Source organism: Carettochelys insculpta, chromosome 17 (genome assembly GCF_033958435.1).
Source record: "Carettochelys insculpta isolate YL-2023 chromosome 17, ASM3395843v1, whole genome shotgun sequence".
Taxonomy (NCBI): domain Eukaryota; kingdom Metazoa; phylum Chordata; order Testudines; family Carettochelyidae; genus Carettochelys; species Carettochelys insculpta.
The window spans coordinates 6,752,281-6,812,453 of NC_134153.1; the positions used below are offsets into that span (position 1 = coordinate 6,752,281).

General features: G+C 47.9%; 3 protein-coding genes across 3 annotated transcripts in view; 2 read left to right on the top strand and 1 right to left on the bottom strand.

Moving 5' to 3' along the window:
- Window positions 1-1,558: 1,558 nt before the first annotated feature.
- SRMS (src-related kinase lacking C-terminal regulatory tyrosine and N-terminal myristylation sites) lies at window positions 1,559-20,421 on the top strand. Its single transcript, XM_075011340.1, has 8 exons — window positions 1,559-2,040; window positions 9,611-9,732; window positions 11,171-11,337; window positions 12,897-13,038; window positions 14,015-14,173; window positions 17,053-17,234; window positions 17,841-17,997; window positions 19,107-20,421. Exons 1-8 carry the CDS (start codon window positions 1,685-1,687, stop codon window positions 19,328-19,330), a joined length of 1,509 nt encoding a protein of 502 aa, XP_074867441.1. The 5' UTR covers window positions 1,559-1,684; the 3' UTR covers window positions 19,331-20,421.
- Window positions 20,422-22,805: 2,384 nt separating this feature from the next.
- Window positions 22,806-40,694, top strand: PTK6 (protein tyrosine kinase 6). The gene is made up of 8 exons (XM_075011341.1): window positions 22,806-23,068; window positions 24,278-24,399; window positions 26,209-26,372; window positions 33,236-33,389; window positions 35,866-36,027; window positions 38,199-38,380; window positions 39,473-39,626; window positions 40,398-40,694. Exons 1-8 carry the CDS (start codon window positions 22,845-22,847, stop codon window positions 40,583-40,585), a joined length of 1,350 nt encoding a protein of 449 aa, XP_074867442.1. The 5' UTR covers window positions 22,806-22,844; the 3' UTR covers window positions 40,586-40,694.
- A 16,081-nt stretch (window positions 40,695-56,775) lies between these two features.
- Window positions 56,776-60,173, bottom strand: part of PPDPF (pancreatic progenitor cell differentiation and proliferation factor) — a 13,631-nt gene continuing 10,233 nt past the window's right edge. The window contains exons 3-5 of the mRNA XM_075012050.1: window positions 59,635-59,712; window positions 59,251-59,347; window positions 56,776-57,163 (exon numbers count right to left, since the gene is read on the bottom strand). Of these exons, the coding sequence (XP_074868151.1) occupies window positions 57,049-57,163; window positions 59,251-59,347; window positions 59,635-59,712 (290 nt within the window). The 3' untranslated portion in view covers window positions 56,776-57,048. The remainder of the gene's footprint in view (window positions 57,164-59,250; window positions 59,348-59,634; window positions 59,713-60,173) is intronic.

The window sequence follows — 60,173 nt, forward strand, 5'->3', positions numbered from 1 at the left end:
TTTCTGATTGTTATTCATTTAAATTGTCACAGCTGTGGGAAATTATGCTGGAAAACAATTATTATTTAATGGCAGAAGATGCTGAGATTCAACATAGTAAAGCTTTCTACCTGTTAAAACTAAGGCTGTCAAGTGATTTAAAAAAATTAATCACAGTTAATCGCGTGATTAACACAGTTAATCGTGACGTTAAACAATAATAAGAATATGTTTGCCCCCTCTTTCCTAATACAAGTTGAAACTCTCTCATCTGTCAGCGTCCCTCCTCCAGCAGGACAATGGATGTTTTTGGATCAGAAAGCAGCTGAACTAGACAGCTCAAGCTGTGCCTGGCACAACGGAACCCTGTTTGTGTCAGAGAGCCCCAGTGGCAACCTGATCTCGAGCTCCCAGGGCAGGAAGGCTGGTTGGGGAACCCTCCATCAGTCAGAGCCCTGCCAGCAGCCCCATTAGCTGGGTAGGGGGCGTGGAAGCTGTGCTCGGGCACCCAGCCCAGCCAGCAGCTGCGAGGACCCCAGCTGAGTTGGGAGAGCCCTGCAGCCCTGCTGTGGAGAACCCCCACAGCTGGGATCTGGCTGGAGGAAACCCCAGCAGCCCTTCAGCTGCAAGCAGCTAGGGCGCAGCGCCCCATCAGCAGCCCCAGCTGTCTATTAATGTGGTTAACATCAGCAATTAATGCATTAATTTTTAATATGTTCATTCTCCCTATGTTAATCGCAGACATTAACACACATTAATTGACAGCCCTACTTAAAACACAAGCGTGTGTGTGTGTGTGTGTGTGTGTGTGTACGTCTCATTTACATGGAAACTCCATGCAAACTTCAGACCTTTCCAGCTGTGACTTTTCACATGACAGAGCAAATCTGAGGCTTCATAAATGATAAACTCCACCCAAGAAATGCAATAAATCTCTCCCTTTTATTCTGCACTCTCTTTTACATAGGCTGCATTCACAAAAGAGCTCTGTTTTTTTAAAAGGGAGGCACTTGTAATGGCAGGGGATTTAGAGGGATCCAGACAGGCAGAGCTGGAGGTCAGATCCCACACAAGTGGAGTAAAAACAAGAACATGTCAGACAAAAATCCAGAGATCAGCTGAAAAACCTTCCCACCACCCCGCCTGCATTCTCTTACTTGTTATTTCTGGAACTATTTTTTTTTTTTAACTCTAGCACCTTTGGGGAGATTATTTATATGAAAGCTCCCGCACAAAACAGCGATTATAATTTAACTGAGACTTGCCACTTGCGTGTACAAATCCTTCCTACCTCCCAGCGCTTTCTCCTTGCTAGTGACTGGTAACTACCAGAGCAGATTTGTTAATTTCTAATGCAAAAGCACCTCCTCTCTTCTTAAAATGTAAACAAAGTTGACTAATGAAGCTGTGTTTGTCAGGCTGGATGGGTGTGTAAGTCTGAGGCTCCTGCTCTCTCCAGGCAGCAGCCAGTTTCACTGGATAATCTAGTTTCACTTTGAGCACTAGGAAGCTCTGGGTGGAAGGCAGTACAGATGCTGAGTCCAGCCCTGAGCTCACATCGCATGCCCCTGGAGCTTTGAGTCCAGCAGATGACGGAGAGGGCCCCGGACTAGAGCCATGGGACTGCAAGTCCCTGCTGCGGTGTGGAGGAATTCTGTGGTGTAGCAGCCCCCCCACTGTGGACGCAGCTTCGTTTGGGACAGGGATGGAACAGATTGTCAGGAAGCGCTTAACTTTCCTGACCACCTTCTGGAACAAACTCTGGCCAAACCCAGGCTCTGCTGACAGGCCCTCACCTGGGTGTTTTGACCCTGAGCCTGTCCCCCTGCAGCCAGACCTAGAGCCAGTTCCTGTCCCTCCCAGCGCCTCCCTCTTCAGTGTGCTGTATGATTTCCAAGCCAGGAGTGCAGAAGAGCTGAGCGTCAGCCGAGGAGACAAGCTCTGCATCCTCAAAGAAGAGGGGGAATACGTCTTAGCCAGACGGCTCTCGGGGGAAAAAGCCCTGGGCTACATCCCAGCTAATTACGTGGCAAGGATCAGCAAGGAAAGCCCTCACCGGCCGTAAGTATCCAACTCCCAGTAGCTTGGCTGGGGATGGTCTTTTGTAAGTGAAGCACAAAGGGGGAAAAACAGCTCGATCTCCTGGCAGCGGGGCTGTAGATTGACCTAAGGTGGGCTAGAACCTGAGACCGCTGGAGCTTAGTGCAGGCCCCTCGACAGTTTGAGCTAAAAGCCAGCTGCTGCTCAGCTAAGGCTGTAGAGGAGATTCATTCTTTCTCTGGGTTAGTGGTCTAGGTGCCACTACATGGGACAGTGAACCACACGTGTGTGTGGGTCACACTAACACCCTCTGCAGCCAAGGTCCTGAGAGATTGCCCCACAGCTGGACCCAGAGAACAAAGGCTGGGCCTGCTGCCCCTGTGTTCTGGCTGCCCTGGTCACCTGGAATTGTTGCATTGTCTTGTGCCTCTTCCATTTGTCATTTGCATTTGGTATTGTCAGCAGTTAGGACCTGAGAGACCGATCCGGGCCAGGGCAGAGAGAGAGCCGGGCTGGTTACGCAGCACCTGGCGGAATGGGCTGCTACTCCCGGCCAGGGGCTGTTGGGTGTGCCGGTAATACAGATGATAATTATCCCTGGCAGGTGGCTGCCAGAGGCCTGCAGCACACAGGGTCTGCCCTGGCATTGCTGTGGTGAGGTAGCAGTGATTTGTCTTTAATGGAACTAGTTATGCTGGTGTAACCCCAAGTGCAGACGCACTGAGCGTAGACTGACGGGGCCTTGTCTGAAATATACCGGCGCCACTTCCTGGGTGAGAGCCCCCTGCTTCAGCGTTCGTCGCCTTGCTAGTGGCACAGCTGCCGTTTCTACCAGGGTGGTTATAATGGTTTGATTAAAGCAATCCCATGTGTGCAGACGTGGCTTTGTGCTGCATCAGCCCCCCCAAACGACTGCTCTGCGTCTTCTCCCAGATGGGGGTGTGGGAGGAGCCCTGAGGCTGAGCAGACAGCTGGGGCCAGCTGTGTAGACGGAGGCAGCTGCCACGGTGACCCCGCCAGACCAAACCCCCGATTCAGAACAGCCCTGGGCCAGTGGAGTTCTGCTCCTGCACTAGCACAGGGGGCCCTGCAAGGGCCCTGAGCAAGGCTGACGTGTAGGACTCCAACCCCTCCCCATCAGCAGCAATCGACTCCTGCCAACGTCCCCCTTTGCCCTGGCACCCACTCCCCAGCAACGCCCTGGTGGCAGCTGCCGCTGATTTCTGGCCTAGAACATTAAGCCCCATCCTGCCCAGCGGGCGCTGGAGTTTGCTGCACTGTCAGGCGATGCTTCTTCCCCACCCCCCGGCTCAGAACAATTCAGTTGCAACAAGCTGCGTGAAGCACACGGGAGCCACTTCCGTGGCAGACTGGTGAGTCAGTCGGCGTCATTAGCATATGACGCACCTGCTGGCAGCAGGCGTTGTGAACACACCTGCAGTTAAAGCTCCTCCCCTGGTCGTTTTAGTCTCTTCAGCTCGCCTCTGAGCGACACCCACCCACCCACCCCCTCGCCTCCAGCTGGGCCAGCACTAAGGGAAATCGCTTGGCATTTTTGACGTGCATCGTCTTGTTCCGTTTCCCCCTGTACCTGGGAGGCGACAGGCAGAACACTGCCCATAACAGCAGTTGTGGGCGGCAGCCAGATTATACATTTTGCAGCACTGATAAAATAGCATGACTTGAGCATGCGGCAGGTAGGGCTGAGCAAGCCCTGGCAGGGGGCGGCGAACAGAAAAATGCAAGAAAAGATGGATTTTCGGGGGGGGGAAGTCATAAAAATGGGGAAAAAAGTGTCCAAGGGATCGATAATTTTGAAGCAAAGCGGTTTGCCATTTTTGAAAAATTTCCCCTTTTTTTTAATTTGGCCCAAACAGTTGGCCAGATTCAATCAGAAAGAGCTGATCAGCCCAAAACTGCATTGGGCTGCGTGTTTAGGATTTACCACAAGATTAAAAAGTTCCCCCAAATTTACAAAGTCCCCCATCCAAACCCTAGGGGCAGTGGCGGGGGGTGGGGAGGGGGTTGTACTAATAGCCACCCATGCACATCATCATGCTAGGGGCTGACGCTTGTGCAGTCGTGATCATCGTCCACCGATGAGGGCTAGGTGGGTTCTGAGCAGCATTCCTGTGCTTCACACCATATTACAGGTGGCCTGAGGGGGAGGGGAGCCCCTCTTTTCTTGCTGCTGGCATCAAACCACAGTGGAGCCCAGGAGTGATGTGGTTTGGGGGCAGAGCTTATGTGGAGCACAAACCCACAGGGCAGTTGAGCTCTTACGACTGGCAACGCTCCCGGACAGCAGAAGGCAGGCCCAGGCAAACCTTCCTTGACAACCTAATTATGGCCCCCGTGCAGAAAGCAGCTGATTTAGAATTGTCCCCAGAGAGGCGTGAAAGTCACTAAAATTCCCAGGGGGAGGAATTCTGTGCAGCCTGCCTGACTCTGCTGATGCAATTACATTCCTCACTTTCACATCTCAGCAGTTCCTCCCTTTAATCGTCGGTAGCAGTGGGAGCAAACCACGCCAGCAGTTAATCTGTGGGGCTGGCAGACATGAGGGCAGACATGTCGGAAAAGCAGTTGCTGATGGGCTCACTGCAGAGTAACATGAGCACAGTTGAGCAGGAGCAAAGAATCTCATCTCCCTGGGTCGTCCCAGTGGCTGCACACACACAGCAGGGGGTGGAGAGGAAACGGTAGAAGCCATAACCGAGCTTGTTGAAATCCAAGGGCAAAAGGCACTGGCACTTCCGTGGCAGAAGCCTGCAGACACTGCCCTCCCACCAAGTGTTCACAAATACTCCTGCAACTGTTTGCACTCACCACCCACCCTCTAGTTACCCAGGGACGCAAGACTGCTGGCTGAGTGGAGGCCGACATACCAGTCCAAGCCAGCGCTTCTTTTCCGATACCATCATTTTCTTTCTGGAAACTGCCGCAAGGACCTGCTTCGTTACTAGCCCAATACTGTCACTTCTTGCTGCCCAGGTGATCGGGTCCTTCTTGCGCGAGGGGATGCAGCTGCGCCTGGGCCTGATGCAGTCCCTCTCCGGAGCATGAGTGTGAAAGAAATGCAAAAGATACATTGTGGGAGAGAGAACTGGAGGAATGGGACTAGCCCAAGTTTGTAGCTTCAGGAACCAGGCCCAGCTGGCACTGTAGCTATTAGCCCACACTGCCTGCTCTCTAGAAAGTAAAAGTTAGAGGCTTAGCCAGAGGACTGTGCCTTTGGAATGGGTGGGTGGGAATATTGTCCCTACACCCTGTTTTTCTGGGTTCAAAATGAGCAACAGGGAGGGATCACTTGATGAGTCCCTGGTCTGTTCACACTTTCTGGAGCACCTGGCATTGGCCGCTATTGGAGGACCGTGTACAGGGCTAGAAGGGTCTTCGGTCTGACCCAGTGTGGCTGTTCTTATGACATACAACCTGGTTGTGAGGGCAGCAGTGGATATGGGGGTCTTCCCCAGCCAGTAGGGAGCCAGGATTCGCCCTGCTGGCTGGAATGTTGACAAGACTGTGGGCTGAGAGGGGGCAGTGGAAGGCTTTCCCCCAGGTGTAACCGCCGCACCGCAGCTGGAGGAGCAGGGCTGCAGAACCCTGTTCACATGCATTGTGCACCTTCCTAGGCAGTGGGGTGCTGTGATTCTGCTCCCAGTGCAGGCTGGGGTCCTGCACATGACTAGTGACCTAGATTTCATGGTCATGTACATGGGTGAATGTGAGCTTGCAGCTGGCCCAGATACTGGCAGCAAAGGCAGTGGCAGGGCCCCTGGAACTTTCACACCTGGTGAAGAGATGGGCGGGGGGACATGCTGGGAGGAAGCAGGAGGCCTCACCTAGCAGGGGCTTATTGCAAGTGAGTCTGTTGCAGGACAGCGAGATGAAGAGCCCATCGGATACATGCCCTATGAGTACCTGTGGCTGAAGCAAATATGCCTGTTCCCTCTATGTGGCTCTGCCAGCCCTGGCCCCAAGGACAGGTACAACCTGTCTTCCCATTGGCCCCTCCCAACAAGTACAAACGTGATACAAACAAGAACAGGACCTACCATCTGTGGCCTGTGTTAAGTGTAAGAAGCCGCTGAGTGGCTGGAGTCATTGGTAAATGCTGGCTCAGGGGCACCAGTCAGCCATCCCCCTTGAGAGAGGACGGTGTGGGAATGTGCCTGGCTCCTTTCAGGGCCAAGCTGTTCTGCACTTTGGCACCCTTACTGGCACAGCTTTCTGCAGCAATGGACTTGAGGACCCTTAGATCTGCCTGGCCTCAGGGCTTGACTGGAAAGTGATGATCTCTGACCCTTCCCAGATGAACTGGACAATGGATATGCACATATCGCAGGATTAAGGGGATGGTAGGGGGAGGATGGAGCTGGGAATCCTCTGGGCTGCATCAGAATTGCTGATGGGCAGGTTTTTAGGAGCAGTGCAGTTTAGCTTGGTACTGTGGCAGACCACAGACTGCATGCTTCAAGAGCCTGGTGGAAGTGAAATATACTGGGAGCTTGGTCAGTGCCTTTTTGTTCCCCACCAAGGCTCAGAGAGCGCAGCCCAGCAGTCAGGGCAGACAGCTGGGGCTCTTTAAGAATCAGTCTGCAGAAAAAACGCTAATCAGACACCTGCTGCCAGTTAAAGCCTCCTGGCCCTGCTATGAAAGGTTCCCCTCCAGGCAGAAGTGGGGAAGGAGATGAGAAGTGGACCAGGAAGAGAGGCAGGAAGACTGAGGCTGTGGAAGAGAGATGTGGCTAAGACTAGCGCAGGAGGAAGATGCTGGAGGGAAGCAGTGGGAGAAATGGCCCAGGGAAAAGCTGCTGTGATTGGGGCAGGGGCAAAACCCCATCAGCTGCTTCCCATCTAGGGTTTCTAGGCCAGAGCCCAGAGTGGGTGGGCCTGGGTTCTCCCAACCCTTCCCCTGGAGAGCCACCCTAGAAGGAGGACAGGGGTGTTGGAACCCTCTGAAGGGGGCTTGCTCCCACTTTCCTGACTTGCCAGTGATGAGAATGGCTTGGTAAATGGAGACACTGGCCTCTGGAAAGACCCAACGCAGCAGAAGGGCCATGGTGAGTTTCTGAGGCACACGATAAAAATCTGCCAAGAAGCACAGAACCCCGACGGGGCTGCCAATGGACTTGTCACAGCCCTTATATTGTCAGCTTCTTGGTACAAATTCCTCTCTTCCCAGGGTTTTACAGCTGCTAGCAGACTAGAAAGCTGCTTCATGACTAGACTTGCTAAACACTGCGATAATAACAACTAAGTTATAGAATAATTAGAAGGGTGGTGAGAAGAGACATATACTAGTTCTCCTGATCCGCTGCATCCTCGCGCACACTGCATAAGTATTTGTGCATACAGATTTTAGTACCCAGGAGAGCTAAGGTGGAAGAGACCTGATTGGAGACAACGCTGGCCCAGGGCTGGGAGCGTTCAGTGAATCCTCAGTGCTTAAGGAGCTTGGCTTCCCTCCAGGGCCAGTTGTGACAGGCTGTGCCTCTAATGAAAAGCTTCCCAGGGCCCTGCCTGCACTGCATCCGGGAAGTTCAACCCCTAAGAGGCCTTGCCTTCAATTGCATGTTTGCATTGCTCTTCCCAAAGCTCTTCACGCACAACCTGCAGTCCTGCCTCGCTGGGACGAGGTGCGCAGGGATATTGAACTAGCATGCCCGTTATTTTGAAAAATATTTTGCAATCACGGGCACGTTGCACAGACGCAGGGCAGCTCTTTTGGGATACTGCAGTAACCCGAAATAGCTCCTGTCATGGTGACATAGCTGCATAGTGCTCACTTAGCACAGCTTTGTTGATAAATAAATAAAGAGGCAGAGCTTTGCTGTTTAGGTGGTGGTTGATAGCATAGCTGGTCTTTTGTTACTCCACCGGCGGCCTGGCAGGGTGAGGCTGAGCTGCTGCCTTGTGTGCTGATGAAAATTTCATAGGCCACTCTCGGCACCTGTGCAAGATGTTGCTGACCTGTTCCCCAAAGTGTAACCTCTGCATAGTGGCTGGAAGCCCAGGGCTGCAGGGGCTTGTTCACAGCCATGTATGTGCCATGTCCCTTCCTATGCAGTGGACCAGTGGGTTGCTTTCCCCAAGCTCAAAGCTTTGCAGCATTATAAACTAAGGAACAGAAAGCTACGTCAAAGGGAAATTCTGTCAGTCGAGGGGGTTCATGGCTCTGCCGGGGATGGGGTGCAGCTAGCACACCCCGCTGTTGTTTTTTCACGTGTGCCGCAGTTTTATGCCTTACTGAGCTGAGATCTACTCAAACGCTGGGGCGCAGAAGCACTGTAAGACAGCCAGCCTTTTCCCTGCATGAGCAACCAGTGCACGGGCTGTCCAGTGTGCTCACAAGGGCTGGGTTACATCTGGAAAGTGCTTTTCATAACAAAGAAAAGGGTAGGCTGGGCTCAGCACCTCGCCCATGGCCAAGCTCCCGTGAGCAAACACAGTTGTGCACAAATACGACCTGCTCAGCACCATTCCTAAGAAATGCCAGGTCATGCAACATCCAAGCAAGTGACAATGTGCAAATGAAACCTGCCAGCAGGTGGATAGCCACTGTCCCCACTTCAAGCACAGGAGGAGCTGGATACCATCCACTCCCCACAGTTCTCCTGGTATCTGGGCTGATGCTTGCAAACACAGGTCTCAGCCTGCCTATTAAACTAGCCCCCTTGTTCCTGCTGCGGCGTATAGCTCAGTGTTGAAGGAACAGCCACATTTGTCTTCTGTGCACACGGGTTGCCCCATTTTTAGCTGCTAGTTAGTGGGGAGGTAGAGTTTCTTCAGCAGCTCTTTTATTATCTAGCTGAGGAGATCTTCCTGGTGCCCATCATTACTGTATCCCACCACATTAGTCATAGAACAGAGCCGCACCCGGGCACCTCTCTGTGGTGGGTCTGGAGCACAAGACCTATGAGGAGAGGCTGAGGGATTTAGGGTTATTTAGTTTGCAGAAGAGAAGGCTGAGGGGTGATTTGACAGCAGCCTGCAAGTTCCTGAAAGTGGGTTCTCAGTGGTAACAGATGGCAGAACAAGGAGCAATGGTCTCAAGTTACAGAGGGGGAGATGTAGGTTGGATATTAGGAAAAACTCCTTCACCAGGAGGATGGTGAAGCACTGGAATGCGTTACCTAGAGAGGTGGTGGCATCCCCATCCCTAGAGGTATAAGTCCTGTCTTGACAAATCCCTGGCTGGGATGATCCTGGGGTTGGGGTTGATCCTGCTTTGAGCAGAGGGTTGGAGTCAATGACCTCCTGAAGTCTCTTCCAACCCAATGATTCTATGACCACCTTGGAGGCCCTGGGTCAGATCCTTAGCTGGCCTCAATCAGCATAACTCTGTAGAAGTCAGCGCGGTGCTGCCAATTGACCCCAGAGGAGGACTTGACCCTCTCTCTCTCTCGTCCAGGAGTGCAAGCAATGGCTAGACTTCTCCAGCTGCACCCAGCATAGCCCACACTGCCCAGTTAGGTGCATTATTGGGCTTTACGCTGTCTTGTCTCAAAGCCTATCAGGGCCAAGGTGCTGGGAGGGTCTCTCCTGGGGCACTGCCACTCTGATCGGCCATTGGTCTCTCTTGCAGCTGGTACTTCTGCAGAGTCAGTCGAAATGAAGCCCAGCAGTTGCTCCTCTCAAGCCCCAATCAACATGGCTCCTTCCTCATCCGGGACAGCGAGAGTAACCCGGGGGAGTATTCCCTGTCAGGTAACCCTGAGCTCTTTGCAGCGTCTGGACATGCTGCTGTGCAGCTGCCTTTGGCCCATTTCTACCCTCCTGCCACAAATGGGGCTCGGCACTGCTCAGGCTCTGAGGGTGGCACAGCTTGTGGGGGAAGAGAAGTCAAGCTGGTGGCAAACCACCTAGTCTTCTGCCTCCATCTTGGGGTCAGCCAGGGGCCAAAGCAACCCCAGCACAATTTAGAGCAGCCTCAAGGCACTTCTTGTCAGGGTCAGTTTTATGTTCCCTTTTCTGTCGCCCTTTCCCTGGGCTGTGCCATGCTCAGCTGCAGATGAGGGGAGGGAAAGCAATCCTTATGTAGCTACCTGGGTGGAGGGGGGGGTCACTGGTTTGCAGCCCAGAGTAAGGATGTGTTTAAAGCATTTTACAGTGTCCTGCCCAGAAAGACAGCAAGCCAACCCCGTGGCCACTGAATGCCCTGTTTCTATGCAAATATTGATCACTGAATCATCATGGGAAAGGAAAATGCGTTGCTCTCAGTCAGAGATATGAAAGCCATAAACAATTTACAGCCCTTTAAAGACAGCTTCATAGCCCTGAGCTGCGAGCTTTATTTCCCATGGACTGTTCTATTTTCCCATGGATTATTTAAAAAAAAAGAAAAAGAAGAAATTCCCATTTCAGATAGCAGGGCCTGATTTCGATTTCATGAACAGTGATGCAAATTCATAGATTTTTAAGGCCAGGAGAGGCCATTTTAATTACTCGGTCTGACTTTTGCAATGACACAAGATGAAGAACCTTGCCCAGCAATTCCTGTATCACGCCCACAAGTTCTGTTTGCACACCAGCATATCTTTTATGGTAACAGTCTTGATTTAAAGACTTCAAGTGATTGGTGAACACACCATGTCCCTGGGTAAATTGTGCCAATGATTTATCACCCTCACTGTTAAAAATTCACCTTTCTGGTCTGAATTTGTCTAGCTTTAGCTTTCAGGCATTGGATCTCGTTGGGCCGTCGCCTGATGGATAAAGAGTTGTCCGCTATCAAATCCCTGCCATATAGTAGTATTTATAGCCCACTTAAAGATCAAGGCACCCGCTTGGGTGCTTGCAAGCCACCTCTTGGATGCCATAACTAGATTGTGCTTCTTTAGTGCAGAAGTCTGTGTTGTTACATGGCTGTGAGGGTGTAACCACCAACAGGTGGCTCCAACCTGGGACCCCTGTGCAGGAGCCTGTACAGTTTGAGCTAAAAGCCAGCAGGCTCTCAAGCTAAGGCTGCAGAGCAGACTCATTCTTTAAGTGGTCTAAGTGCCACTACATGGGACCGTAAGCCACACCCTGGAGGTGTGTGGGTTACAAGAGCAGATCTCAGCCCCTGAGACCAAGGGAGGGGACTAGGGCCAGTCAGCTGGATGACTGAATTGTTTCAATTTCTACTTTGTCTTTTCCCCTGCAGTGCGTAATCATGCTAAAGTCAGCCATTTCCGGATCTGCAAGGAGCCCAATGGCGGGTTGTACATACAAAAAGGACAAACTTTCCCCAGCATGGAGGAGCTGATCACCTTTTACACAATAAACTGGAAAGTTGTTCAGAGCCCCTTGTTGCAACCCTGCATTCCTAAGGTCTGTGTATGCAACATTCCTGTTAGCTAGTTTCTTTCATTCTTGGCCTCTCTTAAATCTGATGTTCACCCATTGGGTTGCTGGCCTTGGCTGTTTGCTTTCTTCTTCCTCTCAGGACGGAATCTGTTATTTCATTGTAGCATCGGAACTTGTTCATAGTTGTGATGAGGGGAAGATAAGTGATTTGCTAGAACAGGGGCATTCAGAAGGACAACACAGGCTGTGCCATATAGAACTGGTTCAGGGGGAGGTTTTTTTCCCCCCTAAAACCAAAATGAAGCAGAAAACTAAAAATTCTCCAATGGGAAAAATGGGGCCAGAATGGGGAAAACCCCGGTATTCGTTCTGTCAAAAACAAAGAAAAATTTTCAGTGGAAAAAAAAGTTGAACAAACAGAAAATGGAAAAAAAAAAAGTTTTGTTCCATTTTGTTTTCACAGAAATGTGTCAGTACTAATATTAGAGGGGTAGCCGTGTTAGTCTGGATCTGTAGAGCAACGAAGGGTCCTGTGGCACCTTATAGACTAACAGAAAAGTTTAGAGCATGAGCTTTCGTGAGTTAACTCACTTCTTCAGATGCTGGTCCTGGAAATTTCCAGGACCAGCATCTGAAGAAGTGAGTTAACTCACGAAAGCTCATGCTCTAAACTTTTCTGTTAGTCTATAAGGTGCCACAGGACCCTTCGTTGCAGTACTAATATTGTGAGCAGCTCAGTTTTCACACTCTATGAAATGAAAAGTTTGTGTCCTTTTAAAAAAGCTGCCCACTTGTCTGTCCATCAACTTCTTTGCTTATAGGCTCTGCTGTGTTAATTATAAGGTTGAGTCCCTCTTGTTCTGGGGCTTTTATCTGGTTTTGCTTTCTTCAATCTGAATTGCACAGTGCTTTCAGCAATGTGCACGCCATGTTCGAGGCCAGCTTTAAGGTCATTAACTCCAATTTAGAGGGAAAAATAATTTGAAATGTAGGACTTTCCCATGGAACAGCAACTATAAGTTTCAATTAACTCTACTGAGAAGTTTAATTTGCAGGGGACAGAGACCAGTTTCCTATGCCTTCATTAAGAACCCTCTTACGTACAGGTCAATTTTAATGGTGAGGGTGGAATGATCTCTCCCAGTGATATGAGAAGTTGCTTCCCATTGTATACTCCTTCCAGCCTCTTCCCTGCCTTCACACTTCTGGTGAGACCCAAATTCTTCCTGAGAGGGACTGGCGCCCTCAATATCCCTTGAGGTTTTGTACTCCCTGGCCTTAAAGTAATAGCAAGCTCCTGCGGCCTCAAAGTTCTGTGCCCAGTGTTCCACAGGCAGCAGCCACTGCCAAGGATTCTGGGATACATCTAAGGAGAACCAAGATAAAGAGGTGCTGGCACCAGGATGCTGATTTCAGGAGACTCCAGGCCAATATCGGAGGGCTGGAGAGTGACCACACTGACTTCAGTTGCCTTCTCAGCCTATGGCCAAATCTGCCATGGTTCATAAAGCTGCCTCTTCTTGACTAGCTGGCTGACACAGGCCTGAAATAAAATGTTCTATGTGTCTGCATATTTAATACAGCCACCTCCAGTGAGAGATGCATGGGAACGTCCCCGGTCAGAATTCACTCTAGGGAAGAAGCTGGGGGAAGGATACTTCGGAGAGGTGTGGGAAGGCCTGTGGAAGAACATGATACCAGTTGCCATCAAAATCATAAAACAAGGTGGGTGGACATGAAAGGAACGTTCACCATGCCCCACCTTGTCTCCTCCATTCACTCTCAGGGGAAATCTCTCCAGACTGGTTTGTTTCCCTGTTGATCATCCAACCTCTCCTGTAAACAATCAGATTGAATACATTAACTGCAGCTAGAACTTCCTGCCTGGATTAGACAGTTGAGTAAGCTACTTGCCTGTAAGTGAGGTGTGTGCAAAAGCATTCACACATCGATACATGCCTATTTGAAATGCAGGCCTGGGTAAGATGAGGAGTTAACAAAATGGCTTCCACATCTACCCACCCACTGCCATCAGCCTGGAGGCCTCCTGGTAAGACAGTGTTCCGTTGTATGGAACAGGAGCTCTCCACACTCCCAGACCCTTTCCAGAGTCTGATTCGTCTCACGTATCCCCAAGTTTCACGTCACCGAGAAAGAACTTGCTTACCAAAATCAGACATAAAACCACAAATCCTCACCACACACTGTCAGGGAAAAATTGCAGGCTTTCTCATTTTACCACAAAATTATCAAATCAACCAACTGCAATATAAATATTGTACTTTCATATCAGCATGTAGTAAGTAGAGCAGTATAAACAAGCCATTGTACGAAACTGGTTTTTTATGTTGCTTGTTGTAAAACTAGGCAAATATCTTCTTGAGGTGATGTACCCCCATGGTGTACTTCCAGGTTTAGGGTTCCCCTGGTCAACAATCACTAGTGTAGAAGATCCTGCTCCACTCAGCAGCTACTTGAAAATGGCCTCTCAGTTTTAACAAGGACAACAGCAATAAATGCTATTGTTAATCAGTTGTGAGGGATTGGGGTGCATGCACATGAGCTGTGATAGCCAAGGGGGAGGGTGGAGAGCCCAGAAGGTGAGCCCCAGTAGCCTTGTGGAGAAGCCAAGGTACGAATGGTGGGGTTGAAATTAGCAAGAATGTTACTCACCCTAGAAATGTCTCCATTTCATCGGCAGCGGACATGAAGGCAGAAGACTTTGCCAAAGAGATTCAGAATCTGAAGCACCTGAAGCACGAGAGGCTGATCCAACTCCATGCCGTCTGCTCTGTGGGCGAGCCCCTGTACATCGTCACCGAGCTCATGAGGAAAGGCAACCTGCAGACCTACCTCAGCGGTCAGTACCACTCTTCCCTGGTTGCTTAAGGCTATGTGGGAAGTTGCCCAGGCCTAGCACTGCATTCATGTGGCACTGCCACTTCAGGTACTTGAGTCTCAGGGCACTGCAGGTCCATGGCAAGGTCCAGCAGGGTGCCTCTACTCTACCCAAATTAAAATAACAACAACACGAATGTCAAAAGAGGCAGCCTACTGAGCTCCGCTCTCATTTACACTGGGACAAGGCCAGACAGCTCCTCCTCAATCAACAGAGCAAGTCCCTTCTTACCCCAGAGTAAGTGAACGCAAAATTTGGCCCTGTGTCCTGCAGTGCATTCCAATTCACCGTGAATCAGCCAGGGACAATTTGCCACTTTTAATTTTGAGTAGTCCACTTAGAAAGGAATGATCAGTGACACACACATAACACTGGCTGTCTAGGAAGGAGTACTGCAGAATGGGATTTTAGGGCTCATAGTGGAGCACAAGCTAAATATGAGTCAGCAATGTGACACTGTTGCCAAAAGAAAGAAAGAAAAGCAGGCATTATTCTGGGATGTATTAACAGGATTGTCGTAAACGAGACATGAGAAGTAATTCTGAGTAGGCCTCAAGTGGAGGAATGTGTCCGGTTCTGGGCACCACACTTCAAGAAAGACGTGGAGAAATTGGAGAGGGTCCAGAGAAGAATAATAAAATGATTAAAGATCTAGAAAAAATGATGTGTGAGCGAAGACTGAAAGAAGTGGGTTTGTTTAGTTTGGGAAAGAGAAGACTGAGAAGGGGCGTGATAACAGCTTTCAAGTACCTAAAAGGTTGTTACAAGGAAGAGGGAGAAAAATTGTTCTCCTTCACCTCTGATAATAGGACAGGGAGCAATGGGCTTAAATTGCAGTATGGGAGGTTATGTTGGATGTTAGGAAAAACTTCCTAACTATCAGAGTGGTTAAACTCTGGAATAAATTGCCTAGGGAGGTTGTGGAATCTCCATCACTGGAGATATTTAAGAGCAGGTTAAACAAACATCTGTCAGGGATGGTCTAGATGGTGCTTAGTCCTTCTGTGAGGGCAGGGGACTGGACTCAATGCCCTCTTGAGGTCCTTTCCAGTTCTAGTGTTCTGTGATTCTTTTATAGAAGTGGGTAGTAGTGCAACTAGCGTCTTTGCAGAAAACCATCAGGAGTCCTTAGCACCCAGTTCTGAATGTAAAGCCTAATTATGCACAGTTTATGGTACAGGTAAAACAAACTTGATCGGGGGTGATTGATTTACTGAGGCCATGTCTACATTACCTGGAAGATCAACCCTCTTCAAGGTTCAGTTTTGTGCACCTGGTAGGGATGCACAAAATTTACCTATCAGGGTCAGCACTCAACCCGTGTCCTCACGTATTGTGAGAAGTAAGGGAAATCAACATGAAAAACTCTCCCGTTGATCTTCCTCAGTGAAGGTGGCCAGGTAAGCTGATTGCAGATAAGTCAATTCTAGCTATGCATTCTCCATAGCGAGAATCGCATATCTGCAATTGACTTACCCGGCTAGTGTAGACCAAGCTTAAGATATTTATACCAGAACAGTACTTTTGTGGTTTATTTCAGTATAATTCTGCCTTATTCCAGAAGAGCTTCTTCCACTTCCTTTATGGAGGTGGTACTTCTCAAACGATTATCGGTGTGGTGACAGTGGAGCAACTTGTGTGTGTCGACAAGATTCCCTCAAAGGTTGAACTCCTGGTGTTGCATGACACCTGTCTCTAAGAAGCGTTGCCATGGCACCTTGAGACATTCACACAGGCTGAACGGCTGAACAGTTGGTGCTGCTTCATTGTTCAGAGAGTCCAAAGTGGGTTGTGTCACTGCAGGACTGGGAGAGTGAGTTTTAAGTTCTCCAGCCTGCTCAGCCAAAGCCTTGGCGGGAAGTGAAATGCCAAAACTTGTCCCGGGGGCATTGGCATGTGACACTGTGAAAAGGGCAAGTCTCCTGCTGCCATTTTTATGACTCCGCCCTGAAACATCACAAAGAACATACCTGTGGAATTTCTTTCCCTCGTTCTTATCTTTCAGTTTCCTTGAACCAGGAAATAGTTTCAAAGGGGGTAGCCGTGTTGGTCTGTAGCTTCACAAATTGCAAGCCTGTCACACCTGAGAGATTAACAAATGTGTTAGGTCATGGGCTTTTGTGGGTCAGACCCACTTCTTCAGATGAAAATGGAGTAGAAAAATAGAATCTAAGGTTTATATAGCAAGGAGGGGGAGGGGAAATAGGGTTACCTGTTGCTGGTAGATCCAGTTCATAAAGCAAATTAGTTAGGCTGTGTCCCATTCCTGTGAATATCAAAGGTGAGGAAATTGCCCTTGTCATGGAAACAGGTCACACAGCTCCCCAAGCTAGGCTAGGCAGCACCCTTCATTGACTAACATGATCTCCTGTTGGGTTATCGATCCAGTAGAGCTCATTATCCAAGGAGCAGCAGCTCCCAAGTAGGATGGGTTCGGAAACACAATTCCCAACCAAGTGTTAGACTTCATGGCTCATGCTCCGAACTGGAAACTACTTCTCTAGACCAACATCTGCCCTGCAACATGTAGTTTGTTCGGAGCTCAGAGGGGCCCAGAGTCTGCCAACGCTGAAACACGCTCTCAACTTTACAGGTGTGGAAGAGACAAGGAGAACCTGCATGTGCTCAAAGTTAAGCATGAGTGTAAGTGCATGGCAGAGCTGAGACCAAGTGATAAAGGCTACACACAGTCATAACGGGAGTGTTCACTTTGTCAGTTCTTCGCAGCATGTGTCTTTTTCGACAAGGACATATTGATTCCATAACAGGCTCGGTGAGGGTTTTAATGGATCCGCCTACAACAGAAACTGATTTTGGTCCCTGGCTTGCTGGGTTAACAGGTCTGGAAGGAAGGGCTCTGAGCACGCTCCACCTGATCAGCATTGCTTGCCAGGTGGCCGATGGGATGACGTACCTCGAAGAACAGCACGTCGTTCATAGGGACTTGGCAGCACGGAACATACTTGTAGGAGACAACCTGATTTGCAAAATTGCTGATTTTGGACTTGCCAGGCTCCTCAAGGTTGGTCTGCTGGAAGCTATTGGTCCCTTTGTCTTGCTTGTGTCCAAGTTCCCTGCCCTGTTCCCAAGGGACTCCCACTTCCAAAGCCCCAATCATGCTGCAACTTCCAACCCCTCTACTGAGGCTTTTATAAGGTGGCACCATCCTGCCAGCTGCTTAGACCTAGATACAGCTGAGTCATTGGCAGTGGGACCTTGGCGTTGGGTGCCGCAGAGCAGTCAACTCCACCTCTCCCCCAACACCAACTCTCCTATCTCCATTCTCAGTCCAGACCTGGCTAGTGGATGAGAAACTACTACCAGGGACCCAAACTTGACTCTCCCAGGTTGACAGTGCCCAGAGCTCCAACTAGACTGACGTACTAAAACATGGTCTCCAGCTCCATCGCATGTGTCAGGAGACAACTTTTGTTATGCCCTCTGCCCAGCTATTCTAGGTCTCTGCCCAATCAGTGTTAGAATTTAAACAAGCAGATTGCTGAGGAGAAAGAGTGACGGGGTTATGTGAAAGAGCTGTCCAGGCTTCGGGCCCCCAGGCCTCTGACAGAGGGGTTATTGGGTTTGATGTTTCCTTTTTGCTCATGGGGTATTTACTGTTGCTTTTTAGGATGATGTTTATTCCACCAGCAGCAGCACCAAAATCCCAGTGAAGTGGACAGCCCCAGAAGTAGCAAACTACCACACCTACTCGCTGAAGTCCGATGTTTGGTCCTATGGGATCCTGCTCTTTGAAGTCTTCACCTATGGACAGACTCCATATGAAGGTATGGTGCCCTTCCACCCCCTCCTCTTTGTAGGACCGTGCTGTCTTTCAAGGGAGACAGTGCCATGCTTTTCCAAGAGAACATCCTCCAGGGTACATCTACACATGAAGAGCACCTGTGGCCATGATGCTTGGAGCCCTGGTCAACTGACAGGGTCGTCGTCGATCTTCTGGGGTTCAATTTCACATGCCTAGCAGGGACACATGAAATTGAACTGTCGGGGTCGACAGTCAACCCCCTGTACTCTTCGTTCTTGTGAGGAGTAAGGAAGTCTATGGGAGAGTTTCTCCTGTCGACCTCCCTCGGTGAGGACGGCCAGGTAAGTCAGTTGTAGGTATGTCGATTCCAGCTACGTAACTGCCATAGCTGGAACTCCATGTCTATGATTGACTTTAAAGTGTAGCGTAGACCTGTCCTCAGGCTCACATTGCGGGTCTAAGTGTAGGCATTCGGGCTGGTGCCTAGACTCTGAAACGTGGCGAGGCGGAGAATCTCAGAGCACCGACCTAATATTTACCCAGCTATTTTGGGCCCCGTGTGCCAGCCCAAGTCAACTGATCCCAACTGAGACTCGGTTCTGTGAGTGAGTTTGATTTATTTTTTTTGCAGTGACCCCTTTTCACAAGATGGCTGTCCTCTGGCTCCCCAGCTCACTGACATTGAGAGGACATGCCTGATGAAACATGTGCCCCTCCACCATCCAGCCCTGCTGCCAGGAAAGGGGGCTTTTGTAACCCACAGTCTGCCATGGAGTGGCACCTAGAGCACTTACACAGAGCAAGAATGAGTCTCCTCCACAGCTTTAGCATGAAGCTCCAGAGGGTCCACGTTCAAGTCCTATGTGGACAGTTACACTTTCAGCATATTACCTGCAGCAGCTACCGCACAGCCTGCAGGCAGACTTGATAGTTGCTTGACACAAGTTTCACTACCCATGGGAGATGCACTTGGTGAGGGATTGAAGGGTGATGGAGGAGTCATTTCATACTAGCAGTAGCTTGGGCTGGCCAGACTCTCCACAGCTGACGGGCTAAGTTCTACCACATGATCGTCAATAGGGATTCCAAAATCCCTAACGAGGGTCACTGGAGTCTCTTGTTTCCTTGCAGGAATGACCAACCAAGAAACCATCCAGCAAATCAGCATGGGTTACCGTCTCCCTCGGCCAAGTGCTTGCCCTCCTGAGGTCTATTTCGTCATGCTGGAGTGTTGGAAAGCTAACGCTGAGGAACGACCCACCTTTCTCGTTCTGAGAGAGAAACTCTGCTCAATTTACAGACGGGTGCACAATTCCCTCTCCTGCTCAAAGCGGCCTGACAGCCCACCCCGCTGATTACCTTGGGGTTCTGGTCACATACCTGCCAAGTGGAGAAGCACTGCTGGAGGCCTCCGACTCATTGGCCAACATCTATGGGGCCTGAGGTTGTAGGGCATTCTTGCGTGGCATGTGTCAGATGAAAATACACAAGCCCTTCCCCATGGGAGGCAGGGGAAACCATGCTCTATTTTGGAGAAGTTTAGCCTCCTGGCTCTGGTCTTCCCCAGGACTAGCCCTTGTGCATGTGATACAGCAAAGACGACATCCTGGGTATAAGACAAGCTTAATTTAAACAGCATAGCAGGATTTCACAAACTACCCGCTGCACTGAAAGTGAAGTTTCCCATTTATTTTGTCTGTGTGGAGTAGTCATTAAGATGGACTTATTCGTGGTGTGTGTCTGATTTATTTATCAATCATGTAAACCCACCCAGATTTTGCACTGCCTGTGGACAAGGTAACAGAATCCTATCTGACACTGCTTTATCTTGCTGTGAATCCCTACTTCCTCAGTGGGCTTTGGAGACAGCCACGCATCCCATGTTTGGGTCTCAGATCTGCCGGGACTTCTCTCTTTATGCCTGAAACTGCCAATCACCAAGCCCTTTTTTCTGAATGACAAAGGTATAACTGTGTTCCTGTAACCATCATCCTTCCTGCACCCACCTGGTATGTATGATTTAGGCCTCCTTTGCCTGTCATGTTCCTCATTTAGACTCTGTAGCAAAGGGACTTGGCTTCTTCGTGTCCTCCAACTGTGAAATGACAAATCACCATCATCATCTCTAATTGGTACTCCAGGGAGAGCTGAGCTGCTTGGCCTGTCTTTTAGTGCCACTTAGTGGCCACCAGAAGTATGGCATTGTTTTTTATTTGTTAATTGCAAACCTGGATGTCCTGCTATCCATTTTCCGTCTATTTAAATACAAGTATTTGAAAGCAACTTTTTGGTTTTCTCATCAAAGTATTGGAGGAGGATCAGGGAAGCTTTGGGAGGATTCCCGAGATAATCTAGGGAAGAGTCCTCTTAAAAAATAAAAACCCAACAGCAATGTATATAGCCATCTCTTATCAAACTTCCTACCTTTCTTATGCATTGGGACAGTTTGTGCTTGTGTCCTTAAGAGTGATTTTATTAAAAAAAAACCTGCCAAGTGTCCTGAACTCTTTTTTCCCTTTCACTTGCTTCCATAGGCTTGTACCTACAAGTTTGCTAAACTCTGCCTTCTTGAAGCCTATTATTCTTCTGTTTTCCATCCTGCCATTCCTTAAAATAAAAAATGCTCTCAACTTCCCGATCACTTTAGTCTCAGCCTCAAAGTCTCAACCAGTCCCTTTCCATTTGTCAGAATCAATAACCAAGAGCATCTCTGTTGGCCGCTTCCTCCACCTTTTGTAATAACAAGTTGTCTCCAATGCATTCCAATAATTTGTTGGCTAATTGGTGGTCCCTGCTATACTATTTTCCCACCTGATATCTCCATAGCTGAAGTCTCCCATTACCACCCCACCATGTTGTGCTTGGAGTGACTATGTTAGTTGTTCATCTCTTCCTCCAGGTTAGATGGTCCACAGTAGACACTTATCATGACACCATACTTGTTTTAAACCCATTTACCCAGAGACTTTCACCAGGGCTGCCTCCCACTTTTATCTTGATCTCTGTAGGAAAGACAGGAAGTATGGTAAGAACCCCCTGTGGCTACCCTAGAAGATTGTCAACAACCTGAAACTCAAAACACTGTTATACAAGTGAAAATCCGGTTAAAGTACACCAGATGAATTAAAAAGAAAAAAAACAGCATGTACAAACAAAATTTAAAGACCAAGGCATAAAATCAGCTAGGGCTATAAAGGGTAGCAAGAAAATATTTTACAAATACTATAAAGCAGGAGGAGGACTAAAAACAGACTAGGGCCATTACTCAATGAAGAGGCAAAGTCAATGACGGAAAAAGCAACAATGACTGCAGAAGTAAATGCCTTTTTTGCTTCAAAGTTTTCACCAAAAAAAAAAATTGCAGTGATCTGATGACTAGCAGTGAATAGCAGTGTGAAAGGGGCAGGATCCAAGGCTCAGGGTCGATCATCCAGGGTTCGATTTTGCACATCTAGTAGAGATGTGTGAAATTGACCTCTCAGGGGTCAGTCAACCCCTGTACTCGGTGCAAGATGCAAGGAGTAAGGACGGTCAATAGGAGAAACTCTGCATTGTATAGACAGATAAGTTAGTCGAACACAGATGTATCAATTTTAGCTATGCAATTGGCATAGCTAGAACTGAATATCTGTGGTCAGCTTTCTTATTCTATGGTAGACATAGCCTAACAAAATACATCCCAGAAAACGTAGTGAAAAAAATTGCTGAGCCGTTAATAATGATCTCTGAGAATCATGGAGGACGGAGAACTGATAAAGGGCAAACAGAATTCCCAGCTATTAAAAGGGCAACAAGAACAACCGAGGGAATTATATACCAGTCAGTTTAACTCAGTATATAGAAAGATAATGGGAGTAAATCATCAGTCCATCCATTGGCAAACACCTAGAAGATAAGACGGTGAAAGAAGCAGTCACCATGGCTTTGTCAAGAACAAATCACGTGAAACCAAGCTAATACTCTTCTTTGTCAAGGTAACCAACCTTACGAATAGGGGAAGTAGTAGATGTAGTCTTTGGATTAGGGATATAAAAACATAAAACCAGTAACCATGTACCCAATCAAAAGTCTGTCAGTCACATGGTTAACCATTGACTTGGGGCGGTAGGCATTCAGAAGAGTGCTGGAGGAATCTAGAGGTCTGGCTGCCAGTCCTGCACTGAGACTTTCCTAATGGGAGGCATCCAGGCACATGTGCATGGCATCCCAGCTGCTGGCCCTACTCCCAGCCCTGATTGCAATCTCGTTAGCTCAGGGACTGATAGCAACAAAGCCCCAAGAGCATGGCCAGCCACCCAATGAGAGCCAGGGTCCCAGCTGGGCTCGTATAGGCTGGGATGAGGTATGTCTGGCTGAAGTTCTAGTGCTGCTAGGATGTGAGTGGGTTAAAGCTGAGGCCTGTATGTCTGTATATGTGGCAGTCACGCCTCCGGAATGCAGCACAGACGTGTCCTCCTAGTGTCACGCCTGGTTCCTCCACCTTTGGCCCATGCTAGAGGCAGCCCTGCTTGCTCAACCAGGTTGGTGCTTTGGGCCCACCTGTGACCTGGGAGTAATACATTTGGCTTCCTTCTGTGCTGCTGTGCCAATAGAGGAGTGGCTGATGGGCAGGGCTGCAGTTTAGCTATAAATTTCAGAGGACGTTATTGCAAAGTCTGCTCCCGACAGGTACCATCTGCCCTGCCTCCAGTGAGCTGCGCTGGCAGCATTACACACCACTTGGGAAGGGAAGAGGAGACAAGCTTCCCAGGGTGGCTGGGCACAGCTGTTTAACAGCTCATGGCTGGAAAAAATTAGACCCTCATTTACACTGGCTCTGCTGCCGGGAGACCTAACTCCTGCCACCACCCAGCTCCTCCCTGCAGCAGCATGAATTCCCGGCTAGGCGCCAGGCCTCTGTACACCAGCCTCTGGGACTTTGATGCCAGGACACAGACAGAAGTCAGCTTCCAGGCAGGAGACCTCTTCCAGGTCATCAGGCAAGAAGGAGAATGGTGGTGGGCCAAGAAAGTGGATGGCTCTAACAAGGTCCTCGCAGAAGGCTATGTGCCTTACAATTACTTAGCGGAGCAGGCGACAATGGAGGCAGAACCGTAAGTAAAACCTGGCTGGGGTGAGGAGTCTCAGCCACTGTTTAATGCTGGAAGATAAGAGGGTTTTGCATTCGTTCACCAGATGGCAGTTTAGCTAAGCCAATCAGGTTGGTGTCCACCTCATAGCCTGAGTCATATAAAGTGACCCATTCCTGCATAGGAATCTACAGCCCTTGTATGGAGGTTTAGGCTGCTACGAAACACCTGCTCATCCAGGGCAGCTGGGCACCAGCCCTCAGGGCAAGGCCCAAGAGAGCCTTGGCCTGACACCCATAGGCAGTGTTCCCTGTGAGCTGAGCATTTGGGCGGCTGCCCAGGAGAGATGCAGGTGCTGCCCAGCTGATTAGCAGAGCGCCCACAGTGGGCAGCGTGCATTTCTAGTGGCGGTGCACCGCCGCACGTGCCTTGGTGCGCAGAAAAAAATTATTCAGTCCACAGATGGACGAAAACCAGAGGGAGCCCTGCCCAGATGCCCCTCAGTGGATGGCAAAGATGGCCCCTGGAAGGCGAAGTTGGGAGGGCCTGGGTCACCAGCATGCGCTGGCTGCCTTTGAGCCATGCCAGTGGCACAGAGCAGGCATAACTTCAGGCCAAGCCGTTTCATTACGGCCGTTTTGCCTCACTCCTATGGTACCAAGCAGGCCCAGGGGCCTGGGGATCTTGCCCCCTCACTCTGGCCGTGAGTCCCAGAGAGACAGTAAAGGTGTTATGAAAAGGGGGAGGGGACATCAAGCCCCCGACCCCACAACTGGCTGATGCTGTGTGTTAATCAGCTTCTGTATCTGAACTGACTTGTAAAGCAAACCCACCCCATAGGGTCAATGGGGCCAGTGGGGCTCTGTGACTAGTAGAGCCCAAACCCCAGTGGTGAGCGAGTGGAGCTGTGCTGAAAATGACTGGCCAATAGATAAGTCAGCATGGGGAGACACTCCACTGGCAGCCTCCCGGCTGCGAAGCCTCGTGCATCAATTTACATCCAGGGAGCTGCGACCTCAAAAGAAATCATAGATCCCAAATGAGATTGAACCTTCCTTAGCTCGAGGGTGTATTGATGGAGCACAGGCAAGACTTGTCCACCGAACCAGTGTCTTGAGATCTGGGGTGTTAAAGTAGAACTTGGTAGGCTGATGCCAAGATTCCTCCCCCCCGGCAGGAGTACTGATGTGGAAACACCATCTCAAGGCAAGTTTGTTTGCTCTCTTCCTCCAGCTGGTTTTTTGGGCCAATGTCCCGGTCCGAGAGCTTACACAGGCTGCTGTCAGGAAAGAACAAGAGAGGGGCCTTTCTAATCCGCATCAGTGAGAAAAACGAAGCTGAATATGTGCTTTCAGGTCAGTCTATTCTCTCCCTCCTTCTGACCCTCTGTAACAAAACACAGGCCTTTCTGCTTGGTCATCCGAATATGGAATTACAGTTTCTGGACCATTTAGTAACTTCACAGGAGCCAGCCATGCTAAAGAGACATGATCGTTTTTTTTGAATTGGCTGAATTGGAAGAGCCCTCCTCTTTTGGACAGAGTGCCCAGACAGTCAATGGAATGTCTTGATTGCTTTTTAAGTTTCTTTTAAAAAAAAAAAAAAAAAAAAAAAGTTGTTTTCCACTCCCTTGTTGCTATTAATAAAGCAGTGGGGAAATTTATTAGTTAGCAACTTCAGGGAACTGGTGACACTGACCATTAACAAAGCGTTGCTGAAAATACACAATATCTCTCTGTCCAGACATTTCTGTCACATACAGTGATCTTGGTAGGTGCAAACGTTTGAGACAGAAATGCACTTAGCAAGCTGGGATGCCTCTTTGCAAATCCATACGTGACCACTCTCCACTTCATGGTTCAGAAATCACATACTTATCTCCTGCTCCATCCCAGCTCAAACACAATGAAAGTTATTCCTTTGATCCAACTGACTGAGATCCAAACACTGAAAACTCAAATCCAACAGGACGGCTGCTAGAAAGAATGATTTCAAGTGTCGCCGTTACAGCAGGACAGTTGTAAAGTTTGCAGCTTGCAGTTACCGTGGTTATTCTGCTACTTCATGAACCATCTGAACAATACCTACCAGGAAACAGAACAACAATAACTCATCTGTTTGCCAGTGCTAGGTGATTTAAGTTAAGGTCAGAGCCTTAAATGTAAACATGTACTTAAACAATAAAAAAAAATGCAGTTTCAGCTGAAACTTGGGCTTGTGAGTTCCAGGAAGTCTTGTAGGAGGTTATGTGTCTAAGAGAGGAATGCACTGGGTCAGTGTGCAGCAAAGAGTAAGTATTAGAAACACAAGATAAGAGGACCCTGGGTTATTCCCAAGAAGTTTTGGCAATGTTTGAAGGAACTGATATACAGGTTGAACCTCTCTAATCTGGATTTTTCTCATCCAACAGTATCTGTAATCCAGTGTGACTTTAGTTAGCTGGAGGACCTCTTATCGTGGGTGTGGCCAAGTTTCCCCTGGTCCCATAAAGTTTGTTTACCACTAGCAGCCCTGGCTCTCAGTGTTCTGTGCTGCTATTTAGCTGTAATTTACCCCTAACTGTCTTCTAAGGGCCCAGTGAGCGGTGGAAAGGTTGGTAATGTACTAGACAATATTGACCTCCCATGGTTCAGCAAATTCTCTCGTCCAGCAGCAGTCAGGTCCCAAAGGTGCCGGACAAGAGCAGTTCAACCTATACTAAAGTTCCAGAATGCATTGCTAGTCACCACGAGCGTGCAGTCCAGTTAGTTACATATTTTGTTTATTTCAGTTCATAGGGTGAGCATGATGCTTTATAGAGACTTTAAATTAGACGTGTCATCTGTCTCCAGGGTTTACAATTGTCACTGCACCCAGGGCCTTATTTTCAAAGGGGCTGAACACCCACCATTCTGGAATGAATGAGAGCCTCAGATTTTTCAGCACCTCTTAAGCTAAAGCAGCTTGGTGTTTTTACTTAGGGAATACCGCATTTGATTCTGAAACCCAGGTGTAGGTGAAAGGCTGACCCTGTATAAAATCCACACCTGCCCCCCAGCAGTGGTGGACACGTGAATAATGACATATGGCCACCTGGGCTATTGTCAGTTACTGGAAAGGGAAGGTGGCAAGACATTTAATGAGTGTTTTATATTGTGTGCTCCTTCTCTTCCTTGATTTCACAGTTCGGGATGACTCAGTTGTGAGGCACTACAAGATCTGGCGGAACTCCCAGGGGAAGCTCTACTTGAACGCCGCGCTCTCCTTTCCAGATCTGCTCAGCCTCCTGGAGCATTACAAAGCAAAGAGCCTCTCCCATGGCCTGAAACTGACAATCCCCTGCTGGAAGGTAATCCTGAACCAGCTGAGAACAGCGGGGTGGATGCTTGGAGTGGCAGTGTTAGCTGGTGAATGAGTCAGGGTATAGCTGGGAAAGCCTGATGTCTGCTGACATGCAGGCCTGGAGGCCCGATGGGCTCAGTACAGGGGTGACAGAGTGAAATTCTATGGCTGAGGTTATATAGGAGTCTGGAGGGCCTCAGTTGCAGGGTGAAACTCTCTGGTTTGTGCTGTACCGGAGAACTTAAAAGCTGTTAGTTAGACCAGGGGCCTTAAATCAGAAGCTCTAGAGGCTGTTCCTGACTCTGTCGCTGACTCTCTGACTGTGGGCTTATCCTGAAACTGACTCGTGCCTCAGTTTCCAATTCAGAAACATGAAGAGCATAATACCCCCTTTGGTGCCGTCAGCAGGCAGTCAATGCCATATGTGCACTTAAGGCCCGATTTCAAAGGGGTTTAAGTGTCTGGAGATGCCGATAAGAATAGAGTAGCCTTTTCAAAGGCTGTTCAATGGGTTAACCCAACTCCCATTGAAATCAATAGACGTTAGATGCCTAATTCGTTTAGGCAACTGTCTGCACCTTCAGGTGCCTCAATACCTTTGCCAATCTGGCCTTAAGTGTTTTGATTGCCAGGCGATACATGAGTTGGCACACTCATCCCATGAGAGGTACTGTGGCTTCCATAACGCTTGCTCCTGCTGTGAGGGCAGGCGACTGGACCAGATGACCCCTCAGGGACGTTTCCCAGGCCTATAATTCAATGATTTTGGGACTTTGGTCACTCAGTCAGAGGTTTGGAGTCTATGATAGGAGTGGGCGGATGAGATTCTGTGACCTGAGATGGGCAGGAAGTCAGCGTAGATGGTCACCATGTTCCCAAGTGACAAAGTCTATGAGGCTGTAAAGAATTTGGGTAACGCGCCTTACAGTGGTAGAATTAGAACAGTGGTGGCGTGCAGCCCACCGGGGCTCCACCTGGGGCCTGCTGAGCCCTGGCTACCTCCTTCCTCCACGCATCTCTTGTGCACCAGGGCACTGGCGCCTGCACTTCCTACTTTTCCCCATCCCCTCCCCCAGCACTTTTGGAGCGTGTGAATTATCCATTTCACACTCAGCCCAGCTCTGCTCCCTCCTTCCCAGAGCTGGAAGGCGGGAATCAGCTGTTTGCAGCTCCAGGAGGGAGGGACCAGGAATCAGATGATTCTCCTGCTCCAAAAGTGCTGGAAGGGAGCAGGAGGAACAGGTAAGTGCAGATCTCAAGTGCATGGGGGAGGGGAGACCACAGGGCTGCAGGTGGAGCCTGAGGGGACCACAGGCTGCACCAGCCCACTCAGATGAAGGAAGGCCACTCAAGTGGCCCACATGCTATTGGTGGTTGCCCATCGCTGCTATAGGAATGCCGCCTATTTGGCTTAATGAAGAAAAGGTTAACAAGTTCTTGATCGCGCTCTGTTAAGTACTTGCATGGGGAACCAAACTTTGCGAACGGGCTCTTTAGACAAGCAGACCAAGGTCTAACAAGAGCCAGTGGCTGGAGGTTGAAGCTAGATAAATTCAGACTATAAATAACGCATCATTTTTAAAACAGTGGAACACCTTATCAGTCTCCATCACTGGCAATTTTAAAATCCAGGCTGGGTGCCCTAAAAACGTGCTCTCGTCCAAACAGAAATTAATTCCAAGAAGTCCTGTGGCCTGTCTGACCCAGGAGATCATGCTTGTTAATCACAATGATCCCTTCTGGCCTTATAAATCTGTGAATGATCACATAAATCAGCCTCTGCCAGAAAGGCACCCTTCATATCAATCAAACACTGCCATCAAGGGACTGCATGTGTATTATATACTCCTGAGGGAATTCTGCCCCACTGCGCACACACAGCATTCATGTCCTCTGCAGATTTCTTTGCTGGCCCACAGAAAAACCTCTGGACCAACCAGTAGGGATGGAAATTACTTTGTGGGGGGTGTAGGACTGGGTTTGGGTGGGGAGACATCAGTCACTACAAGGTAGGAGAAGCTGGGTGTGTGCGCCTGAGCCTCTACCCTCTTGCTCGTTAGTGTGGCATACCCAGTGTGAAGAGGCAGTGCTTTGGGTTGTGTGGAGGCCAGTGTTACTTGTATAAGCTGTGCACTTGAGCAGCCCACTAGAAGCAATTCAGATGCTGCTCAGCTGATTAGCAGAGTGCCCAGAGCTGGCAGTGTGTGTTTCTGCAGGTGGTGCACACTGCACATGCCTCGGTGCATATAACAAAATTTATTCTGCACATGAATGGAAATAGTTCTAGGGAACATTGCTGGAGATAGGTGCAAGGCAAGCTATATCCTCTCAAGCAGAGCAGAAAATGTGGTAGTCTGCCTGCTTAGTTGCTCATGTTCCTATTGTTGTTACTGAATTGTTTCCGTTCTTAATCAATCCCCCCAGATCATAAAGCAAGTGTAAACATTTTCAGGCTCCTTTACCTTGCCTGGTAAAGGAGCCTTATTGTATATGACAAGAAGGGACTCCTCAGCTAGGAAGATCGCTGTGCTTGCTCACTTTTCTCCTCTGCCTCAGTGGCACAAAGGGGTTAGATCGCAGCTATGGATCTATCTTAACATACCTGGAGTGTGAAGGTAAATAAAACATTTATCAAGTCACCAATAAAACGTCAGGGTAGACAAAACTTCCCAAAGTAGCCAGCCAAGTCGGAATGAAGTTACCAAAGGAACAGTCATTCATGTGCTTGATATGTATGGCCATCACTCCCTGCGCTGAAAATGGCTACACCAGCTTTTCATCCTCCAGAAAGCCCCACAGGCAGGTGAGAACGAATTATTTTGTGGATCTTGCAATGTTGTTCTTAATCATGACTGATGGTGTGTAATTTATTGATCATTTTGCCTCAAAAAAAAACAAACCCTTACACAAACTGAAGGAAGATACAGCACAGGAAGAAGGCAGAAACAAGTACGCACAAAAACAAAACCAAGCCAGAGAAAGAACATGTGAAGGTGAGTGGAAATATCCAAAAATGTTATAATACAGAAAAAAAAGAGAAGTAGCTTAGAAGAGCTACAGCAATGGAATCGCTATAGCGATGGAATCTCTTCGCTTGCTCAGCAATCTTCAATGGACAGTTCTGTTTTTAAATGTTTTTAAGAGCTGACCAGGGTCAGATTTTTTGTCACTAATACACACTACACTTTTGCATGATGGTTTACAATTGATAGTAATTTAATAAAGCACTTTTGCCTTTGAGTTTGGGCCTCCTTGATTAGGGGCTTAAAGTAAATAGGTAAATATTACACATGATCATTTCCTATGAATCTAAATTAAAAATCCAGATATTTGGAAGTAAATAGAATGTGAATAAGTGTATGAAACTGCAATTACATGGATAGTACAACATTATGAGCTGAAAGAACTGGGCTTGTTTAGTTTAGAAAAGAGAAGACTGAGAGGGGACATGATAGAGGTTTACAAGTACCTAAAGAGTGTTACAAACAGGAGTGAGAAAAATTGTTCTCCTTGGTCCCTGAAGATAGGACAAAGCAGCAATGGGTTTAAACTCCAGCAAGGGAGGTTTAGGTTGGACATTGGGAAAAACTTCCTAACTGTCAGGATGATTAAATATTGGAATAAGTTACCCAGGGAAGGTATGGAATCTCCATCCCTGGAGATATTTAAGAGCAGGTTAGATAGACATCTCTCAGGGATGGTGTAGATCGGGGTCAGCAACCAAAACAGCAAGAAGAGCCATTTTTTTTAATTTGGTTAAAAACTCACTAATGTAAGAGCTGCAATGCATGGGACTAGAGACAGTCCTTACGAAATAACGTCAAACCGTGCATTCTGTGACCTCTATTTTAAGAATAGCGCGCACACAATGGTTTGTAACTCGAGATACATGTTAACTGCAGGATGTTCACAAACTTCTCACATATTCTATTTCCTTACACTTTACATGTGTGTGTTTGTACCACTGCCTTCCTGACCTTCACTCCCAAACTCACTTTGTCAGTTTCACTTCACATTTAATTTCAGTTTTCTTTCTTAAAATACCTGTTGCCCTTCACAGCAAGAGTGCCACAAGCTTCCTTTTCCTTTTCAAAATCGAGACTTTATTAGCAACACAATCAAAACACAGATACAGTATCATATCCCACAATGCACTGCCCATGTTAAAGGGAAAGTTCACCAAAGTTTCGAGATCATATATCATTTGCTATTTAGACACGAATTATTCGTTGCTGAGCTTTTAGGTGTTTAGATGTCAAAAATAATCAGGAGCTTTTTATTTTATTTTTTTATTTTAGTTTATTTTTACTTTGCAATTATAGCATCAGGAGCCGCAAATAAGTCCTTAAAGAGTCGCATGTGGCTCTCGAGCCACAGGTTGCAGACCTTTGGTCAAGGCAGTGCTTGGTCCTGCTGAGAGGGCAGGAGACTAGACTTGATGACCTCTCGAGGTCCCTTCCAATTCTGGTGTTCTAGGATTCTGTGGATAGTAAACATTGGTGCTTACTCAAGACTTATCTAACATCTGTCTTTCAGATTTGTACAGCATGAGCGAGGACACTAATGGATGCTAATATTCCCACCCCACTTGTGAGAGAACTTCTCGACTGCAAGGTCTGGAATGATGGTAGAATTCCTGACGGGACACAAATGACTGACACATATTTACCTGAAGTGGGTAACAACAATTTCCAACCCAACCACAATCTCAGCCCGTAGCAGGCCACCTAAGTGTTCCATCTCTTGGACAGTAGAGTCTAAATAAGTGATGGTAGCATAAACACCACTCTATACTGGAAGCCTACTGACTGCTATACTTACCTACACCTCTAGCTTTTCTCCAGGAGCTAAAACAGTACAAGAGAAAGCTTGTGCTTGAAGCTGTTCAAAGTGAAGCTATTTTTGTTGACCTCCAAGTGTTTTGGCTTTTGGTGAAAGAAGATTCCAAATATCATCACGTTGGCCTGGAATTGCATGAATGCTGTCTCAAATGCAGCAAACTAAGTTTTTCACTGTACAGTTTGATCCTTTCCGCAAGAAGAAAATCAGTAAGTGAGAAAAACACAAAGACTCCTTGTTCTTTGTACTATAATTTAAATAAAAATACTGGCGTGTACTGAAATGCAGGACGATGATTAGCATACCTGACTGAGTTTCATGTGGGAAAGTCTGAGCAATTTAAAGTGACATTCTACTTGAATTTGCTGTTTGGTGTTCTGAAATGGAATTTCAATGAAAATCGAGAATTATAACAGGGAATGCAAATTATCGGTTACCAGGTATTTGTAACATAACTGTCATGTGTTCAGGAAATGCTGGCTGGTTATTGTGACTTTTTTCTGTATCACTGTTTAAATATATTACTAAAATAATTGAAATGTCATGATTTTGTGCATTATTTTGATAAATTAAATATGTATAATTTTCAGAAATTTTCATTTTTGGCACAACATTTTTAGGTTTTGATGCAGAATTTCCCCTAGAGTAAAATTATATTAGTTCTTTCAATGCTATATATATCTCATGTTAGTCATTGCCCATACTGTAATATTAACTACTACAGAAATTAAATTTGTTTAGGAAAAAAAAGATTGAAGTCAGGGGAGTTAGTCTCAGGACTGTGTTGGCAAATTAATGCAGAAACATTGGCTACGGCTACACTAGAAGCATCTGTGGGCGACAGTTACCAGATTGCGGCTACACACAACTGGCTCTGTGGACAGAGAACTGCCAGACTGCACTGCCCTCTGGTGACACAAAGCAGAATGGCAGCTCTGCAAACAGGGCTGCTGGGCAACTGGAAGCCCTCGCTGCATACAGACCTGTTATGCCTCAAAATTTTGAGGGTTAACTCTGTGGAAGCAAAAGTAGAGTTCTTTCGGGACTCTGTTGACAAAACTCTCTAGGTAGACACAGCCATCAAGAAATGGTGAAGGAGCCTGAAGGAACAAAGGCATCTCAGATTAGCAGGTGACATAGTAGAATATTGGAGCCTTATGTAGATGAAGGTCTTTACTGTACCCATTCAATTGACCCCTGGGGGATCCATCACCACAGCTTTGATCTCCCTGCCTGAAGGAAGCATCTCTTGCGCTCAAATGGAAATAGCAGTTGCTACATAGACCATTCATTAACCCCTTCCCTGCTGCCTGTGCACACGTCTCACAACAGCAGACAAGTCCATGGATATTTGTGTTGAAAACCTAATATTTGACCAAAAAAAAAAATCATCGGTGTCACCCTGGGGGGAAATCACTTCTGATTGTGCCTATTTCACAAAGACTACAACGAGGACAAACACTTGGCCTGGGATGTAACTTTGCTCTCCAGATAGTGAAGGCTCATTTGTTTTTAAAGAAAAAAAAAATTCACCTTTTCTTGGTGCAAGACAAGAGGGTTTATGTGGACCCTGCCTTTCATTTTGGAAAAGAGCAAGTAAAGAAGGAGAAAAGATGGCATTTTTGTCAATGGATAAAAGTGGGCCACACCGCTCCAAACAGCTTTCTTGTCTAGGTGCTTGCATGACTTTCCTCAGGGTGGTCTGCAAACATCTCCATGCTATCTGAGCTCCTCCATAGTAATGACATGTTCGAGGAGCAGGTATCCTGGAAAATCTTGCTACCACACAGTGGAATAGAGTAAACGTAACACCCTTTCTCTGGGCACATGATCACCTTGATCATGCTGCTCAATCGATCTGTCAGCCCTCCCAGAGAAAGTCCTCATCCCAGCATCAGTCATTTGTGGTGTTATACCCGGTTCTTTAGCCACCAGTTGGCCATACTATCAATGGTAGGCGTGTATCTCCATTATTTCCCGCAATGGACTTTCTGAAGCATAATGAAGATGTTTTGTTGTTGTTTAATCTAGCAAGAACAAGAGCCCCTGCCTCACTGGGATAACTGGGAAAGACCCAGAGAAGAATTCACTCTGGGCAAGAAGCTGGGAGCTGGATACTTTGGAGAAGTCTATGAAGGATATTGGAAAAACAAGGTCAAAGTTGCAATTAAAACAATCCACAAAGGTAAGAGCATATGGAGAGTCCAAAGTAGCAATAACCAGCAGTTCCAACCCAAATTCAAAGCTTCATTTTTCCAAACAGATGTTGTCACAGAGCCCTCTCCCACACAACAACCAGAGCCCTCGCCCAGTTCCAGAGTTCTGCCTGCTTCTTTGGCCTTTCCCTAGATCTTTCTCGGACTGCTTCCTACAGCCTGTCTTAGCCTCCTTCCTAGATTTCCCCTCAGCAAAGACCCCAGTCACTGAGGCAGGGGGTCTCTCCTATACATCAACAAAAGATTATTACAAGCAAGTGATGGAAATGGTGTTAATTTACATTCCTGCTCCATTTTTCAGCATTCTTTTCTCTGGCCCATCATTAGAGGGGTGCCTTTGGGAACTACAAATCCCAGAATACCTTGCTGCATGGGTAGGATTGTATCACAGTAGACCTCTATGGTAGCAAGTCATCAGTTGTTGTTACTTTCTGTAATTTTTAAAGGCAGTAAAGAAGTGCAAAGTATTTGTACCAATACTGGTGATAGCGCAAACCTCTCCCTCTCCAGAGGCTTGCCTTTATTCTTGGCTTTCGTAACAAAACCCTTGGTCAGACCCGTACTTAACAACATAAACTGTAAGCCCCAGCTCTCTTCTAAGCAGGCTGTTCCTAGGGTTTCTTTCTGAAAGGCCTTCCTCTGGCTTGCTCTCACTCCAGAAAGGCCATCCTGGGTTAAAACCCAGCCACATCGAGAGATTTAAGTGTGTTAGTTTGCATCTTAACAAGCACAGGGAGACTTTATTGCTCATATTAAACTCATGGAATGGACATGATTAAAAAGCCCTTCTTCTGCGCCTGCTGGGCAATGGCTCTGTAGGCCTGAGGTGGAGATAAGAAGACCCAGTTGGTCCAACTGCCAAAATGACTCACTGACATTGTGTAGCTCCAAGCTGACACCCAGTCACAGTATATTGATCCTGAGAGGTACAGGTGACTGCCTGGGTCACAAATCTCTTTCAGATGGAGTGTGAACATACCTGTCAATGAACACAACTGTCAGGCGACGAGCACCCCTCTTAAGCCAGCAGGGGTTGTGAATCCACACAGGAATTTTAAATTGGGTGGGCAGAGGGGCTTTTCGTGGTTGTATGTGCACATGCGTGAAGGAGGAACCCACAGCAATTGAAGCTGCCCACATTCCAGCGTGGGGGTTGCAGTGTTATAACATGGGCAGTGTAGTCACACGTGAGTGCTGGGAAAGAGCTCTTCTGGCAATTGAAAAAAACCCATCCCAAATTCCGGGGGGTAGCGTTATCACCGGCAGCATGACTCCTGCAGATAAAGCATGGTCTCTAACGGTGCTTTGGAGTCCTAAATGTTTGTCACCCTGGGGGTGAGTGTTTTTTTTGCACACCCCGAATGACGCAAGCTTTCACGCTGAAAGGGCCAGAGTAGACACCGCATAAGGCAACCAGAAATAGGGAGTGGACTGCAGGAGTGGCCCTTCTTCACCTACTGCAGTTCTACCTGGAGCCCTGTGGACCCTCTGTCTGACCCCTGCTCCCACATGCCTCTCACATACCGGGGCCCTGCACTTTGTACACCTCCTCCACCCTCCCAGCATTTTAGGAGCACTGTGAATCCACTGATTCACGCTCATCCCCTCTCGAGCTGGCACACCACAAATGAGCTGTTTGAGCTCTAGGAGGGAGGTGAAGGAGGGAACAAGAGCAAACCAGGGGATTTGTGGTGTTTCTAAAGGGCTGGGAAAGAGGGGAGGCTTAGAAATTGTGGGGCTCAGGAGCCCCAGTGCACAAGAGTGATGTAGGGGTGGGGGTCAGCCAAGGGGGTCCATGGGCTGCAAGTAAGCCACATCCCCCAGACTGCAGGTTGCCCACCAATGGCCTAAGACCACACATAACAAAGAGAGGCTGAGACAACAATCAAGAAAGGCAAGTGGCCTGTGAGCACGATGCGACCCCAGAAAAGCAAGAGGAAGGGAGCTTTCTGTGTCTGGTGTTGGCCAAAAACGCATTGGGGCTGCAAGCTAAGATACTGCTCCTTTTGTCCCGGATTCCTTCTACATTCAGAGAAGCAAGAATTTGTTCCTTCCTGGTAAATAAGCAAGCTTGCGTCAGTGAACATGCCAGACTCCATCAATTTCTGTTTCCAACTGGAACATCCTCATGGCCCCAAAAGTTTGAGTAGCTGCTTGGGTCGAGAAAGGGACAACAGCATTAACAATGCCAGCTCAAGAATAACACCAGAAAGTGGTTCTATGAAATGGCCCGTTTTAGGATTCTGCATCTCTGATCTATGAAGTGGTGTTGTGGGACATTTTCTGTGTTGCTTTACGATAGATGTGAATGCCCGTGTCTCCGTATCTCCTAGATTTCTGCCAGTAGCTGAGATTCTTGGACTTGGAAGAGGTAATTCAATGTAAAGAACACTATTAAAGCACCTCATTCCTTTCCCTTTCTTTTCTTACTTGGCTCCTTTGCAGCTGACCTGACATACCAAGCCACGTTCAAGAACGAAACCCAGATCATGAAGAATCTGAGGCACAAGCATATCCTTGCCCTGTATGCCATCTCTTCTGTTGGAGACCCTGTCTACATCATCACTGAGCTCATGTCCAAAGGAAACCTACTAGATTTCCTCCGAGGTAAACAGAGGAGTGGTGCTCCCAGGTGACTTCAAGCTATGATGAGTGGAGACAGAGGTTTGATCTTCAATCTCTCTTGCCATAACTTTCAGGGCCAATACAAATTTAAAAGATTAAAAAGAGGGCACTAGAGGATGGCTCATAAAAACCAAAGGATGATTTCCAGGAAAGAGCTGTCCCTTGAGCAAGTGTGGCTGATCCAATCGTAGGTGAAGCCAATGGCAAATGCAGTACTGCAGGTAGTAGCTATCTCATGTCCCTCCAACATGATAGGTAGATATTTTCAAAATGGTGGTCTAGTCCAGTGCACCCCACACACGATTGAGGCTGGCTTGACTTGATTTCACAGCACTGGCTTGATAAGAAAAGTTGATTTCACAGCATTTGGTTTGCAAAGTTTATTTCACAACAGGGGCAGAGGCTTACTTTTCCTCTTACAAGAAAGGTATTTTAATAATGTGTAAAGCAACCATTACAATCTATATATTATTGGCTATATATGTTTAATTTTGGTGTTCCGTGGAAAGGCTGGGATCTTAAAAGTGTGCCACGAGATGGAAAAGTTTGGGAAGCACTAGTCTATTAGGAACCACAGATACCTCGGTGTTCTGGGATTAAGTAGGTAGAAAGTGGTCCAGCATACATTTTTTAAAACCACTTAAGCGTCTTAACTAAGTTTCTCATAGGACTCCTAAAGTCCAGATTTTAATTTCCTCTGCTACACCCAGGGTAATTAGAAACATAACTAACACAGATAGATCCCCAGTGTGATTTGGGTCTGGGTCTAAGTCACTTTTAAAAAGGAATTTAGGCTCCTAAGTGATGTGATTGCTTTTGAAAATTTTAGCCCAGGACAGTTGTGGCAGGGATATACTAAAGCCATCTATCATTGGCTTTAACAAACAGAAGGGGTGGAATTTACTCCTTAAGTTCAATGATGTCAACTTTTGTCAACCAAGAAAGTACCATAAAGAGATCCACTGTCCTGTGGCACCTTAAAGACTACCAGGTTTATTTGGGCATAAGTTTTCATGGGCAAAAGAAACACTTAATCAGAGGTATGGATGACACCATAAAAATGCCATTTACCTAAGAAAGCTTATGCCCAAATAAATGTTAGTCTTTAAGGCTCCACAGGACGCCTGTTGTTTCTGAAGATACAAACTAACATGGATACCTCTCAGAGGCTGTGTCGACACGACCTCTCTATTTGGAAGGGAGGATGGTAAGTAGGGCGTTGGGAGATTATTAATGAAGCGCTGCACTGCATATGCAGCACTTCATTAAGCTAATTCTCCTCCGTGGCAACTTTGAAGTGCCAAACTTTGAAGTGCCGGCTCGCATGTAGCCATGACTAACCCGCCAGTTCTTCAAACTGCCTGGGCAACTTTGAAGTCCTTTTATTCCTGCACACGAACCGGCACTTCGAAGTTTAACACTTTGAAGTTGCCACGGGGGAGATTTAGCTTAATGACATCCTGCATATGCAGCACAGTACTTCCTTAATAATCTCCCAACACCCTGCTTACCACCCTCCCTTCTAAGTAGAGAGGTAGTGTAGACAAGACGAGACCTATTGTGTTTGGGTAGGATGCATTGCTGATATTTTTGATAGCCCAATCTTTGGATACTGTTACACCATTTGGAAAAAAATGGTTAAAATAAACCCTGGTAAGAAAAATCATGATAAAACCAAGCAGATTATTTTCAATATTTGCCTATTGTTTTTATCAAAGCTGGAAATTTTGTTGTGAATTTCAAAACTTGAAAAATGTCAAGTTAAAATCTCCGGATGTTGGATATGTTTTCGCCTTTGGAATTCTCCTCCCTTCTTTCTATCTTTCTTTTTCACATGCTTCATCTTGTCAAATACAAAACCAGGCTATTTGATCAGATGACGGGAGAGGTCTGAGACAGATAATGTGCTAAGTCTGGAACTCTCTGGAACTTTCTGACTGAAATAACATTGAACACATGAACTGAATTTTTGGGAATAGCTCCTCAGACTCTTACCCCTATGCGACTTCTATACAGGCTTCCACAACCAGCTAAGATCTTGCTTTGCCTTTTCACCATGGTGCACCTTCCTCCATGGCATTTTCCTGTCTTTGATCCACATGGCTATGGGAGCTAGAGAATAACAGAAGGACCTTTTGTTTGCTTCTTATCAGGTTCGGAAGGAGAGCATCTGCAAGTGACCGAGCTGGTTGACATGGCATCCCAAGTGGCTGAAGGAATGTGTTACTTAGAGTCTCAGAATTTTGTTCACAGAGATCTAGCTGCGAGAAATATTCTTGTTGGGGAAAACAACATCTGCAAAGTGGGTGACTTTGGCCTGACCAGGCTTATCAAGGTATTGTAAATCAATTCCAGGCTGAGAGTAAGAACATAAGAATGACCATAATAGTTCAGACCAAAGGTCCATCTAGCCCAGTATCCTGTTTTCTGAGAGTGGCCAATGCCAGGCGCCCTAGAGGGAATGAACAGAACGTGTAACCATGGTTTGTTTGCAAGAGGGAAGAAAGGAAATGTGATAGAAGGACCCTGGTGAATCTCTCAGTGAACATCTGATAGGGTTATGATTAGGATTAGGTCCACTGTTAGTTAATAACCAGGGACCATAAACTGACCATGGTTACCCTCCATGCAAACTGCAGATAGTCACTCCACGGCTCTCTGAATACATTACCTTCTGAGTAATGTTCAAGTGGGGCTCACTTTGATCACACAAATTTATGAAGAACTGACTCATTAGCAAGGAAATTATCTCAGGGCCTGATTTTTGCAACCCAGTCTCAAACAGGGTTGTCTTTGCCCATGTGAGTAATTCCATTCCCTCCAGGGGAGACAAGAGATGAGGAGGGAATAAGCCTGGCTGGAATGGCTCAAATGATCAGTAGATGGAAGTAGCTTTCCACAGCAGATCCTTCTCAACCCCAAACAACATCAATGACAAATACACCAATGATCTCTCAGGGCAAAATCCCTCAGTGTTTTCTGTGGGTGCAGAAGGCCCAGGAGCTTCAGAACCAGCAAAGTTGCACTGAACAACAGTTGCAGGGCAGGACATGGAGACAATAGGGGATGTGGAGCTCTGCTGTCAGGGCTTCCTGCCCAGTAGCACATAGTGAGAACTGCAAGGATGGGATCTGCGTGGTGTTGTGGGAGCATGGGGAAGTCACAGAATGCTACAGTGGGCTGAAGGAGACAATGTGGAGTTCCCTGCTTGTTGGGAGGATGTTTCCTCTCTTTCTGCTTTGCCCTGTTTTTCAGGCAGCTGTCATGCCTGATCCTTGGAGAGGAACTAGCAAGTCTCTCCTGCTCTAAAATCCTGGATTTGTTTCCTTTAGGTCAAACCCATTTTTAACAGCTGGTGGGAGCAGAGCCCTGCTTTGAGAAGTTGTATCTACCTTTTCTTTTAACCACAAATCCTTTGCTCTTGCAGAATGATGTGTACTTGTCTTACTCATACCACATCCCCTATAAATGGACAGCCCCTGAGGCCATTTCCCATGGACGCTATTCCATCAAGTCCGATGTATGGTCTTTTGGGATCCTTCTATATGAAATTATCACCCATGGACAGGTTCCATACCCAGGTACCATGCCTTGCACTATGAGCAACTCCTGACCATTCAGTTTAATTTGAGTGGGTAGGGGGGATTCACTGGAAAGCACCTGCTTTAAATTCGGCTTGGAGCCCAAGCTAGAGGCCTCAGCAAGCAGCTCTGGTGACTGGAGATGCTCAAAAACCAGAGTTTTTGATTCACTGGCTATTCTGGAACAAGAAAGAAAATGGCTTTGGTTTTGAGCATTTGCTTAATGCAAAGGGAACTTTGAAGCAGAACGTAATTTCAAATGGGAAAATCGATACATTCCATTTGGAATTTTCTCAATGAAACATATTTTGATTTTTTGAAAAAATTTTTCCCCCAGAAACAATTTCATGAAACTAACATAAAGGTACATTTTGGCACTCCCAAATCTGCATTCTTCACTGAAAATACAGGTCCAAAAATTTCACTCATCTCCTGTGTTGATGAGACAGACTTGTTACAAGCATCCGTGCTTGGAGACACATTTTCCTTCAAACTGCATCCTGGAATAAGGCAAAATTAAAGTCTCCTTTGTGCCCTCAGTTACACCAGTGTATTTCCCACAGACTTCCCTGAGCAGAACAGAGGGCAGAACTGAGTATGGTGATTGATATCCAGATACTTTCCCAAGTGGATGCCAAGAGGCTGCAGGAAGGAACCTTGGTGCTGTCCCCCATCAAAGCCGCTGGATTCCAGCTGTTACTGGCTGCACTTGAGGTTCTGAAGACCCACAGCTCTTGTGCTTGTAACACAGTTTTTCTTCTCTAATTGCAGGTATGAGTAACAGTGAGGTTTGCCAAAAAATCCAAACAGGTTTCCAAATGTCCTGCCCACCAAAGTGTCCCTCCATGCTCTATGCAATCATGCGCAAGTGCTGGGACCTCAGTCCAGATCAGAGGCCAGACTTCCAGAACCTCAGAGGGAAACTTCACAGTTTCACATGCTACGAGAAGCCAGAGTGATAGCTGCAGCAGGAGCTCTCTTTTACTGTCTCTTTTCACCTCTTACATTTCTGCTATAAAGACCTCTGGAGTATGAAACCAATAGCTCTTTGTCTCTCTGAAACAAGCACACAAGGTAGCCTGGGATAGCTGCTGGCTCTTCTGAGACCATTTTCTGTTGAATAGGGATTCTGAGGTACTAAGGATGTGTGATTAAAGAACAGCTGATTCCACAGAAGATGAATCTCAGAAGCAAGGGACTCGTGTCAGTCGTTATCAACCACTTCACACACACAAAATCTGAAGAAAACACAAGCAAAACACCGATGGGTTGATTTTCTCCAAATAAAAGACATTATATTCCTTCTGTCCACCTTGCAAATTCATTTCAAGACTTCCCGCTGATGAGACAATTGTATAATTATGCCTGCCCCACACACGCAAGGGTCTTCTGTAAGATTGAACTTTTGCAGTAATGTGTATCCAATTTTGCATCACACGTTGGAAGCAATCTAGGCTATATTTTCAGAATGATGCATGTAGGGCCCAGATCGATTATGTTCCCTTTCAGTCCCTCCATTATTTATTTGTTCCACTCCACACTATGTGACATACTAATAATTGTCCCTGCATTTTAACCATCTCAAATCCCAAACTGTGGGGGTGGGGGGGGGCTATATAGTCCTAGGCAAAAAAGTCTAGGAAAATCCTTTCATGAAAAGCTACCAAGCATCGAGCTCAAACTTGTGTGCCAGCAGAAGGAAAATTCTGCATCCACCAGGAACGCTTGGCCTGTTCTCCAGCTCTTGGACGGGATTGTCACCCTGAACATCTTAGCTGGTCAGATTCTAACTGCAGACTATGGAACAGAGAATGAATGGCCAAGGTAGAAGATGCTGGAGTGGAACACGACACCCTGAATGGGGAAGAATCAAGACTAGACTGTCCAGGGATAGCTAAAACGATGACATTCAGAGGCACTGGATGGGATATAAGTCTTTGTGCCCCAGGGCATTACCCCACCTCTAATTAGTGATGGTGAGGAGGATATATTTTCTCTGTAGGCCAACTAGACTGTCTGTTTCAGGGTACCTTGCACTGAGTTACGTGGAGCTGGCTGCTCTCAGATACCACAGAGTAGTCCAGATGACTCTTGGGCATAGTCTGGTCTGGCAGTACCTAGGTTCCCACAGAAAGCCAATTGGGAAAATACTATCCCATGCTGAATGAGGTAAGCAGTGAGGTGGCAAAGTTTGCAGATGACACCAAGTTGTTCAGGACAGTCAAAACCAAAACAGATTGTGACGAACTACAAAAAGATCTCAGCAAACTGAGTGATTGGGCAGCAAAATGGCAAATGAAATTTAATGTGGGTAAGTGTAAGGTAATGCATGTTGGAAAAAATAACCCAAATTACACGTACTACATGATGGGGTCAAATTTAGCTACGACAGATCGGGAAAGGGATCTTGGAGTTATAGTGGATAGTTCTCTGAAGACATCCATGCAGTGTGCAGCGGCAGTTAGTAAGGCAAATAGGATGTTAGGAATTATTAAAAAAGGGATCGATAATAAGACAAAAGATATCATACTTCCCCTATATAAAACTATGGTACGCCCACATCTTGAGTACTGCATGCAGATGTGGTCTCCTCACCTCAAAAAAGATATATTGGCATTAGAAAAGGTTCAGAAAAGGGCGACTAAGATGATTAGGGGCTTGGAACGGGTCCCATATGGGGAGAGGCTAGATAGACTGGGACTTTTCAGTTTGGAAAAGAGGCGATTGAGGGGCGATATGATAGAGGTATATAAAATCATGAATGGTGTGGAGAAAGTGAATATAGAAAAATTATTTACCTTTTCCCATAATACAAGAACTAGGGGACACCAAATGAAATTGATGGGTAGTAGGTTCAAAACTAATAAAAGGAAATTTTTCTCCACACAGCGCACAGTCAACCTGTGGAACTCCCTGCCCGAGGAGGCTGTGAAGGCCAGGACTCTATTAGGGTTTAAAAAAGAGCTTGATAAATTTTTGCAGGTTAGGTCCATAAATGGCTATTAGCCAGGGATAAAGTATGGTGCCCTAGCCTTCAGTACAAGGGCAGGAGATGGATGGCAGGACATAAATCACTTGATCATTGTCTTCTGTTCTCCTTCTCTGGGGCACCTGGCATTGGCCACTGTCGGCAGATGGGATGCTGGGCTGGATGGACCTTTGGTCTGACCCAGTATGGCCGTTCTTATGTTCTTATGTAATATATCAAGCAATCTGGGTGACCTCCGTGAGGAGCCACCAGGGCAGATTGCTTCAAAGCGAGAGCCCACAGGGAGGGAACCAACTCCCGGCCTTGGTCACCTATGGAAATTAGACTTGTTTTGTCAGTGTTTTTTCATGGTCAAGCAGGACTGTCCCTCTCCAGCAGGAATAAGTAACTTGGATGAGGTTTGAGTATTGTAACCACTTCAGTGACTAGGAAAGCAACCATTAGAGGGCTGCACACTTCATTGCTTGCATAAGCCAGGTTCATGGCACCCCCCCCGGGCCCGGGCTCCTGGCAACCCATTCTCCCCACCCCCAGGCCGACCCCCCCACACCGCCCCCAAGATTTGTGTCTGCCACCATTCCATCCATCTGTATTTCAAGGACTACTTGCAACCCACCCCCACCAGAACAGCCTCATGCCAGAAGCTGTGTGTCCTTCTCATTCTCCTCTCCCCTACCATATCAGGACCACCTGCTCTCTCTTCCATGCCAGGGGCTTGGTGACCGCCCCCCCCCCCCCCCCAACCACACACACACCAGGCCACATGCTCTGTTGAGGGCCCCGAGTCTGCTCCTCAAGTCCTGGGGTTCTATATCATACTAACCCCATGTCAGGCATGCTACTTCCCTCTACGACAGATGATCTGCCTGCCCCACCAATGCCAGTGTCCCTCCATCTCCCTCCCATTCCTAGGCCTCCCTGTGCTCCTCTTCCTCCCAGAGGCACTATGGGGCCCTCATTCCACCCTTCCACCACATTCCTGGCTGGCTGTTCCTCCTCTCCCCATTATTCCTGGGGGGCTGTGCATGCTCCCCCATTCTCTACAGCTGTATGTCCCGTCCTCCATTACCCACCGTATCCATTGTGTGTGATGCTGTGCAGCTCCATCACCTCCTCCTTTCCCCAGATGGGTGGGACACAATGCAGCAGCCCCCCAATATCCATGGAGAAGGTTTCAGCAGGCAACTGCGAGGAGGGTGGATGGCAAGTTGCACCTTTGCGGCTTGCCCATCGCGCCCCCTGCTGGCCAAACACCTGACCTACAGTGTTTCGGTGGCGCAACTCAGCAAGTTGTAGTTTTTACCCCAAATCAAGCCCATTCTGCCAGTTGGTGGCTTAGACTTTCTCAGGGTGCAACTGTAATTGATGCCCCCCCCCCTCCCCCCCCCCCCCAGGAAAAAGCACCATAACGAGCCATTCCTGTCTTGGCCAAGAGCGAGAGATGTTTGGCAGCTAGTGACTTTGCTACTGTGCAGAAACAGTTTAAGAACAATAGTGAATGTGACTTGCAGGAATCAGGTGGTTCCCTTTCCAGCCTAGTTTTGCACATGATTTGCAAGTTCACAGCCTGGGGCCTCAGCCTAGCTGGCCACCCATGGTGTCTGTGCTCACAAACCTGATCCTCACCCAGAAAGGCCCTTTCCAGCAGAAGGGTAAAGCTCTCCTGTTCCGACGATGGTGCTTTCTCAAGGAGTGGTCGAAGCCTGACGCATAAACTCTCCTAGAACTGGCATAGAGCTCATCCCGTCCTTGCGCCATGCAAGGCATGTGTTGCTGACCTCCCTCCTCCACACAGCCGCAACCTACAAGCCAACCTGAAACACCACACAGCACAGCCATGTGTCTCACCAGCATGATGATGAGATACCAGCTGTGTACACACGTTGCTTAACGCCCACCTGGCAAGCGCTCAGCTGCAGTGGTGATGAATGGAGGCTAAAACCCTAGGGAGAGAAAGCCGTGTACAGGAAACGCCCAATGCCTTCTGCCACCAGATGGTGCTAAAAACCTAGTCGGCTGCAGACTGCACTGTGCATAGAATGTCTGGGTGTGCTCAGCTGTGTCTGTCTGGCTCAGGAACAAAGACAATTTGTCTGCACAACCACTACCATAAAAACAAGGCACTCTTGGCCGTTTGTAACTTGGTTTATCCGTGACGAGTGCCCGGGGGGGGGGGGGGGGGGGGGGGGGGCGGCGGGGGGAGGCCTGGCCCGCTGGCTTGTTGGCAGGAGCATTTGGCGGGGGGGGGGGGGGGGGGGTCCTGTTGTATGTAAATATGTGGGTGAGTTTCTGGTTCTTTGCATGCACCCATGCAAGCAGTGCTAATGCAGCACATGGCTCTCAGTAGCTAAAAAGGAATGCAACACCCCAGAGGTGACATGGAAAAGCAGTGCCATGACAGGTTGCGCAAAGCGTAGCCCAGGATGCTGCAAAGGGTTCTTCTGAGGCCAGTGCACCTCAGCAGGCCCAGAGAACAGTGGGGCAGTACACAGGGGAAGAGCTGTGTCACGTTAACAGCTATGGGAACAGCTTTCTCCCTTTGTTTTCCACTTAATTGGCTTGCCCACCTTGCACAGTCAAAACCCATGAGCCAGCCCCGCCCCCCCAAAAGCCACAACGCTGGTTTAAAAATCATGAGCACTTAAAGCAGAGGGGCCAGCAGAGGGGTGGAGTCCTGGTACGTTTCACCCTGGGCTCGGCCCTCAACTCTTCCCCTTTCAGGCCCCAACCTGCCATCGGGGTGTGGCAAGTTTCCCACAGTCCCATAAAGTTTGTGTCCAGCCCCCAGTCCTGGCTGTCAGTGTTCTGTACTGTTAGTGAGCTATAATTTACGTTTAAATGGCTTCTAAGTGCCTGGTTAGCAGTGGAAGTGTTGGCAATGCTGCTTGACAACATTGACCTCCTGTGATCAGGCAAATTCTCTCGTCCAGCACCGGTCAGGTCCCGAGGGTGCTAACTTAGAGCAGTGCAACCTGTGCAAAGAAAGAGACCCAGCATGCGCGATTCACTACCAGCCCTGCAGCAGGCCCGACTTCTCCTCCAGCAGTGCTGACACAGTTTTCATAACCATTGCATGCCTGCCCTTGTTCGCTGAGCAACCACTCCCAAGCAAGCGCGGTGTCCTATGACAAGTCGAGAGCCGCAGGAAAGCCAGTGGCCAAGTTATCCTGAAAGGACCTTTGTGCAGTTGCATGTTGTCAGTCGTGCCCCCCCCCCCCACCCCAAAAGGTACTGTGATTAGCAGAAGGCGGGTGGAGCTGCAGTTACTGTTGTGCTGTGGTGTTGGCAAGGAGAGGCTCCCTGCTCCTTCCTGCCAGCCCTGCCACCAGTGCATTTCCAGGGCTGAGCCCTGACACTAAACAAGTTTGACGCCCCGGGGCTGGGGGGGGGGGGGGGGGGGGCAGCGTGAGGGCAATAACCCTTTTATGCTCACAGTGTTCAGTTCAGACCCCTGAAGTGCAGAGTCAGCAGCTATTGGCAGAGCACAGTAGGTGCCAGGGGCAGAAGGGAGGCGGCTGTCTCACGGGGATGGGTTCTGATATGGCTGGAAATGTATACCGCTGGGCGCAGCCGGCCAGCCTTGCTTACAGGTGGGCGAAGCCAGCCTGAGAAGCAGTTGTTGGGCTGAGAATGACTGAGGGGGAGACCCAGTGAAATGCTGTGATAACAGGGGTGGACAGGATGACAACAACTGGGGCATGGTGGTGGTGGAAAGCGTGGGCAGTAAAGACCCATCTCGGACCCACTCCTTAATTATTAGCCATGCAAACTTCCCCGCCCTAGTTTCTCATTCCCAACAGTGTATATTACAGTGACAGGCTCCCCTTGATGAAGGAGCAGCAGACAGGCCTTTCCCCCCTTCTCCATTGAAATAGTGGGTAAAATTCATCCATGGAACATACCCATCCCTAAAGACTTTCAGACCTGCAACCTTAAGCTGTGTCTACACATGCACGCTACTTCGAAGTAGCGGCACTAACTTCAAAATAGCGCCCATCGCGGCTACACGCGTCGGGTGCTATTTTGAAGTTAACTTCGACGTTAGGCGGCGAGACATCAAAGTCGCTAATCTCATGAGGGGATCGGAATAGCGCCCTACTTCGACGTTCAACGTCGAAGTAGGGACTGTGTAGACGATCCGCGTCCCGCAACGTCGAAATTGCCAGGTCCTCCATGGCGGCCATCAGCTGGGGGGGTTGAGAGATGCTCTCTCTCCAGCCCCTGCGGGGCTCTATGGTCACCGTGTGCAGCAGCCCTTAGCCCAGGGCTTCTGGCTGCTGCTGCGGCAGCTGGGGATCCATGCTGCAGGCACAGGGTCTGCAACCAGTTGTCGGCTCTGTGGATCTTGTGTTGTTTAGTGCAACCGTGTCTGGAAGGGGCCCTTTAAGGGAGCAGCTTGCTGTTGAGTCCGCCCTGTGACCGTCTGCAGCTGTGCCTGGCACCCTTATTTCGATGTGTGCTACTTTGGCGTGTAGACGTACCCTCGCAGCGCCTATTTCGATGTGGTGCCACGCAACGTCGAAGTTGACCATCGACGTTGCCAGCCCTGGAGGACGTGTAGACGTTATGCATGGAAATAGCCTATTTCGATGTTGCTACATCGAAATAAGCTATTTTGATGTTGGCTTCACGTGTAGACGTAGCCTTAGATGCCTAAGCACAGCCTGTGTGGTGGGATGGGACCTCAGCACTGTGGCAGGGAGGGGGGCGTGATTTCACACAGGAACAGTAGGTATCTTACATAAGTGAAGACAGCCATGGTATTGAGGAAAGGCTTTGCTCCCAGGCCAAATACCCATTTTATAGTGCTCCAAGGTAACCTGCATGGCACAGTCTGTTATAGCCTATGCCTGGAGAGTCCGGCTGGAAGTAGTACGACACAGAGGGCACCTGTTACTCGCTGACCTCAGGACATCTCAGGGGATGAAAGCACAGATTGCTTGGCACCACATTGCCCCCAGATTGAATTCAGCCCAATTTAAAGCATTTTCAGGGCTTCTTTAATTTGCACAAGCTGTAACAGTCCCTGATGGATTGTTCCACCACTGAGGGCTCAAAAAAGCAGGTGTTTCAACCACCTCCTCTTTCTGCTGTTGATATGTCCCCATAGTGTGAGGGTCAGGAGAGCTGACCCAGTGCTCTGAAATTCATCAGGTGACAGTGCATCACAGTCCCACAAGGGGCAGGGGGTGCCCTGTTGCTTTACTGTTTACTGATTTATTGTTGTCCCCTTAATTTAGGACTGATTGATGCCAGCCGAAATTGCACCAGATGATTTTTTACAAATGAACTCAACCCCTTGGATAAGCTTTTACTCTGACCCCTCTGGCTAGTTCACAATCAACTGTCCAACAGGGAACTGATGGATTAAAAACCCACATAAATGACCGTGGGCCCCATACAAAATGCATTTCTTTTTGGAACCCGATGGACGAACAAATACACAAAGCCTCATTTCTACCCTGCCTCCCTGTTGTGCAGGCAGTTGCTTACTGGTCCCAGCTGGCACAGCCCTTCAATGCCAAAATCGCCAGGCACTGCAAATGCAAAAGGAGGCTTTGTCTGAGTCAGCCGCTGTCACTGTGTGATCATTCTGGGCATCGTGCTCTGCTGCGCATTACTGTCCATTCATTTTTTTTCAAAAGATTTGGTTAGACAAGTTTGCGGCCAGGAAGAGGGGCTGTGATGGGAAAAAAAAGGAAATTAATCCAGGTTTAGGCGAGGTGGGAGCTAGTAGCGTGCTGGTAATCTTCCACACAGAAGAAAGCATTGCCCAAAGATGACACATCAGTGTTACTTGAGCCTAAGCTGCATGCAGAGCTGGTAATGGTACTGACTTGAGATTTCTTAATCAGCCCCTGGCTTTCCTTCCTTTTCCATGGCTCCGTGAGTGAAACACATAGTCGCTCTCTGCCTTCAAAAAGGCTCGTGTGTAAGGCAGGGCTGAATCCTGCAGCCTTTGTTCAGCATTTATTTAGTTCTTCCACAGCCAAAACTTCCAAGAGATTTCAGTACTTGTGCCAAAAATTATAGCAGTGCCTCGTGACTATACTGGCTCTTTCTAGCTGCCTAGTGCTACACACCCATGAATTAGTTACTTGAGTCAAAACAGCAACAACTGAGAGTGAAACAAAGTCTGAGGCAGAAGCAACTTCCTTGGGTGATTTATATGCAAAATTTGCAAGAATCTCTTCACTGTTTTCGGCCCCATGTCTGCCTCAACTTGAAGATCACTGGAATTTTGCTATTGCTTTCCCTGGCAGCTAAATCAAACCTCAAAAGGCCCCAGCTCCCAATGTGTCCATTAGACTGAGAAGCTGGCTCTATATTTGCTCCCAGAGGTGAAGTGAATCAGCCTGCGAACTACAAAGACAACAGGAGACAAAGCTCTGTGGACATGGGATGTGATATACCTTGACTTTAGCAAAGCTTTTGATGCAGTTTCCCACAACATTCTTGACCATAAGTTAAGGAAGTATAGATTGGATACATGGCCTGTAAGATGGATAGAAAGCTGGCTAGATGTTGGACTGAACAGGTAGTGATCAATGGCTCAATGTCCGGTAGGTGGTCAGTGTCATCTGCAAATTAGCTAAGGGTACAATCCCCTTCCTTCATCCAGGTCATTAATAAAGATATTAAACAATACTGGCTCTAGCACTCACCCTTGGGCACCACACTTGAGACTGACCATCTACCGGACATTGAGCCAGGGTAGGGATAGGGGCCAGAGTGACCTATATAAATTGGAGGATTGGGCCAAAAGAAATCTGATGAGGTTCAACAGGGACAAGTGCAGAGTCCTGCATGTGGGACAAAAGACTCGCAAGCATTGTTACAGGCTGGGGACCAAGTGACTAAGTAGCAGTACAGCAGAAAAGGAATTGGGGATTATGGTGGATGAGAGGCTGAATGTGTCAACAGTGTGCCCTTGTAGCCAAGCAGGCTAATGGCATATCAGGGGACCTTAGGAGAAGCATTTCCAGCAGATTTAGAGATGTTATCATTCCCCTCTACTCATCATTGGTGAGGCCTCATCTGGAGTATTTGTCCAGCTTTAGGGTTGCAAGTATAGAAAGGATGTGGATGCATTGGCAAGAATTCAGCGTAGGGCAACAAACATGATTAGGCTGGAGCACATGATCTATGAGGAGAGGCTGAGGGATTTTGGCTTATTTAGTTTGCAGAAGAAAAGACTGAGGGGTGATCTGATGTTACAGAGAATCCACCCATCGCACTAGTTGAAACCAGCAAGTAACCTGCACCCCCACCATGCAGAGGGCAGCAACACTGCCTACCCAACCCAAGGCCTCTGCAAATCTGCCCCATTGAAAATGCCTTCCCAAACCCACATATGGGGCCATCCAAGCCTTCGGCACTTTGGCAAAACCCGCCAGGCAAATGCCTGGGAAAGGATTCCCTGTTGTAACTCCTTTACTTGCAGCACTTGTTCCACGAGGCAACCCCAGAGATGGCCTCTTTGAAAATGAAGAGAAGCTGCTGGCTCCCGTGGTGACATGCAATGAGGACAGTTGCTTCTCATGCCACATGCAGATACTAGGGTGAGCATCCATCCCATCTTTACCAGGACCCTTATTTGAGCTGCCCTCAAGAAACTCAGCAAATTATCCCATATGTTGTGGGGCTCCCGTTCCCCAGCACCCTGTGCCTTGGGGTGGAGGCCTCTCCTGCCAGGGAGCTCCTCCACTGGGGGGGCTGCCCTGTTCCCCAGAGCTCTGCACCTTGTAGCAGCAGCTCCTGCTGCAGGGGAGCTCCTGTGGGGCAGATGCCCCATGCCTTGGCACCCCACGGTGGCAGCACCCACCTGGTGAACTGCACAATGGGGTGGCTGCCTCCTTCCCTGGTGCCCTACACTTGGAGGGAGCTGCTTGCCCTATGGGTCGGGTGCCTCAGTCCCTGGCCTCCCATCCCTCAGGGAGGCAGCTCCTGCTTCATTCCCTGCCCCCTCCCATCCAGGATGCTTTGGAACACCCCCACCCACCACCAAGGGGTTCTGGAGCCCCCATCCTCCACTCCCCTTTATGCCTGATGCCTCCCCACCAGAGGCTGCAGAGCCCCCCATCCCTGGTGTCTCACCCTGGAGCAGCAGCAGCCTCATCACCAAGGAGCCCTGACATGGGACAGCAGCACTGCCCCAGCCCTGGGGGCCAGTGTCCCACACTTGCTATTGGGCAATGCGGTGACCGTACCAGATACCAGTGGGACTCAAGTGTTTCCTGTTGTTACACTTAACCATCTCACCCATTTAAACCTCAGGAGATACTGAGCCACCTTCAGGCTGCAGGGAGAGCCCCATGGGGGATAGAAGAGAACAGAAAGGGTTATTTGGAAACAACCCACAATCTGCCTGTAAGCCCTGCTGTGGAACAAGCTCGATCAGCATGCCCTGCTGCCTAAGACAGGTACTGAACAGCCCCAAAGCTGGGCATTTCCAGGGATTTCACTGTCAAACAGATCAGAAGAGCAGAACGCATGCTCAAAGGGAGATCTTAGCTTCCTGTTTACGTTGTCCTGGATTTGTCCTATCTAGCCTCACAGACACAATGAATCTGGCGATAACAAGCAGCCATACTTCTAAAAGCAATAGGCCATCCTGATTCAGAAATCTATGCAGTGCCAGAGTTCAAAACTCCTTTAGAAAGGTGGGCAAACCCTCACCGTCCAGATAGTTGTAAAGGGGAAACTGAGGCACAGACCCATTAAAATGACTGAGCGAGGTCTCAGTCAGCTGCAAAGACAAGAAGAGAGGGCAAGTGTTCTGAGTCCTGGTACCAGCTTCACTCTTTGTACAGAAACACTCCCCCGCCTCCCCCACTTGTCTGCAATAGGATTAAGAACACTGCCTTAATAACTGGCTGTTGTTACCAGTTGCCCAGGACCTTTGAACTTATACTCAACAGCTTTTTTTCCATGCAGCTGTGATGTATGCACCATATTTTCTAATTAATTTTACCTGATACAAAATGACACAGTAAATCAGTAGCTCTTCCAGAAATAGGACCCAGCTCCTTGGAGGAAAGTCCTAGAGATTATAGTTTATGACAACATCCAACCCATCCAATAGAACTATGATTTTCTATGAGATTCTAAAGGTTTTTGGAAAATTTCTAGCAAACTATTAATTTTATACTCATTATGCTCAAAGGATCTTTTCCATAAAGGTTTGTTTAACCATTAGACTACAGAGCATTTTAGGATATATCTAGAGCCCTGCGCAGATACAAAATTTTCATGTGCAGCCACCAAAATGAATTGCAGATATCCACACTGACCCTTAAGGATGCAGACATGCATAGATATAAACGAGGTATCTGCAAATTTTCAGGGTTCTAGAATACAAAATTTGTATCCAGATCTGGATCAATATGTGGAAAAATGAGCCACGTATATCTGTGCTGACATTCTCTATGGATTTGCAGGGCTCTAGATCTACCTACATGTCAAAAATCACACATATATCCCCGCAGCAGTAGCTGGGAGCCCACATAGCCTGCTGCTACAGGGCCAAATTTCCAGAAGTTTAGATACTCTGTCTTAGCTGCAAAAGACCATTGACTTAGACTTTAGGGAAAGAAGGAGCCATCGTGATCATCCGGTCTCACTTTCTGCATGTTGCAGGCCACAGCACCTCATCCACCCACATCTGAGTTACTGTGGTCCTCAAAGCATGAGTTAAAGATATCAAGTTATGGAGAATCCACCCTTTACATAGCTGAAACCAGCAAATAACCCCATGCTGCAGAGAGAAAGAGCAAAGGAAATTTGAAGTTTCCCTTCCTGACAAAGGACTAGAACACTTTCATCAAAGTGGATTTTGATGCTGTTTTGTCCAAATGCAAACATTTCCTAGGGGCAAATTTTCAGTCAAGTTTTTGAGGGGAGGATTTCTGAGGTTTAGGGAGGACTCTGTGGTCATGTCTGATCAGAAAGTGCAAAAAATCCAATGTGCACCCCTCATCTTTTTTGATCCAGAAAAGGACATTTTAACAAAACTCCACTTTGCAAAAACAGTCAAGAGGTTTTGCTTTCATTCCAGTGAGGAATACAACTAAATTTTGAAGCCTTAGAGACCTTGCATAAAGCCTTCAGGCCAGCTCAGCTGGTTATTTTGATTGCCTGTCTAGGACTCATTTATTCAGAAATTGCTTGGGAGAGGCACATGGTCAATGAAGAAAGACAACCAAGAGAAAGATTGTATGCAAGTTGTACCAGCATTTTGTGGTGCACCAGCAAACCCTCCTTGCAGTACCTGAAGCACACCCCTTCCCTTGCAGGGATGTTTCTGCTCCACAGCTCTTTAGTAAAGCATACACATCAGCGCTGACACACTGGGAAACATGTAACTGGATCCCTGCAGGCCAATCCTTCTGTCACTTCTCTCTGCACAGCAGCTGGTTAGCTGACACCCCAAAAGCTTATGCCAGGGGTGGGGGGGGGGGTGGGGGGAAGAAACTGTCTCTCTTTGCCTGTTCCTCCCCATCCACCGGCTGCCTTACTGGAGAGCAGAGGTGTATGCCCTAAGGACCCATCTGCTTCCTAGGAAAAGTGGGATAAAGGGCAGCAGAACAGGCTGTGGAAAGGGATCAGATCAGGTTTCATTTGGTTTGCCTTCCTCTCTGCCTTAGGCAGCTGGATCACCAGGGCAGATTCAGGTGGTGCTTTCATCATCCATTGCTAGGACACTGATTAAAAATTCCTCCAGCACTACTGCCAGCTGGAGACTTGTTTACAGCCTCCTCCATGCCATGCAACAAGCCTCAGCAGACCAGCTCCAAAGCTGGCTGAAGTCCATGGGAACACTGCAGGGAGGAAAGCTGATTTTGATGTTCTGGCCCCTCCCTGGAATAGGGAAGGATTTTGATGCAAGTATTGCACCAAGATACCTACAGCCTTGCTTCTCAGTTCCACTGATTACCCTCAGCACAGTAGGAGAGAGCATAGACTAGGAGGATATGTTAGCCTTTATTGGGCTTGTAGGCTACAAGGATGTTAGCTTATATAGCTTCCAACACCTGGAAGAATGCTGCAGAGCTGCATTTCTTAAACCAAGGCACACTAGTGGCTCTGAACAGGCAGGTGCACCATGAGTATTTGGAAAAATAATTCCAAGTTTTACAATAAAAAATTTTTTACCATAACTGTACTGGAAGACACAATTTTATTCCTACATCTTGCAAGAGAAGGAGTACACAAACAGACAGGTTGACTGACATACTATCCCCTCAGCTAACCTTCTCTTGGCTATACCAGGGCATAGCAGCTAGCAACATATATAGGTACATGCTCTACATTGGCTGGCATGGAGCTACACTGACAGGCAGCTGCTTGATGTCAGCCAATGCACATGAGGAGCGTGTTCATAGGTGTTCTGCATAAAAAAGTGTTTAGTGTTCTTTGAACTCCAGAAGTTGTAACACCCCTGTAGCGCCAGGTATGTATTGTGACAATGGTGAAGAAAGCTGGCAGCTTTGACTCAACTTTATGTAAGGGGAACAACTTCAGATGTGTCTACACTTGCATTCCTCTTTTGAAAGGTATGCAAATGAGGTATAAATTTGCATGTTCAGCACCTCATTTGCTTATTCTAATTTCAAAAGCAAGCCAGTGTAGACCCTGCTCTTTCAAAAGCAAACCCCATCTTCAAAAGAATCCTTCCTCCCTTTATTTAATGGGAAGGAGGATTCTTTTGAAGATGTGGTTTGCTTTCGAAAGATCAGGGTCTACACTGGCTTTCTTCTTTTGAAATTAGACTATGCAAATTAAGCATTGAATATGCAAATGTATGCTTCCTTTGCATTTTTATTTACCTCATTTGCATGCCTTTCAAAAGAACAATGCAAGTGTTAACACATCCTTCATGTCTAACTCAGCTCCTTTTCCTCCCCCCCCCCCAAACTCCTTCCTGCTCCCATCTCCATGAGATGGGGACAAAATGCTTATGAGTCAGGCTGGAGTTACTCCCCAGAGAGACCCTTATCTCTGAATGACACCAAAACAGCCTAGGACAGCCCAGCTGGTTCAGAGCAATCAATGCTTTGGAGAACTGGGAGTTGTTCTGATTTGCCCCAGGCCCCAGTGGCTCAGGGGTCCATTACATGTGCCCAGGACTGCTCTATCCACAACTTCTGGTCTCTTGCCCAACTGCCTACTGCTGCCACAGGGAGGCAGGATGGTTTAAGAGCTAGTGCTCAGGCCTGCCCCAACACTTGATTTGGGGTTCAGACCTGCACTGGCAGAGGACTGGCTTGAAATTGCCTTAGGACAACCTCCAGTGCCTCTGTGCAGCCCAAAGTAAAGATGTCGCAGAGCTTCTGGTTGAAAAGCTCAGTAGCCACCTGTGGGTCCTGAGTCATTGAGACTTTCCCTGAAGGCAGCAAAAACCCCCTCTGACAAGGTTGCAATGGTTAAGGCAACTGCAGAAATTCAGACCTTGCTCCCATTGAATAGCCACTTTTCCCTTTGTCAAAAATGCAACAAAGTCAGAACAGCTTTAGTTGTGAGACTCAAGGTCAATCCTTTAGGCTTGGACTGGCTCCATCATCAGTATGTAAAATTGCATGCTCCAAAACAATAAAAAAATTAGTACTCAATTCTAAGAATGCCACTGTTCCACAACAATTCTAGTGCAAAACAAGCCCTCTTGGGCACCTTTTCCAATGTTAATCTGATGTTCTCATACACCAGCAATGCCAAGTCCTGACTGCTGGTTTCTCTTATCTTCCTCTGTTCTCAGTAGGTGGAGTTTTTGGCTTTTAGTCACACACATTTTGCACTAGCCCAAAAGACACTTGCCCACACCAACTAAGGAAACCCTGCATTGGGGGAAGTGTTCAAAGTAATTTCTAGCAAAGCACTGATCAAAGACATCAACTATGGACCCTGGCATTAGTCATAGATCATCTGATTTATAACCTACATTAGCATGCTCAAATCTTTAACTGAAGTCATTTTGTTTAAACTTCTGCAGCCCAGCCCTGGCTTCCAGGCTGTTAGGGGGTTGGGCCAGAGCTCCAGGGCAGCCCCCAGGATGATTCTGCCCTATCCTGCAGGGGCTTTGATGGGACAATGCTCCCGCAGTCCTGCAGACTAGTGGCAGCTTTGGCCTCTTACCATTCAGAGAAGAGCTTTGGGAATACATCCAACTTCCAGCCTGTTCATCGAGGTGCTCCAGGACTGGCCAGGCTCAGGGAGCTGACCCTGGCCTCCAGTGGGCTAACTGGCTGTTGAGAAGGGGTGGCCCATAGGCTGTTAAGGAGGGTGGCCCTGAAAACCCAGCCCTCCTAATCTTGCCCCCCACCCACCCAAGGCCTGCAGGCTGTTGGGGAAGATCTGGGGTTGTTACCTTGGTCTGCAGGCTGTCCCAGGGAGGGACTAGACTTCAAGGGGGGGGCTTCCCTGCAGCTTGTCCCTGTGGCCAGCCAGCCGTCTAGGGGAAGGGAGTGTTCCAGGGGCTGCCCCTCATGTCCCACATACCCTCCCACTAGCTGCTCAGTGCTGTCCAGTGGTCATTGTCCCCCAGCTATGCCCCCCCCTTCCACCTCTTTCTTCTCTGGCACACCCCCCGCCCCCCACCCACACACTTCCTTTCCATATCCTGGAAGAGCCCCATTCCTGGTACTTCCCATTTTCTAGACACAACCAAACCATAACTTAAGCCAAGCTCAGGGGGAAAAACAAACAATCTGCATATTGAGTAAGGAAAGTCTTGTCAGGTTGGTTAGGCACTGGAATAAAAACTACCTAGGGAGGTTGTGGAATCTCCATCACTGGAGATATTAAGAACAGTTTAGGACAGACACCTCTCAGCTGGTCTAGATGGTACCTGGTGCTGCCTTGAGGGCAGGGGACGGGACTCTCTCTCTTGAGATCCCTTCCAGTTCTAACGCTCCATGATTCTGTGAACAGCTATGGTCTGAGAAGAGCTCAAGCTCCCATCCTCTTCACCAAGATTAAAGGGAAATTGCCTTGAGGTGAAATTCACTTACCATGAAGCCAGAATATCTGACCCCATGTATACATCCTTGTCCCATGTAACACGCTCTTGCACATGGTGCTAGCAGCAGCCCCTCCTAGACAGGCCAACACCACCCCAAGGGCAGAGCTCACACTGAAGAGAAAAAGAGTTAAAGCTGCACAGCATTTAAAAGGCTGCTTAAGTTTATTGTTCACATTGAACGAGTAAACAAAGCGTTACCAAGGCTGTATGGAAAAAAGGCAGTCAAGTTAATGAAACCGTACAAAGGCAGTGTAGGAAGATTTTTTTTCCGTCTTTTTTTTTTTTTTTTTTTAAACCTAGATACTTAACGCAGCCTGTCTACTCTACAGGGAGGGGGAGTGGAAAATGGGCTCTGAATCCTAGCGTTTGGATCAGAAGCAGCAGCCAGGCGGACAGCAGACGAGGCACCCGCCTGTTCACGCGGACGGCCCAGCGTTTGGTTTGCTAGGCTCGCTGGCGTGGCGCTTCCTCATTACTTCCTGAGCCAAGCCACAAGTGATCATGCTGTTGGCCACCTGGAAAGTTCCTGAACTGAAAGACAAGATAGACATGGGGTGAGTGAAGGAAAAACCATACACACACACAACCACCTTTGACACAGCTGCCTCTGATGCAAGGCTGGTAAACTGCAGCTCCCTGTTCTCATCACAGCTCTTTCACTCCCACTGCAGTGATTCCACTGCAGACTTCTAGTGAGATTGAGTCTGCAGAGATGGTGGAAGCACCCAACCTCAGCCATTACTGCTTTAGATCAGCAGCACTTCCCAGCCAACCACAACAAAAAGCTGGGCCATCTGACAGCAAGCTGTTAGCTCCAACCCTTCCTTATCTGTCTTACATGGTAAACAATAGAGCTGTTGCTGCTATCTCCCCCTCCAGGGACTCTGTAGCCACATGTCTGCATACAACCCTGTGTGTGCACAACCACCAGGTAAACACATTTGCACCTTAAATTTCTACTGCCACTGTCTGTGCACACTAAGCATGCACTCCCACCCACAGCAGGGTTCCCTGTATGTTTAACATTTGCATGTTGAATAAATTGTGTTATGTGCACCAAAACATGGGCAGATGTACATCACCAATAGGAACATGTCGGCTGAGGGTTGAAATGCTGTCCGTGTGCTGCTAATCAGCAGTGCCTCAGTCCCTCCTAGGCAGCCACTCTGCTGGCAGGGAACACTGCCCCAGTGTTTCAAGTTTTGCTTTTTTCCTGCACTTTTTTGGTCTGACCTCAAGTCTTTTAAGGAGACTTGCCTTGAAGGGCCTTATGGGTGGGTCCTTTTATTGTACAGTAGAACCCCCAGTTACATGCACTCAAGTTGCCTGTATTTTGGTTTAATGTGATACTAGGTGGTGGGAGCTGGTGCCTGGCTCTGGGCTGCCTGCCACTTAGGGGAGCCAGGAGGAGCTGAAGCCTGGATCCCAGCTCCACACTGCTCACAGGAGACAGGCAACTGATGGGTGCTGCTGTGCTGGTCAGTTTCCTGGCTCCCCCAAGTAATGAGGAATCTGACTTATGTGATGTTATGCAGGAATGCAACCTCTGCATCAGTGGGGAGTCTACTGTACCACTTGCAAGGGCTAGAAGGAAAAATAAATCCTTCCTGCCTCTGGAACTTGTAGTGGCAGAATGCAAATACTCTGTTCAGGATATGCATCATTGTTGTAGCTGCATCAGCCCCATGACAGAAAATACCTCACTCCCTGCCATTCTGTGCAGGATTGCTTTTACATTAAAAAAGCCTGTCAGTTTTAGCTTAATCCAAACTTCACTTGGTGTAGAACATCTAAGGAGGTGGACAAGGGGAAGAGATGGGCCCTGAGCCTTAAATTTTGTTAGGTGGTTAACTCTGGTGGGCCTCAATTTTAGTTTTAGCACAGGGGTCAGCAAGCTGTGGCTCCAAGCATTGGCTCCACTAGCTTAAATCAACCAACCATGGGCTCAACACCCATTGGTGTCTGATGCCTCCCTCACTATTTTCTTCCATCTTTTCTTGTCCAGTGCAGAGTGGCTTATTTTCCGTCGACTAGCTCTGCACCAATCTGCTAGGTCATTGACCTAGGGCCTCCAGGGGGTGGTGGTGGGGGAAGAGGAAGAAGGCAGGGCAGATGAGTGGGTAAAGCCGTACCAACTACCAGCTGGTACAAATCATTGTGCATGCTGTTCTTAGATGTGGTGACAGTACATAGTGACATTAAGGACTGTCTTGTATTCACATGCACTGAGGCTCTTGAAGCATTGATTTTTGAAACAGCTTTTGAAAAAAAAAAAGTGGCTTTTTGCTATTTCAGTTGCAGACCCTTGATCTAGCATCCCCTCACTAACAAGGAACAATGCCACTGGCTTCCCAGTGGTGATCAGGTTACAGCGATTCCTTTTGCCTCTATTAGCTCTTGGCTAGTCATTAAGAGATTCAAAGCACTTCAGAAAGCATCTGGAAAGTATTCTACATGCAGCACAGAATGCAGCCCAGCAAGGTTATTATAAATTAGTTTGCACCCTGCAAAATACAGCCCTCCCCAGTCATCACCAGCACAATCAGAGCTACCCTTCCCATTCCTTCAAGGATCTTAATTACCACATTCTGAGGGAGTTGAAGCGAAAGGCCACTTACTTCTCTGGGGACTCTGACACAGTTGTCATGACTGGATGAGTTTGCTTTCCAAAGAAGAAGCTAGCCCACCAGTGACCAGGATCAGACTTGGGAAGACCTGAAAAACACTCTTATGAAAAGACAGCTTGGTACAGGACAATTTGCCAAAGGCACAGCAAAAACAGGTTTCACTTTCTACAGGAATTTTTCTGCCATTGTAAAAAGTCCTGTATAATCAGATAATGTACTTAGTTTGCATGAAGGTGGTTTTTGAAGCTACACTGATCCTCAGAAGTGCTGGGGAGGAGAAGGTAGCTTGCCTGGCTAAAGAGGCTACAAAAGCATTTTAGCCACAAGAATCCCATCGGCAGGAGGCTGGGCCAGAGGCTGCAGGAGAGGACTTACCTGGATGGTGGGGAATAGCCTCCCCAGAGTATTCAGCACTTCCACAGGAGCTGTTGCTGGAAGTGGAACCCAGACGCCCTGCAAACAAGATTGCATCCCATCAAACTAGTTGACTGATCTGACAATGGGAAAATCCCCATGCTTAGCCCATGATTTGCCACTACAGAGACAGGGTCTGCCCGGTTACCATTTCTCAGGCTCATAAATGCCTGTTTCCATACCAGTTGTTTCCTGTGCTGAGTATCAGCTGCTACGTGGCAACCATTTCATGACATACACTCTAGACAGCAAGCACGGGAGCATGTTTGAAGGATGGGGGAAATCTACCACATAACCCACTTGGACAGAGAATGACCTCAAATAGCTTTTGATGAAAAAGCTCAGAAATGACAAGTGGCATGTTAATGCTGTACGATGGAGTGCAGGTCGTGCTACCTCACCATAAAGCCTTACAAGCTATTTGGAAGAAATTAATGCAATCTCATTCCAAGTGGATACAAGTAGCCAACTGTAACTTACTCAGGGTAGGTCTATACTTA

Bases quoted from the DNA above. Each gene is read 5' to 3' on its own strand.
- SRMS (XM_075011340.1), top strand. From the start codon at position 1,685: ATGGAACAGATTGTCAGGAAGCGCTTAACTTTCCTGACCACCTTCTGG. The intron at 11,338-12,896 runs GTCTGTGTATGC...TATTTAATACAG, and splicing joins TGCAACCCTGCATTCCTAAG to CCACCTCCAGTGAGAGATGC. The intron at 17,998-19,106 runs GTATGGTGCCCT...GTTTCCTTGCAG, and splicing joins TGGACAGACTCCATATGAAG to GAATGACCAACCAAGAAACC.
- PTK6 (XM_075011341.1), top strand. From the start codon at position 22,845: ATGAATTCCCGGCTAGGCGCCAGGCCTCTGTACACCAGCCTCTGGGAC. The intron at 36,028-38,198 runs GTAAACAGAGGA...GCTTCTTATCAG, and splicing joins CCTACTAGATTTCCTCCGAG to GTTCGGAAGGAGAGCATCTG. The intron at 38,381-39,472 runs GTATTGTAAATC...TTGCTCTTGCAG, and splicing joins GCCTGACCAGGCTTATCAAG to AATGATGTGTACTTGTCTTA.